General features: G+C 37.6%; 1 protein-coding gene across 1 annotated transcript; it reads left to right on the top strand.

Annotated features, from left to right (window-relative positions):
- The first annotated feature begins 37,831 nt into the window (after positions 1-37,831).
- Positions 37,832-38,770, top strand: LOC119525543 (olfactory receptor 7A10-like). Its single transcript, XM_037824320.1, has one exon. It carries the CDS (start codon positions 37,832-37,834, stop codon positions 38,768-38,770), a length of 939 nt encoding a protein of 312 aa, XP_037680248.1.
- The last annotated feature ends 33,319 nt before the right edge of the window (positions 38,771-72,089 follow it).

Here is a 72,089-nt window from a genome sequence, read left to right as displayed (position 1 = left end):
CCCAGTAGCTCAAGGGGACTTTGTGAATACATTTTTATTCTCAGCCCAAATTACTCTATGATGTATTGGGGCTCCACTCTAGCCTGTTCAAATCAACCATATCTCACTTCCTCTTTAAATTTCCCTGTAAATATGGTGATTAAATAAACTGACCATACAAGTTAAATTACATAGTGTGCTACAAAAAATATAGATTTTGCACCAAATAAACATCTCTTCCTTTGGTCTCATAAAGAAGTTGTTTAAAAAATAAACAGAGTGATACAAGTTTGCTCATTAACATTAGTTCCTAACGATGAGACCATACAGTATTTGTTCTTTGGTTTCTGGTTAATTTTGCTCAACATAACATCCTCAAGGTTCATCCATGTTGTTATATGCTCTGTGAATTAATTCTCTCTTACAGCTGCATAATATTCCTTGGTAAGATATACCACAGTTTGTTTATCCACTCATCCATTGATGGACATATGGGCTGTTTCAATCTCTTGGCAACCATGAATAATGCATCCATGAACATCTGTTGACAAATATCTGTTCATGTCCTAGTTTTCAGTTCCTCTGACTATATACCTAGTAATGGAATTGCTGAATCATATGGCAATTCTATAGTTAGCTTCCTGAGTAACTGCCACACTGCTTTCCAGAGTGGCTGCACCATTCTACATTCCCACCAACAGTGAATAAATATGCATCCTTCTCCACGTCCTCTCCAACACTTGCAATTTTCTGTTTTTTAATAGTGTCCAATCTAGTATGTGTTGGATGGTATGTCAATGTGGCTTTGATTTGTATTTCCCTAATAGTCAGTGGAGTTGAACATCTTTGCATATGTTTTTGAGCCATTTGTATTTCCTCTTCAGAAAAGTGTCTCATCATGTCTTTTGTGTATTTTTAATTTTTTTTTATCTACTTGTTGAGTTGTAGGATCTCTTTACATATTCTGGATATTAAACCCTTGTATGATATGTGGTTTCCAATTATTGTCTCCCATTGTGAAGGCTGCATTTTTACTTTACTGATGAAGTCCTTTTTTGCACAAAAGTTCTATTTTGAGGAGATCCCATTTATCTATTTCTTCTTTCACTGATAATACTTTGGGTGTAAGTTGTAGGAAAACACCTCCTATTGGAAAATCTTTAAAATATTTCCCTACATTTTCTTTAAAAACTTTTATGTTCTTGTCTCTAATGTATATATCTTTGATCCATTTCAAATCAATTTTTGTATAAGGTGTGAGACAGGAGACTGCTTTCACTCTTCTTGATATGGATATCCAGTTCTCCAAACACCATTTATTGAAGAGGCTGCTCTATCCCAGTTGCTTGACTTGACTGCCTTATCAAAGATCAGTTGTCCATAAATGAGGGTTCTGAAATCTCAATTCTTTTTTATTGGTCAATATATGTATCTTTATGCCAGTACCATGCTGTTTTGACCACTGTAGTTTTGTAATATGCTTTAATGTCAGGTAATGTGAGACCTCCCACTTCATTACTCTTTCTCAAGATATTTTTGGGTATAAAGGCCAAATTTATTTGGTTATTGCTTTTTCTATTTCTGCAAAGTTAGCTGTTGGGATTGTAATTGGTATTGCATTGAATCTATAAATCAGTTTAGGTAGAATTAACATCTCAACTATCTTTAGTCTTCCAATCCATGAACACAGAATGATCTTCCATCTATTTAGGTCCTCTCTGATATTTTTAGCAATTTCTTCTAGTTTTCTTTGTAGATAGCTTTTGTGACCTTTGTTGTTTTTCCCTAAGTATTTTAATCTTTTGGTTGCTATTTTTAATGGAATTTTTTCTTCATTTCCTCCTCATGTTGCTCATTAGCAATGTATAAGAAAACTACTGATTTTTGTGGGTTGATCTTGTACTCTCCACTATGCTGTATTCTTTTATTATCTCTAGTAGCTTTCCTGTAGATTTTTCAGGATTATCTGTGTCACCTGCAAACACTGAATGTTTTATTTGTTCCTCTACAATTTGGATGCCTTTTATTTCTTTTTCTTGCCTAGTTGCTCTAGCTAAAACTTCCAGTACAATATTGAATACCAATGGTGACAGTGGGCATCCTTGTCCTCTTCCTTGTCTTAGAGTGAAAGTTTTAGTCTTTCTCCATTGAGTATGGTGTTAGCTGTGGGTTTTTCATACATTCCCTTTATCATATTGAGAAAGGTCCCTTCTATTCTTATTCTTTTGAGTGTTTTCCTCAAGAAAGGTTGGTAAATTTTGTGAAATGCCTTTTATGCATCAATCGAGATAATCATGTGGTTTTTCCACTTTGGTTTATTGATGTGGTGTGTTAATTTGATTTTCTTGTTGCATACCTGGAATAAATCCCTTTTGGTCATGGTGTATAATTCTTTTAATGTGCTGCTGGATTCAATTTGCAAGCATTTTGTCGAGGAATTTTCTATCTATATTCATTAAAGAGATTGGTCTTTAGTTTTTTCTTGTAATATATTTGTCTGGCTTTGGTATTAGGGTGATGTCAGCTATATAGAATAAGTTAGGTAGCTTTCCCTCCTGTTAGATTTTTTGAATAGTTTATGCAGAATTGGTATTAATTCTTTCTTGAATGCTTGTTAGAATTCACATGGGAAGCCATCTGGTCCTGAACTTTTCTTTTTGGGAGAGCTTTTTGATGGCTGATTCAATCTCTTTACTTGTAATTGGTTTGTTGAGGTCTTATATTTCCTCTCAAGTCAATGTTGGTTGTTCTTGCTTTTCTAGGAAATTGTCCATTTCATCTAAGTTGTCTAGTTTATCAGCATATAGTTACTCATAGTAGCCTCTCATCTCCTTTATTTCTGTGGCATAAGTGGTCTTGTCCCATTTCCCATTTCTGATATTATTTATTTGCATCCCTTCTCCTTTTTTTTAGTTCTAGCTAAGGGTCATTCATTTTTATTGATTTTCTCAAATAACAAATTTCTAGTTTTGTTGATAACCCTCTATTGTTTCTGTGCTCTCAATTTCATTTATTTCTGCTTTAATCTTTGTTATTTCTTTCCTTCTGTTTGCTTTGGTGTTGGTTGGCTGTTCTTTCTCTAGTTCTTCCAGGTGAACAGTTAATTCTTTGATTTTTGCCTTATTCTTTTCCAATATAGGCATTTATGGTAATAAATTTCCCTGTCAGCACTGAATTTCCTGCATCCCATAAGTTTTGATATGTTGTGTTTTCATTTGCATTTGCCTCAAGATATTTACTAAATTCTCTTGTAATTTCTCCTTGTCCCACTGGTTCTTTAAGACTGTGTTGTTTAACCTTCATATATTAGTGAATTTTCCAGCCTTTCACCTTTTATTGATTTCCAACTTCATTCCATTATGATCCATGAAAATGTTTTGTATAATATCACTATTTAATTTGTTGAGACTTGCTTTGTGACCCAATGTTTGGTGTATCATGGAGAATGAGCCATGAGCACTTAAGAAAAATGTGTATCTTGCTGCTGTGGGTTGTAGTGTTCTATAAATGTCTATTAAATCTAGTTCATTTATCATTTTATTCAATATCTCTTCTTCTTTATTGATCTTCTGCTAGGTGTTATATCCATTGATGAGAATGATGTTTTGAAGTCTCCAACTGCTATTTTAGAAATGTCTACTTCTTCTTTCAGTTGTCTGTGTTTTCATCATGCGTTTTGGGGGCACTTTTGCTTGGTGCATAGATATTTATGATTGTTACGTCTTCTTGATAGTTTGTTCCTTTTATTAATACATAGTGTCTATCTTTGTCTCTTTTGATTGTTTTACATTTAAAGTCTACCTTGATATTAGTAAAGCTACCCCCACTCTTTTCTTGTTGTTGTTTGCATGAAATTTCTTTTTCGAACCTTTCATTTTCAACCTGTTTTTATCTTTGGATCTTAAGTGAGTCTCTTTGTAGGCTGCACATAGATGGATTCTACATTTCATCCATTCTGTCAATCTCTGTCTTTTGATTGTGGAGTTCAATCCATTAACATTCAATGTAAACACTGTAAATGCATTACATTCTTCAACCATTTTTCTTTTTGGATTTTACATGGCATATATTTTTTCTTTCATTTTACACTTTTATTTACTCTTACTGCTAATCTCCATTTCTACACTCTTCTCCAAACCTCTCTTTGCTGGTTTGAAGCTGTTTTGGGCCCCAAAGGAGCCATGATCTTTTAATCCAATCTTGAGGTGTGGGACCTTTTGATTAAATGTTTCCACAGATATATGAGCCATACAACTGTGGGTGAGACATTTTGATGGAAATTATTTTCATGGACATGTGAACTGGCCCAATCAGGGTGGTTCTTGATTAGTGTACTAGAATCATTTAAGAGAGCACATGGTGAAAAGGAGCTCAGAGAAGCTGAGAGAGACATTTTGGGGAGAAGCTAAGATATGTAATCCATTTTGCCCCAAGGAGGAACTAAGAGCCACACAGATCCAGATGCATGGAGACCATGGGAGATGCAGATAGGAGGACATTTGAAGATACAAAGCTAAGAGATGAAGCCCAGAGTTTGTCCAGGAGAAGCTGAGTGAATCCCAGAACTTAGAAAGAAACACCCTGGGAGAACAAGAAAATATGCATACAGGCTGAGAGAGAAGCCAAGAGACAGAAGCCCAGAGACATTTTGGAGAAAGTTATTTTGAAACCAGAACTCAGAAGCAAAAGACCAGCAGATGCCAGTCATGTGCCTTCCCAGCTGATAGAGGTGTTCCAGATGCCATCACCCTTTCTTCTGTTAAGGTATCCACTTGTTGATGCCTTTACTATGACCTTAGAGCTGTACACTTGTAACCTAATAAATCCCCTTTATGAAAGATGATCCATTTCTGATATTTTACATAATGTCAGCTCTTGCAAACCAGAACTCTCTCCCTCTTTTTCCTATCTCTCTGTAGCACTCCCATTAGTATTTCTTGTAGAGGAGGTCTCCTGTTCATGAACTCTCTCAGTGTCTGTTTTTCTGTAAATGTTTTTAATTCTCCCTCATTTTTTGAAGGACAGTTTTGCTGGACATAGGATTCTTGGTTACTGGTTTTTACTTTCAGAATCTTGAATATATCATGCCTCTGTCTTCTCACTTTCATAGTTTCTGCTGAGAAATCCCCATTTAGCCTCATCAAGCTTCCCTTGTATGTGATGGACTGATTTTATCTTGTTGCTTTCAGAATTTTGTCTTTGACATTTGATAATCTGATTAGTCAGTGTCTTGGAATAGGTCTCTTTATCAATTCTTTTTGGGGTATGCTGTGTTTCCGGGACCTGTAATTTTACGTCTTGCATAAGCGTTGAGAAATTTTCACTGGTTATTTCTTCTATTATTCTTTCTGACCCCTTTTCCTTCTCTTCTGCTTCTGGAACACCTATAACATGTATATTTGTGTCTTTCATGTTGTCATTCAGTTCCCTGAGGCCATACATGCTCATATTTTTCCATTCTTTCCCCTATCTGTTCTTTTGTGTGTAGGATTTTAGATGTCTTATCTTCTAGTTCACTAATCTTATCTTCTGTCTCTTCAAATCTGCTGTTGTATGTCTCCATTGTGTTTTTCATCTCTTCTATTTTGCCTTTCCTTCCCATACATTCTGTTATTTGTTTTTTCAAGACTTTGAGTTCTTATGTATGGACACCCTGTGTCTTCTTCATATCCTACATCTTCTTTGCCACATTTTCTTTCAACTCATTGATTTAATTTAGATTTGTTTGAACATCTTTAGTTAGTTGTTTCAACTCCTAAATCTCAGTTGCAGTGTTAGCTTATTCCTTTGTCTGTGTCATATTTTGTTTTCCCTGGTGTGACTCATGATACTTTTTTTGCTGTCTAGGTATCTGATTTTATTGATTAATTTATTCTGGAGTTTGCTTTCTCTCTTTTTCCCAGGGGTTTCTTGTTGATTGTCTTTGTTCTCTTTCTATTATTTTTTCTCTTGCTTGTTAGTTGTCAGACTGGCTCTGCCACCCAGTCTTTCCCCAAGAATCAGGTGCCCACAGTGGCTTGCCACAAGGATGGAAGGAAGGCACTGCACCTCCAGCAAGTCCACTGTGTGTGGTAAAGCAATCTGCTGGCTTCCTGTGGTCTCTGTTTTTCACCAGCCAACAAGACTTGGGTTTGTTTTAGAGTCGTGCTTTAATAGTTGAGTCATCTGTATTTCTCAGTCAAAACAGGGCTGTTTTCCACTGCAGGGCATGTAGACCAGCTCCTATGGTCCTAAGAAAGGTTCAGAACATCTTTTTAAAAATGTTTGAATTCCCTTGCACCCTCTGGACTGTCAAGCAGATGCCACTGTTCTGTAGCTTAAGTGTCCTCAGAAACTGCTTTGCCTACAAGCACAGGTTCTGTCTACACATGTGAGCTGAAACTGTGGGAATCCTATGCCCTCACTTTGGTAGCCAAAATCTGGCTCAATGTGGGGCTCCACTTCTGCCAGATGACTGCCTTGTCTGACTCAGTAATCCAGCCATCTCCTAGGCAAGGAAACAGCCACTGCTGCTGCTTCCTACAAGGGTCTGGGAAGGGTTTTCAGACTCAGGGTTGGAAACCCAGTACCTGTCCACATTTTCTCAGTCTCTTTGCTCCTTAGTAACCTGGGAATTCATATGGCCTCCCTTGTCACCCAGGTCTTCAAATGATGAGGTTATGTCTCTCTGTTGTGAGAGATTTTATATTCTGTGTCCCTGGTGGGATGGGTCCTGACTGCTGATTCTGTGTCTTTACCATACTGAGACCAAATGAGGGAGAGGGCAGGGGACTGGCTGGTCTGGGACAGAAGATTCCTACTTGGTATTTCTTTCTCTTCAATTTGGCATTTGCAGGGTCCTTCTCTAGTCTATATCCTCCTTCAGAATTTCAAACAATTCAGAATTCAGAATTATCCTTCTTTTTCTTCATTAAATCCCTGGAAAGAAGTTTTCAGTTGCTGCTTACATCACCATGTTGGCAACCTCACCCTTCTACCACTTTCCCTCTTTGTCTCCCTCTGGGACTTCCATAAGGCACATGTTCAGATGTTTTATGGTGTTCCAGAGGTTCCTTAGGCTCTGTTATTTTCATTATTTTTTATTTGCTCTTCAGACTAGATAATCTCAATTATCCTATTGTCCAGTTTGCCAGTAGTTTCTTCTGTCTGTTCAAATCTGCTGATGAAACCCTCTATTGATTTTTTATTACTGTTACTGCACTTTTGAGCTCCAGAATTTCCATTTTGTTCCTTTTATAGTTTCTATCTCTTTATTGAAATTCTCATTTTATTAATATATTGTTTTTATGATTTCCTTTATTTCTTTGTCTATGTTTTTCTTTAGCTCATGAACATATTTAGGACAATTGACTTATTTTTTTTTGATCAGGAATTCCAATGTCTGGTCTTTCTCTGGGTTGATATTGGTCATTTCATTTTGTTCCCTTGAATATGCCACCTTTTCCTATTTCTCTGTATTCCTTATAATTTTTGGGCTGAAATCTGGGCATTTGAATATTTTCATGTGTTAAATCTTGAAATCATATTTTCTCCTTCACCAACAGTTTCCTGGGTTTTTCTTATTTTTAATTTTTTTATTATTAAAGGTTTTACTGGTATATCTGTTTAATGAATTTTTCCAAATTTTTTTTTGCAAACACTATGTTCCTCGACATGTACAGCAATTGCAGTTTCTGTTCCCTTAGATTGTAATCAGCTCATCCTGAATGCTAGGAGCTAAACAACAAAGTAAAACCTCTCCCAGTGTTTACTGTTTGGCTTTATGCTGGTGCTCTCCTTCAGTGATTAGCTACCTTGCACTAAATCTAGAAAACAAACCTAGGCAAAATCTGAGTGTCTCAGATCTTTTATGAGCATGTGTCTTACCCTTTACATCATCAATCCTCATCAATATACAGAAACTCTGAATTTCCCATTTTCCCAAGGAAATTCACCACAGACTTTCCCCTTGGGTGCCAGTTCCTGTATTATACATCTAAATCACAAAGTTTTCCCCAAATGTCTGTTTCTGTGTTGTTCCCTTACATTGTTTTCTTTGCCATCCTTGTTATTTCTCCATCCTAAGCTCTGGGAAAGGTAAGACAGAGGAAAATGTTTTGGGTTAGGCCTTCAGTTAGTCACCAGATGGGTTAAGACACAAATGCATAAACTCTCATTTGAGAATAAGCTTTGCTTTCTTCTCTCTGAATCCAGGACCAGGGATCCATACTGGAAGAGAGGTCTATCATCTTACAGACTGCAGTGCAGATTTTGGAAGAGGGTATAGCGAAGGTTAATAAAAGTGCCACTATGCTTTCCTACCATTTTTAAAAATTTTTTATTGGGATTGTTCAGATACCATACAATTATCCAAATATCCAAAGTGTACAATCAGTTGCTCCTGATACCCTCATACAGCTGTGCATCCATCACCGCACTTAATTTTTGTTCAATTTTTAGAACTTTTTCATTACTCCAGACAAGAAATAAGGTGAAAGATGTAAAAAGAAAAAAAAAAAAAAAAAAAAAGAAAACGCAAAGGAAACTCAAATCCTCCCATATCCCTAACCAACTACCCAACCCCCCTCAGTTGTTGACTTGTAGTGTTGGTATAGTACATTTGTTACTGTTTATGAAAGAATGTTGAAATACTACTAACTGTAGTATATAGTTTGCAATAGGTATATATTTCTTCCCTACATGTCCCTCTATTATTAACTTCTAGCTGTATTGTCATATATTTGTTCTGGTTCATGGAAGAATTTTCTAATATTTGTACAGTTAATCATGGACATTGCCCACCAGAGGATTCAGTTTTATACATTCTCATCTTTTGACAACCGACTTTCCTTCTGGTGACATATATGACTCTGAGCTTCCCCTTTCAACCTCATTCACACACCATTCAGCACTGTTAGTTATTCTCACATCTTGCTACCAACACCTCTGTTCATTTCCAAACATTTAAGTTCACCCTAGTTGAACATTCTGGTCATACTAAGCAACTGCTCCCCATTCTTAAGCCTCATCCTATATCTTGGCACCTTATATTTCATGTCTATGAGTTTACATATTACAATTAGTTCTTATCAGTGAGACCCTGCAATATTTGTCCTTATGTGTCTGGCTTATTTCACTCAGTATATTGCCCTTGAGGTTTTGTCATCAACCCATTTTTTTTTAAGATGATTTTGTTCACACTGCATACATTCCATCCTAAGTAAACAATTGATGGTTCTCTGTATGGTCACAGAATTATGTGTTCACCACCTTCACCACTTTCTAAAAAAGGACATCTACATTTCTTCCACAAGGCAGGAGGGAGGGTCAAAGAAGGTAAAGAGGCAAAAGAAAGAGGAAAAAAATGACAGCTAGGAAGTAGCAAAAAGAAATGTAACCTCAAATCAAAGTAGAGTAAAGAGTCAGACAATACTACCAATGTCAAGTGTCTAACATGCCTCCCCTATTCACCCCTCTTATCTGCATTTACCTTGGTATATTGCCTTTGTTACATTAAAGGAGGCATAATACAATGATTCAGTTAGTTACAGTCTCTAGTTCATGTTGATTGCATCCCTCCCCCAATGCCTCCCCATTTTTAACACCTTGCAAGGTTGACATTTGCTTGTTCTCCTTTATAAAAGAACATATTTGTACATTTTATCACAGTTGTTTAACACCCTAGATTTCACCAAGTTATACAGTCCCATTCTTTATCTTTCCTCCTTTCTTCTGGTGTCTCACATGCTCCCAACCTTCCTCTCTCAACTGTTTTCATAGTTATCTTTGTTCAGTGTACTTACATTGCTGTGCTACTATCTCCCAAAATTGTGTTCCAAACCACACAGTCCTGTCTTCCCCTATCACTCTGTAGTGCTCCCTTTAGTATTTCCTGTAGGGTGGGTGTCTTGTTCACAAAGTCTCTCGTTGTCTGTTTGTTGAAAAATATTTTGAGCTCTCCCTCATATTTGAAGGACAGCTTGGCTGGATATAGGATTCTTTGTTGGCAGTTTTTCTCTTTCAGTATCTTAAATGTATGACACCACTTCCTTCTTGCCTCCATGGTTTCTGCTGAGAGATCCGCACATAGTCTTATTAAGCTTCTTTTGTATGTAATGGATCACTTTTCTCTTGCTGCTTTCAGGATTCTCTCTTTATCTTTGCATTTGATAATCTGATTATTAAGTGTCTTGGCGTAGGCCTATTCAGATCTATTCTGTTTGGAGTATGCTGCACTTACTGGATCTGGGTAATGTTATGTCTTTCATAAGAGATGGGAAATTTTCATTGATTATTTCCTCTATTGTTGCCTCTGCCCCTTTTCCCTTCTCTTCTCCTTCTAGGACACCAATGATACATAAATTCTTGTACTTTAATTCATCTTTAAGTTCCCGGAGACATTGCTCATATTTTTTCATTCTTTTCTCCATCTGCTCCTTTGCATGTAGGCTTTCATGTGTTTTGTTCTCCAGTTCTTGAGTGTTTTCTTCTGCCTCTTGAGATCTGCTGTTGTATGTTTCCATTGTGTCTTTCATCTCTTGTGTTGTGCCTTTCATTTCCATAGATTCTGTTACTTGTTTTTTTGAACTTTCAATTTCTGCCATATATATGCCCAATGTTTTCTTTACAGCCTCTATCTCTTTTGCAAAATATTCTCTGAACTTTTTGAATTGATTTAGCGTTGGTTGTTTAAATTCCTGTATCTCATTTGAAGTGTATGTTTGTTCCTTTACTGGGCCATAGCTTCATTTTTCTTAGTGTAGGTTGTAGTTTTCTGTTCTCTAGGCATCTGACCTCCTTGGACACCCAATCAGGTTTTCCCAGATGAGAACAGGCTCAGGTAACAGAAGGAGGAAATATTCAGTATCTGGTTTCCCTGATGGTTTTCCTTAGAGGATTGATACACCTGTTCTTTTCTACCTGGCAGGTGAACCTGTCAGCCTGTCACCACCTGTGTAACAGGGTGTGGCCTGTGGCTCTCCTCCTCCAGGCTTTGGGGTCTGGTTCTGGAAAAGTGGGCAGTAGAGCTGGGCCCCTCCCTTTCCTCTTGGGAAGCTATGCCCCCTCCAGAGAGGTCATCTGCATATCAATATTTTCTTTGTTTCTCTGACTCCGCTGATCATAGTGTTTTTTTTTATCTTCATTTTATTGAGATATATTCACATACCATGCAGTCATACAAAACAAATCGTACTTTCGATTGTTTACAGTACCATTACATAGTTGTACATTCATCACCTAAATCAATCCCTGACACCTTCATTAGCACACACACAAAAATAACAAGAATAATAATTAGAGTGAAAAAGAGCAGTTGAAGTAAAAAAGAACACTGGGTACCTTTGTCTGTTTGTTTCCTTCCCCTATTTTTCTACTCATCCATCCATAAACTAGACAAAGTGGAGTGTGGTCCTTATGGCTTTCCCAATCCCATTGTCACCCCTCATAAGCTACATTTTTATACAACTGTCTTCAAGATTCATGGGTTCTGGGTTGTAGTTTGATAGTTTCAGGTATCCACCACCAGCTACCCCAATTCTTTAGAACCTAAAAAGGGTTGTCAATATTGTGGGTAAGACTGCCCACCAGAGTGACCTCTCGGCTCCTTCTGGAATCTCTCTGCCACCGAAGCTTATTTCATTTCCTTTCACATCCCCCTTTTGGTCAAGAAGATGTTCTCCATCCCCCGATGCCGGGTCTACATTCCTCCCCGGGAGTCATATTCCACGTTGCCAGGGAGATTCACTCCCCTGGGTGTCTGATCCCATGTAGCGGGGAGGGCAGTGATTTCACCTTTCAAGTTGGCTTAGGTAGAGAGAGAGGGCCACATCTGAGCAACAAAGAGGCATTCGGGAGGAGGCTCTTAGGCACAACCATAGGGAGGCCTAGCCTCTCCTTTGCAGCAACCGTCTTCCCAAGGGTAAAACTTATGGTAGAGGGCTCAACCCCTCAAACCACCAGTTCCCTATGTCTGTGGTCATGTTAGCAACCATGGAGGTGGGGTAGGCGAATACCCCTGCATTCTCCACAGGCTCCTCAAGGGTGCTCTACATCTTTTTTTTTCCTTGTTTTCCCTTTTTTTTTTTTTTAACTTTCCCTTCTTTTTTAAATCAACTGTATGAAAAAAAAGTTAAAAAGAAAACAAACGTTTTCTTACTCCTCTGTTTGGACATGATTTATTAATTTTCTTGGGGTATGGTAGGAACATATTGGAAGCAAAGTAGTTATTTTAGGTTATTTGTTTTCCTTAATCCATTGCTTTGTTTGAAATGTTGTTGGTTTTTTTTGGTTGTTGTTTGCCTGTTTGTTTTTAATTTTTTGATAAACAAAGTTAAAAAATTGAAAAAAAAATCAGTAGAAAAATGGGAGCAAAAACTAAATGACAAACAGGGTGGGATGGGGGGATGGTTGGGGTATTCTCTTTTCACTTTTATTTTTTATTCTTATTCTGATTCTTTCTGATGTAAGGAAAATGTTCAGAAATAGACTGTGGTGATGAACGCATAACTATATGATCATACTGTGAACAGTTGATTGTATACCATGGATGACTGTATGGTTTATGAATATATTTCAATAAAACTGAATTTAAAAAAAAAAAAAGAAAACAAACATACAATAAAAGAACGTTTCAAAGAGACCATAACAAGGGAGTAAGAAAAAGACAACTAACCTAAGATAACTGCTTAACTTCCAACATGTTCCTACTTTACCCCAAGAAAGTTACATAATATAGCAACATTTCTGTGAACTTGTTCCTACTATATCCGTCAGAAATTAACAGACTATAGTCATTCCTGGGCATCCCCAGAACATTAAATAGCTTATCTGTTCTTCTTGGATTATTGTTCCCCCTTCCTTAATTGCTCTCTACTGCTAGTTCCCCTACATTCTACATTATAAATCATTTGTTTTACATTTTTCAAAGTTCACATTAGTGGTAGCATATAATATTTCTCTTTTTGTGTCTGGCTTATTTCTCTCAGCATTATGTCTTCAAGGTTCATCCATGTTGTCATATGTTTCACGAGATCGTTCCTTCTTACTGCCGCGTAGTATTCCATCGTGTGTATATACCACATTTTATTTATCCACTCATCTGTTGAAGGACATTTGGGTTGTTTCCATCTCTTGGCAATTGTGAATAATACTGCTATGAACATTGGCATGCAGATATCTGTTCGTGTCACTGCTTTCCGATCTTCCAGGTATATACCGAGAAGTGCAATCGCTGGATCGAATGGTAACTCTATATCTAGTTTTCTAAGGAACTGCCAGACTGACTTCCAGAGTGGCTGAACCATTATACAGTCCCACCAACAATGAATAAGAGTTCCAATTTCTCCACATCCCCTCCAGCATTTGTAGTTTTCTGTTTGTTTAATGGCAGCCATTCTAACCGGTGTTATATGGTATCTCATTGTGGTCTTAATTTGCATCTCTCTAATAGCTAGTGAAGCTGAACATTTTTTCATGTGTTTCTTGGCCATTTGTATTTCCTCTTCAGAGAACTGTCTTTTCATATCTTTTGCCCATTTTATAATTGGGCTGTCTGTACTATTGTCATTGAGTTGTAGGATTTCTTTATATATGCAAGATATCAGTCTTTTGTCAGATACATGGTTTCCAAAAATTTTTTCCCATTGAGTTGGCTGCCTCTTTACCTTTTTGAGAAATTCCTTTGAGGTGCAGAAACTTCTAAGCTTGAGGAGTTCCCATTTATCTATTTTTTCTTTTGTTGTTTGTGCTTTGGGTGTAAAGTCTAGGAAGTGGCCGCCTAATACAAGGTCTTGAAGATGTTTTCCTACATTATCTTCTAGGAGTTTTATGGTACTTTCTTTTATATTGAGATCTTTGGTCCATTTTGAGTTAATTTTTGTGTAGCGGGTGAGGTAGGGGTCCTCTTTCATTCTTTTGGATATGGATATCCAACTCTCCCAGCCCCATTTGTTGAAAAGACCATTATGACTCAGTTCAGTGACTTTGGGGGCCTTATCAAAGATCAGTCGGCCATAGATCTGAGGGTCTATCTCTGAATTCTCAATTCGATTCCATTGATCTATATGTCTATCTTTGTGCCAGTACCATGCTGTTTTGGCAACTGGGGCTTTATAATAAGCTTCGAAGTCAGGGAGTGTAAGTCCTCCCACTTCGTTTTTCTTTTTTAGAGTGTCTTTAGCAATTCGAGGCATCTTCCCTTTCCAAATAAATTTGATAACTAGCTTTTCCAAGTCTGCAAAGTAGGTTGTTGGAATTTTGATTGGGATTGCATTGAATCTGTAGATGAGTTTGGGTAGAATTGACATCTTAATGACATTTACCCTTCTTATCCATGAACATGGAATATTTTTCCATCTTTTAAGGTCCCCTTCTATTTCTTTTAGTAGAGTTATGTAGTTTTCTTTGTGTAGGTCTTTTACATCTTTGGTTAAGTTTATTCCTAGGTACTTGATTTTTTTAGTTGCTATTGAAAATGGTATCTTTTTCTTGAGTGTCTCTTCAGTTTGTTCATTTCTAGCATATAGAAACATTACTGACTTACGTGCATTAATCTTGTATCCCGCTACTTTGCTAAATTTGTTTATTAGCTCTAGTAGCTGTATCGTCGATTTCTCAGGGTTTTCTAGATATAAGATCATATCATCTGCAAACAATGACAGTTTTACTTCTTCTTTTCCAATTTGGATGCCTTTTATTTCCTTGTCTTGCCGGATTGCCCTGGCTAGCACTTCCAGCACAATGTTGAATAACAGTGGTGACAGCGGGCATCCTTGTCTTGTTCCTGATCTTAGAGGGAAGGCTTTCAGTCTCTCACCATTGAGTACTATGCTGGCTGTGGGTTTTTCATATATGCTCTTTATCATGTTGAGGAAGTTTCCTTCAATTCCTACCTTTTGAAGTGTTTTTATCAAAAATGGATGTTGGATTTTGTCAAATGCTTTTTCAGCATCTATTGAGATGATCAATTGATTTTTCCCTTTTGACTTGTTAATGTGTTGTAATACATTGATTGATTTTCTTATGTTGAACCATCCTTGCATGCCTGGAATGAACCCCACTTGGTCATGGTGTATGATTTTTGTAATGTGTCTTTGGATTCGATTTGCAAGTATTTTGTTGAGGATTTTTGCATCTATATTCATTAGGGAGATTGGCCGGTAGTTTTCGTTTTTTGTAGCATCTTTGCCTGGTTTTGGTATTAGATTGATGTTAGCTTCATAAAATGAGTTAGGTAGTGTTCCATTTTCTTCAATGTTTTGAAAGAGTTTGAGTAAGATTGGTGTCAGTTCTTTCTGGAAAGTTTGGTAGAATTCCCCTGTGAAGCCATCTGGCCCTGGGCATTTATTTGTGGGAAGATTTTTGATGACTGATTGGATCTCTTTGCTTGTGATGGGTTGGTTGAGGTCTCCTATTTCTTCTCTGGTCAGTCTAGGTTGTTCATATGTTTCCAGGAAATTGTCCATTTCTTCTACATTATCCAGTTTGTTGCCATACAGTTGTTCATAATATCCTCTTATACTTTTTTTAATTTCTTCAGGATCTGCAGTTATGTCACCTTTTTCATTCATTATTTTGTTTATATGGGTCATCTCTCTTTTTGATTTTGTCAGTCTAGCTAGGGGCTTGTCAATCTTGTTGGTCTTCTCAAAGAACCAACTTTTGGTGATATTTATCCTCTCTATTGTTTTTTTGTTCTCTATGTCATTTATTTCTGCTTTAATCCTTGTTATTTCTTTTCTTCTACTTGGTTTAGGATTGGTTTGCTGTTCATTTTCTAGCTTCTTCAGTTGATCCATTAGTTCTTTGATTTTGGCTCTTTCTTCCTTTTTAATATATGCGTTTAGTGCTATAAATTTCCCCCTTAGCACTGCTTTTGCTGCATCCCATAGGTTTTGGTATGTTGTGTTCTCATTTTCATTCGTCTCTATATATTTAGCAATTTCTCTTGCTATTTCTTCTTTAACCCACTGATTGTTTAGGAGTGTGTTGTTTAACCTCCAGGTATTTGTGAATTTTCTAAGTCTCTGATGGTTATTGACTTCTAATTGTATTCCATTGTGCTCAGAGAATGTGCTTTGAATAATTTCAAACTTTTTAAATTTAATGAGGCTTGTTTTATGTCCCAGCATATGATCTATTCTGGAGAAAGTCCCATGAGCACTAGAAAAGTATGTGTATCCTGGTGATTTGGGATGTAGTCTTCTGTATATGTCTGTTAAATCTAATTCATTTATCAGATTGTTTAAGTTTTCAATTTCCTTATTGGTCTTCTGTCTGGTTGATCTATGTATAGGAGAGAGTGATGTGTTGAAGTCTCCCACAATTATTGTGGAAACATCAATTGCTTCCTTTAGTTTTGCCAGTGTTTCTCTCATGTATTTTTGGCACCTTGATTGGGTGCATAGACATTTACGATTGTTATTTCTTCTTGCTGAATTGCCCCTTTTATTAGTATGTAGTGGCCTTCTTTGTCTCTCAAAACAGCCCTGCATTTGAAGTCTATTTTATCTGAGATTAATATTGCTACACCTGCTTTCTTTTGGCTGTAGCTTGCATGAAATATTTTTTTCCATCCTTTCACTTTCAGTTTCTTTGTGTCCCTGTGTGTAAGATGAGTCTCTTGTATGCAACATATTGATGGTTCATTTTTTTTAATCCATTCTGCGAATCTGTATCTTTTAATTGGGGAGTTTAATCCATTTACATTCAATGTTATAACCATGAAGGCATTTCTTGAATCAGCCATCTTATCCTTTGGTTTATGTTTGTCATATTTTTCCCGTCTCTATTAATATCCTTTATTGTACCCATACTGAATGTCTTTAGTACGGAACCTTTCTCCAAGTCTCTCTGTCCTTTCTTTGTTTCTCTGTCTGTAGGGCTCCCTTGAGTATCTCCAGTAGGGCAGGTCTCTTGTTAGCAAATTCTTTCAGCATTTGTTTGTCTGTGAAAAATTTAAGCTCTCCCTCAAATTTGAAGGAGAGCTTTGCTGGATAAAGTATTCTTGGCTGGAAATTTTTCTCACTCAGAATTTTAAATATATCGTGCCACTGCCTTCTTGCCCCCATGGTGGCTGCTGAGTAGTCACTACTTAGTCTTATGCTGTTTCCTTTGTATGTGGTGAATTGCTTTTCTCTTGCTGCTTTCAGAACTTGCTCCTTGTCTTCTGTGTTTGACAGTGTGATCAGTATATGTCTCGGAGTGGGTTTATTTGGATTTATTCTATTTGGAGTTCGCTGAGCATTTATGATTTGTGTATTTATGTTGTTTAGAAGATTTGGGAAGTTTTCCCCAACAATTTCTTTGAATACTCTTCCTAGACCTTTACCCTTTTATTCCCCTTCTGGGACACCAATGAGTCTTATATTCGGACGTTTCATATTATCTATCATATCCCTGAGGTCCATTTCGATTTTTTCAATTTTTTTCCCCATTCTTTCTTTTATGCTTTCATTTTCCATTCTGTCATCTTCCAGGTCACTGATTCATTGGTCAGCTTCCTCTAGTCTTGTAGTATGAGTGTCCAGAATCTTTTTAATTTGGTCAACAGTTTCTTTAATTTCCGTAAGATCATCCATTTTTTTATTTAGTCTTGCAATGTCTTCTTTATGCTCTTCTAGGGTCTTCTTGATTTCCTTTGTATCCCGTACTATGGTCTCATTGTTCATCTTTAGTTCTTTGAGTAGCTGCTCTAGGTGCTGTGTGTCTTCTGATCTTTTGATTTGGGTGCTTGGGCTTGGGTTATCCATATCGTCTGGTTTTTTCATATGCTTTATAATTTTCTGTTGTTTTTGGCCTCGTGGCATTTGCTGAACTTGATAGGGTTCTTTTAGGATTTGTAGACCAATTAAAGTGCTAATCTCTAATTTATCAGATCTACAGCTTCGTGGAGTACACTTTCTCTAACTAACCAGCAGGTGGTGTCCACGAGCCACCTGTTCTCCACAAGCCAGTTCTCCCCTGCTTAGCCTTTTTGGTGAGTGGGGGAGTGAGTCTTGTGGGGCCCAATTAGTGTACCAAGCTTGCGTGTGTAGTTGGTGTTGCCTGCCCTATATATGGGGCATGTTTCTGGGCAATTAGGGAGGGGGGGTGGCCCTAACAATGAACTCTCCCTGGTGATCCTAGAGTTTTAAAGCTACTGCAATAGTCTAATCCTTCAGTTCAGTCCTGCCACAGTTTTTCTCTGCCACTGACCCACAAGTCCTTGGTATTGGCGTATGGCTCCTGAGACTTGCAAGTGGGCCCCTCTTCCAGGCTGTGCACCCAGGGTCCTCTGTTGAGGGATGACTGTGCTATGTCACAGGTGAGTGCCTTCCCCCCTGGGCAGTTCTGGGCTGCTGGGCTGTGTAGGGAGGCTCCGAGTCTGCTGAAATGATGGCTGAATGGGGCTTTGTTAATTCACACTGCTCCACCTTCCCAACTCTGGGACAATCAGCTGAGGTTGCAGGGAAGGCTAATGTCCACGCCCAGTTTTGTGGTGTGTGCCTGTTATTTGAAGCACTTCCATCACACTGGGTTGTCTGTTGCAGCTCTGGGCTATGGGGCTGGCGATGGGCAGGAGTGTTTCCTGTCCACCAGGATGATGGCTGTGAGTGGACACCCCCCTTTTTTTGGGAAGTTGTGGTGTTTAGTGAATTTTCTCAGCCACTGGATTATTGCCTTTTGTCTCAGAGCTCTCTTAGTTCTGCTCTTGACTTGACCTGCCCAAATTGCAAGTCTTTGAAGCTTTCTGTATTGGGCTTCTTAGAGTAATTGTTTTAGAAAAAGAAAAAAGGATTAAAAAAAAAAAAAAAAGGGCCCTTCTCAGAGATCTAATGGGTTATTGAAATGCTAAGAGTCAAAGCAACCAGGGCCATTAAGGAAAGGTCCACAGGGCAGAGAGATCAGCTGTTCTTCGGGATTTGCATATGCGCCTCAGGGCCTGAGCTCTGCCCTTCCCCTTTCTATGTTCACCAGAACTCCAAAAATCCTCTGCTTTTGTTTTGGAGTTTTTGTGTTGTTTTTTTTACTATGCCTGTCTCCTCTCTGCTGGGCTGGCTGCTCTCAGATTCTTTGGTGTCTTGTCTCAGTCTATCTATGGTTGGAGTTTGGATCAGTAGAATGAGTTTCCGATAAGGGCTGCCACTGCAGTTCTCCTTTCTCCTTCCTGGAGCTGACAGCCCCTCCTCCCACGGGACTGATCCTGGCAGGGAGGGGTGCGGGTCCCCTGGCCACAAAAACTTACAGATTTCACTGATCTCAGCAGTTCCACGTTTTCATGAGTGTTGTATGAAGTATGCCCAAAGTCAGATTCCTCTGTGGTGTCCAGTCCACACAGTTCCTGGCTTTCTACCTACTTTCCTGGAGGAGTAACTAAAACATACAGCTCACCAGTCCGCCATCTTGCCCCGCCTCTCTGATCATAGTGTTTTGATTTTAAAATGGCTGAGGCTGTCTTTACTGCAAAGTGCTGTGGGCTGAAAAAAGCTGAGGTTTCCTCCACAGAGAGAGAAAGGGACAGAAAAGCTCCTGGGTTCACCTGTCAGCCAGAGATAGCACCAAATCTTCTGGGCTCCCCATCCTGAGACAGATATGTCCCCTGACTCTCCCAAGGTCAGTTGTTACCAAAAGCCTCTGTCTGCTTGTTGAGGATTTGCTGTGTGTATTGAGCAGTTAACATTAAAACTGCATTTGAAGCTGGGCTGAGAGAGTGCTGCTCTCTAGCACCATGAGGCTTCCATGAGGGAGGGGCTCTCAGCTCTTGGCTCTCAGCATGGGTCTGCAGTTTTACTTACAAATTTTATGCTGTGATCTTGGGCATCCTCCCAATTCAGGTTGGTGGATGATGAGTGGACAGTCATGTTTGTCTCCCCACAGTTATTCCAGGTTATTTACTAGATTTTTGTCATTTATGAATTGTTCCAGGGGGGGACTAACTGTCTTCCATTCCTCTGTATGCTGCCATCTTAGCTCCTCCTCTTTCCTACCATTTTTAAGTTGACTTTTCTTTGAGCTAACCTTTATGTGGTTGCTGTAAAGCTTTGAATATTTTCCTGATTTCTTGGAAACATTTCTGTTTGTTTTTCAATATTTCTTGTAGTGATGGGATTTTGGCACTTCCTGTCTGGAGTTTTGGTGGCATTATTACAGCAGATTTTTTTTTAGCAAAAAACTATAAACAACCCAAATGTCCTCCAACAGGCAATGATGGTTAAACAAACCATAGTATATCTTTACCAAGGAATAATCCTGAGCAATGAAAATGGATGAAATATTATTACATGTAACATCTTATTATTTGGAGTGAAAAAACTAACTCAAAAGAACATATGTTGTATGATTATAATGTTTTTGAAATTACAATGTCAAAGAGAGTAGTTTAGTGGTCACCAGGAGTTAGAGAGAGGGTGGGATGGCAGGAGGGTGTGACTATAAAAGTGCAACACAGGGATCCTTGTGGTGATGGAAATGTTCCTTACATTAATTGTATCAGTGTCAATGTGCAGGTTGTAATACTATACTATTTGTTTTATAAGATGTTATATTTTGGGGAAAGTAAAAGGTATATGGAATTGCTTTATATTATTCCTTACAACTGCAAGTAAATCAACAATCATCTTAAAATTAAAAGCTTGATTATAAATTATAAATAAAAATTTAAATAATACATGAGAAAGCTGTTCTTTCATGATAGGAAATTTGACACCTTTCCTTTGAACTCACTTTTTGCAACCTAATTAATCTTATTGTAATATACCTCTTACTTAAAATCAGTCTAGTATACTATGATGTAATGAAAACATGTAAGTAATCAAATATCAGTATTATTCTGATAATGTGCCTGAATGTGATACTAGATATGGTCAGACTACTTTAGGGATAGGTTGGTCTGTGTTGATGTTTTCTTTTGAAATTGGTGAAAAAATATGTATGAAAAAATAAATTGTATTGGAACAATTAAAGTGTGGATTTGCTTTTCAATATCTGCAAATTATTACTTTTACTGCTTTGGGGAAATTAAGGTATACAGGAGAGAGGATGAACTTTTGATCCAAAATTGTGACTTGTATACAAAGTTATTATACACCCTCCTTTTATTCCATTTACCATACACTCACTCTTCATGTCTCAGCTCAAATGACTCATCCTGAAAAATTTTCTTCTTCTTTCTTTCCACCAAGATTATCTCATATCCCATTAACTGCATTCTTTCACACTATGAGTCACCTTTCATTCAATGTGAAGAACTTCAAAAGACTTTTGTTTGTTTATGGTGACTCTCATTGCTCTAAATATTTACCGTCACCTTCTGATATTAATTGGGGATTCAAGATGACTTTATTACCAATCACACAAACTCATGAGAGTGTTACACACTCACAGGCACACACTCACAGGCTAAGACATGCATCCCATATGATTTAAGTTGCAGATCTCATGTACCACCAGTCTCATGATGGGCTAATAATCAGCTGTTTCCCTTTGTACTGAACACCAAAAATCGCATGTCCTTACCGAAGTTTTGGTGACCCTGTGGATGCAAACACATCCTCAGAGTGTACACGTAAGACAGCAAAAAGCGATACCACCAAAGGTAACCAGAATGGAAATCTTGTTAAGCAATTGGTGGTCCTCTTTGGTCTGAGTCAAGAAAGGTCATTTTCATATTACTGAGTCAAAGCACTGAGAACTCAGCAGATATTGTCCAACCTGTTTACTTCATGTCTTTAATAAGTTAACCACACAAAACATAGAGGAAACTTTCCTTCCACCCAGCTCCATAGAGAACACAGTAAGAAAGGGAACTTGATGATGGTTAGAAGACACACATAGGTCTCCAAAGAGACACCCACAAGCCACAAATGGAGAAAAAACTTCCCTATCTCCTCATCTTCTAGAGAATCTTAATCCCCAGAGAACTGAGTGACAACAGAGCAATTTGATTAATAAGACACCATGAGAATTCAGTCCCAGAATCTTCAGATATTGTCAGGACTTCCTGTACACCTAATCTAATTTGGTTTGACCAACAGCAAGTGAGGAGGAAACAAAACTGTGTCTCCCAGAGACATCATGAATGACTCCATCACCCTGCCCTTCCTGAGGAAAGATTTTCCAACTTTAGAAATTGTTCAGGGAGAAACAGAGCAGAAGTCAATTTTCTGGTGACATGAGCTGGGAGATCCAGAACATCTTTGTAAGTGCAGAGAGATTCAGACATGGAAGGAAGGTGCACATTTAACAGTATTACCTCCCAAGTCTCCTGATATGGATGAAAAGAAAAAATAATTCAACAATACCATGTCCTTGCAATATTAGTCTCTGAGCTTGAAAATAGCTGTAGTATCAACTGCATCTTACGGTTTCTCAACAAGTTTCCTCTGTTTTGGGCTTTCAATTCAGCAGCAGCCCTTTTCATTCTTTAATTCCCTTCTGTGTATCTTCTGCACTCAGCTTAGTTTCTCCCTTTATTTTCCAACTTTCCATCTCTTCCATTTTTGGACACTTCCATTCAAACTCATTCATTTATTCATTCATTAATCATTCAGGAAATAATTGTCAGAAAGCACTAAATGTTGAACATTATGCTATGTTGTAGAATAAAGGAAAGGATAAGATATTGCTCCTCTCGTTAAGGAGGGGCACAAAGGCAGGGAATTACATGTGTAATATTCCATGATAATCAACACAATGATGACTGCATGCATAAAAATTTTCCACTCTGTCTTGGAAGGGTAAAGAGAGTATCAGATGGGAAAATAGCAAAAAGGGATCAGAAAAGAGAAGAAATGGAAAGCATATCGAAGGAAGAATTGGAATGTTCCAGGTAAGAGTCTTCCAGGCAGAAAGCATCAAGGGGCAAAAATGTGGACTAATAAAAATGCTGGGCATAATTGGGACAACAGCAGAAATTCAAAAGGGCTGGGCAACGTCCAGGAGAGAAGAATAATACTGAAAGATGAAGCTGGCTTGGTAGGTGAGGGCCAAATCATCAAATATCCCACATTTGAGTCTACAGAATTTGGGCTTATTTCTGTATGTCATAAAAACTAGTCCTAGTGCTAGTACTTATATGAGCATGTCTGCATTGTAGAAAGATCTTTCCAGGGCCAAATACATATAATCTGGATGCAAGCTAGTTCCTTATTACTACAGAGGCATGATGAGAGAACATGGAAGTGGGTACAGAGCAGTGGTAAATAATGAAAATATATCTGACAGATAGAATGAACAAAGATGAAGTTACCATTTATTGAATACCAGACTCTAAGTGGGGAAACCAGAATTCAGAACCAGGGATATTGGTATGGCACATAAACTTAACACTCAGTGGCCACTGTGGGACATCTCTGCACACTGGTTATGTAACTACAAGTTTGTATGTGTGGATGCTTTCTGCAAGTTGTCAACCTTAATTCCTTAAATAACATTTCTTCTTTACTAAGACAACATGTCCAGAGGATGTTTGGACAGTCTGTTTTCCTAAAATGCATGGGCTTGATGCTAAAGGATTTTTCTTCTTCCTGCCTTAATCTGGTTCTCCTCCAAGGATGGAGGCCAGGACAGCATTCTAACTTTTGTCTTACATTAAGTGAAAGTATTACTTCAGTTTCTTATGTACCTGTAACAGGTCACCTACCTTCTCTGAGCCTCAATATTTACTAAACAAAATAAAGCAATTTATTTAAATTAGAATTTCTCAACAACAGAACTACAGAAATTTGGGGGAGAATAATTTTTTTTTGTGGTGGATTATCATGTTCATTGTGGGATGTGGAGCACCACTCTCAGCTTCAACCCCAGCAGCAGTCAGGACAATCAAAAATAAGTCCAGACATTGCCAACAGTCTTCTCAGGGACAGAATAGAACCCATCTTAAAACTGCTGTTCTAAATGAGTTTCAGACACTTTTGATTCTGAACTTACAGGTGGCCTTGGAAGAGGGAGAAGCATCTACAAGTAGCTTCTTAGCCATCTATCCTTCTGAGCAATGAATTAGCAGTTGTTTTCCAATCCACAGCACCAGATTTTTTTCCAAAAGTTGTACAATGGTTTAATCTCTCCAGAGTAACATGAGAATTGGAGGTTATGAATCATTGCCCATTATTTGAGAGCCGTGTCTTCCTGTGCATCCTTTGCTATGGCTTCAAGGATATTATGATGGAGACTAAGGACCACCATGGACATAGAGTTCTGGGGATACTTTTATATTCCATCTGCTAGCCTGAAAACATAGAGAGAAGTTTTTGACATTCTATATTCCTGAGTTATCATCACCATTGTATCAGTCACTAACTGTGCAGCTTTGAGGACATGACCTCAGGATGCTGAGTCATAGTCTATGTATTTGCCATTGCTGAGCAACAAAATAAATTTAGCAGCATAAAACAACATCCATTTATCTCACAGTTCTGTCAATTAGAAGATGGACAGAATTGGCTGGGTTCTTTGCTCGAAGACTTACAAAGATGAAATCAAGGTTTTGTCCAAACTGTGCTATCACCTGGATGCTCTAAGGAAGAATTCTCTTCCAAGCTCATTGAAGGTGTTGGGTGAATTCATTTTCTTGTTGCAGCTTTAGGACTGATGCCTGTGTTTCCTTGCTGTCTGCTAGGAGGGACAGATCTCAGCTTCTAGAGGCTGTCAATATTCCTTACCATTCAGTCCCTTCCATCCACAAGACAGAAATGGTCTGTTGAGATAAAGTCAGGAAAGGGACATCATGAGCCAAAGAATTCAGGCAGCCTCCAGAATTTAGAGGAGGCAAGGAAATGGTTTTTCTCCTTGATCCTCCAGAAGGTCCAGGCTTGCTGGTCCTTTTGACTTTAGTCAATGAAATTAATTTCAGACTTTTAGCTTCCAGAATTGTAAGAAAATACAATTGTGATTTTCTTTTAAAAAATACTCTGTTTATTGGGAACTATTCTACCTGGAAGCGTTAGTGAACATAAATGATCATCACCATTTTTTTTGGCCTGCTACATTTCCTAATCTGGGGGAATTCAGATAAAAGCTGGGCTCCTTTAATGTGAAAATTGTGATGTCCCAAATCTGAAGAACATTTGCCATCAGTTTCCCAAAGCAAATTTGTTCTTGTCCAGTGCTGCAAAATTCTCAGTCAAGGACCTTCATCACCTTTAGTATATTACCCTTTGCCCCATACACAATCAAATCCTTCCTTAAAATTTATGTTTATTTACAAAGCTGACAAAAGTTCCCTTATCTTGACTCATATCTTGGAGGTAGTTCTTAATGAGATCCTCACTTGCCCTGGAAAAGTATGTTCAGGTTTAGAGTTTAAGGTTATTCCTTCCCTGGATTATTTGCCCTGGCCTTCCAAAATCCATAGAATTTTAGAATTCTGAATCATCATATATTTTCCCACTTATAACTTGGCTTATTTTCCACTTTCTCATGGTTTCTCTTCAACAAATTTGTCTGTTGACTTCTTGTCACCATAAATTCTTTCTCTGCACTCTCTTCATCACTGGCATTTTTCTTTCCTATTCTAATTAGACTTGTGTTCTATAAAGCTTTCAGACAAGGAATATAGGAAAACAGCTTGGGTTAATTAATGAACAGTCTGCCCCATCATTTGTAATGATCGGGAAAACAGGAAATAGAAGTCACAAGTAACCACCCATTGTCACACATATAAGAAAAATGCAACAATGGAGGGTGGTTCTTTGAATTACTAATTAGCAATTGGGAAGCTCCCAAGGTCTATAGCAGGCTTTATCTCTTTTATCTCCATGGTGATATCTTTCTCTTATCTATGCTCCTTCCTGCATTGCCAAATTATTTTATTCTTTATTAGGGATGTTGTGCATTTACAGAACAATCATGCATAAAATACAGTCTTTCCATAGACCACCCAAACACCAACACCTTGCATTTGTGTGGAAAATTTCCTACAATTGATGATAGCACAATTTTATAATTATACCTAAAGCATATATTAATTACATATATAAATAAACCTAAAGTCCATGGTTTAACACTGTGTTCACTGTTTGCATAGTGTAGTTCCATACAGTTGGTGTTTTTAAAAGTTTTATTCTGTTACCATATGTACACTCTAACATTTCCTCCTTTAATCCTTCAGACATATATTTCAGTGCTGTCAATTTCATTCACCATGTTGTGCTATCATCACCACTGTCAATTACCAAAACATTTCCATCATATCAAATAGGAACCCTGGGCATTTTTTCAATTTTTTATTAGAGAATTTGTGGGTTTATAGAACATGCATGCATAAAATACAGAATTCCATATACTACTCAACCAACCAGAACTTTGTATTGGTGTGGAAGAATTGCTATAATTGATTATAGCACATTTTTTTTGTACTACAAATTAAAGTCCATGGTTTAACTTAGGGTGTACTGTGTAGTGAGTTCCATTGGTTTTTAAAATTGTTTTTATTCTGTTACCATATATACAGTCTAACATTTCTCCCTTTAATCACATTCAGATAAAAATTTCAGTGCTGTTAATTGCATTCACAAATATACCATACTATCGTTATCATCCATTACTAAAACATTGTTCCAAATAGGAACACATATATGTTAAGTCTTAACTTTCCATTTGCTATGCCCAGACCTCCCCCAGTAATCTAGATTCTTGATTCTGACTATATGAGTTTGCCTATTTTAACTGTTGCAAATCAGTGAGATCTTATAATATTTGTCCTTTTGTGTCTGGCCTGCTACACTCAACATGATGTCTTCCAGTTTCATCCATGTTATTGCCTATATTAGGGCTTCATTCCTTTTTATGGTTGAATAATATTCCATTTTAAGTATATATGATATTTTATTTATCCATTCATCAGTTGATGGACATTTGGGTTGCTTCCATTTTTTGGAAGCTGTGAATAATGCCACTATGAACATTGGTGTGAAAATATGTGTTAGAGTCTGCACATTCAATTATTTTGGGCTTATACCAATTGTAGGATTGCTAGGTAATATGCTATACTTAGCTTTCTGAGGGAACACAAAACCATCTTCCACAGTAGCTGCACTATTTTACATTGGCTCCAGCAATGAAAGAGTGTTCCTGTATTTCCTCATCCTCTCCAACTCTTGCAATACTCTGATTTTAAGAGCAGCTCTTCTAATGGTTGTGAAATGGTATCTCTGTGGTCATCATTTCCCTGATGGCTAATAATGATGAGCACCTTTTCATGTGTTTTTGGACATTTGTATCTCTTCTTTGAAGAGATATCTGTTCAAACATTTTGCCCTTGTTTTAATTAGGTTGTAAATCTTTTTGTGGTTAGGTTGAAGGATTTCTTTATATATTCTGGATATTAATCTTTTATCACATATGAGGTTTTCAAATATTTTCTCCCATTTTATAGGTTGTTGTACTTTTAATGATAAAAATCCTTTGAGGAGCAAAAGGTTTTAATTATGATGAGGTCCCATTTATCTATTTGTTCTTTTATTGCTTGTGCTTTGGGTGTCAAATCTGAGAAAACATTGCCTACAAGTTTCTGAAAAGGCTTCCCTATGCTTTCTTCTAGGATTTTGATAGTTCTAGTTCACATATGAAGATCTTTGATCCTTTTCGAGTTCCAGTTTTCCTGGCACATTTGTTGAAGAAACTATTCTTTCCCAGTTGAGTGGTCCTTGCCACATTGTCAAAAATAATTTGGCCGTAAGTGTGAAGGTATTCTGAGCTCTCAATTCTACTCCATTGTTTGATAAGACTGTCCTTGTAGCAGTATTATGCTGTTTTTATTACTGTGTCTTTGTAATACATTTTAAGGTTGGGAAGCCTCAGCCCTCCAACTTCATTCTTCTTTTTCAAGATGGTGTTTTCTATTCTGGGCCACATATACTTCCATGTATATTTTAATATTGGCTTTTCCATTTCTGTCAAGATGGTTGACTTTTGATTGGAATTTGGGTTGCATTAAATCTATACATTTCTGCGGTCGCAGTTGACTCGTCTGGGGGGGGTGGCGGCCGGTTGCTAAATCCTAGGCTCTCGGGATTGCTCGGAGGGTACCGGCGGCGGGGGCTCTTTCCCGGAGGCGAGGGCGAGGCGGGGGACTGGGCCCGGTCCCCGGCGGAGGCGTGCAAGGTGTGGAGGGCAGCGAGAAGGAACAGGCGGGACACGTTTCTTTGAGGGTGAAGAAGCCAAGAGAGTTTATTAGGGGAGAGTACAAGCTTATATCGGGCGGTATAGAGGGCGGGGTAGCTGTAGAGGTTAAAGGCTTGGATTGGTTCTGAGAGGGCGCGGAGGTTGTTTGAAAAGGGGCGGGAGTTGCTCCGGTAACGAAGAGGGTGGAGGGTGCGGGTAAGGCATGGGGGGGGGGTTTTCTCCGGCAAGCCCTCCCCAACGGTTGTACTTTGGGGTGAGGAAATGGGGCCTGCATTCGGCTCCACTTTCTCAGGCCCGGGGAGCCGTGGAGGGCGCTACCACCCGTGCCCCACTACCTTTCCTAGGGGCTGATCAGTTCCCCTGGCCCAGGACCGCCAAGTCAGAACTCGATAACAGTGTCCCGCACATTTCTTTGGGTAGTACTGGCATCTTAATGATATTTGGCCTTCTAGTCCATGAACACAGAATGTCCTTCTATTTATGTAGGTCTTATTTAAATTTCTTTAGCAATGTTTTGTAGATTCCTTTGTACAAATCCTTCATGTCCTTGGGTTAGATTTATTCATAGATATATGATTCTTTCAGTTGTTATTGTGAATGGAACTTTTCTCCTGATTTTTTTTTCTCCTTGTTCATTGCTTGTGCATAGAAACACTACTGATTTATGGGTGTTGATCTTGTATCCTGCCACTTTGCTGGATTTATTAATTAACATGAAGAACTTTGCTGTGGATTTTTCCAGAATTTCTGTATATAGGATCATATCATCTGCAAATAGGAAAAGTTTTACTTATTCCTTTCCAATTTGGATGCCCTTTATTTCCTTCTCTTGCCTAATTACTCTGGCAAGAATATCCAACATAATGTGGAATAACAGTGGTGACAGTGGGCATCATTGTCTTGTTCCAGATCTTTTAGTCTTTAACATTAAGTAGGATGTTAATTGAGGGCTTTTCATATATGCCCTTTATTATGTTGAGGAAGTTTCCATCTACTCCTATTTTTAAGTGCTTTAATCAATAAAGGCTGGTGTATTTTGTCAAATGTCTTCTCTGCATCAATTGATATGATCATGTGTCTTTTTGCTTCATTCTGTTAAAGTAGTGTGATATAATAATTGATTTTCCTATGTTGAATCAACCTTGCAAACCAGGGATAAATTCCACTTGAATGTGATGTATAATTATTTTAATATGCTGCTGGATTAGGTTTGCTAGCATATTGTTGAGAATTTTTGCATCTGTATTTATAAAAGATTTTTTTTCTTTTACAGTTTTTGTGAATGGAATTTTTCTTTATTTCTTATTGTGGTTGTTAATTGCTTGTGTATGGAAACATGACTGATTTGGGGAGTTAATCTTGTATCCTGCTAGTTTGCTAAATGCATTTGTTGGCTTTAGGAGCTTTGCTGTAGATTTTTTTTTCTGGACTTTCTTTATAAACATCATATCATCTGCAAATAGGGAAAGTTTTACTTCTTTTCTAAATTGGATGCTTTTATTTCTTTTCCTTACCTAATTGATCTGTCAAGGTACAATGTTGAAAAATAGTGATGACAATGGGCATCCTTGCCTTGTTCCTGATCTTAGAAAGAAAGCATTCAGTGTTTCACCAATAAGTAAAATACAAGCTGTAGGCTTTTCATATACGTCCTTTACTAATTTCAGGAATTTTACTTTGACTACTAATGTTCTAAGATTTTTATCAAGAAATGGTCCTGTATTTTGTCAAATACCTTTTCTGCATCAATTATGAAGATCATGTGTTTTTTTCTTTAATTCTGTTAGTGTGGTGTATTACATTAATTGATTTTCTTATGTTGAACCAACATTGCATACTAAGTATTAGTCCCACATAATCAAGGGGTATAATTCTTTTAATACGCTATTTGATTCAGTTTCCTAGTACTTTGTTAATGATATTTGAACCTATATACATGAGATATTGGTCTGTAATTTTCTTTCTTATGGTAACTTTATATAGATATGGTATAGGAATGATGTAAGCCTTATAGAATGAGTTAGAGAGGGGTATATCCTCCTTAATTTTTAGAAGAGTTTGCACAGAATTGGAGGTAAGTCTTCTGACAATGTTTGGTAGAATTCTTCTGTGAAACCATCTGGTCCTCAGCTTTTCTTTTTTGGGATGGTTTTTACTAGTAATTGGTTTGTTGTGATATTCTACTTCATCTTGAGTCAATGTAGGTAGTTTGTGTATTTCTAAGAATGCATCCATTTTGTTTAGGTTACCTAATTTATTGGCATACAGTTGTTCATACTGTCTTCCTACAGTCTATTTTCTTTCAGCCAGTCAATAGTAATGTCTTCTTTTTCATTTCTTCTTATTATTATTTGTATAATCTTTTTTTCCTTTTCAGTCTAGCTAAAGGTTTGTCAATATTACTGATCTTTTCAAAGAACCAACTTATGGATTTGTTGATACTCAATATTGTTTTTTTCATTTCTATTTCATTTATCTTCATGCTAATTTTGCTATTTCCATCATTCTGCTTGCTTGGGTTTGGTCCACTGTTTTTATATAGTTCTTGCAGTTTTGATGTAGGTAATTTTCTTCTTTTTTAATGTAAGCATGTAGAGCTATACATTTCCCTCTGAACACTTCATTTGCTGTGTCCTGTCACAGTATAATATCTCTACTGAGGAATGCTGACTCCTTTTCTCTATGCTGCTCTGACCACCTGATGTTTTCTGTTCATATAGTGAAGAACCAGTTATTCCTTCTGATGCAGAAGCATATTTAACAGAACTTTTACCTAAAATACTCAAGTATAATTTCTAAATGATAAAAAGTAGAAAGGCATTACTATAATAACTGGGACAGATGATTCATATCCTTTGAGTCCTATATCAGAAGATGATACTGAAGGAGAACCTAAACAGTTAAAAACTGTGAGTATTTTCAAGAAAGCAGGAAGGCCTTTTCAACCTTCTTAGATGTAGATAAAATGTACCTTTTGATCCTCTGTGTACAAAGAAAGCAGGAAGGGGCTGCCGCTGTTACTTCAATCATAGATAGGCCATAATTAATGTAGAAAGGCTGAATATAGTTTTTAATCAAATGTATGCTTATTAACATGATGTAATGGCTAAACTAATTATATAATGAAATAAGAAAACTATATTAACAAGTTAGAGATAGGTAATAGCAATCCCATTTCCAATTTTTAGATGTTATATGAGTAAAAGTATGTTATATTGCTCTTACAGAAGTCATAGCTTAATTAGCAGAAGTATTTTCAGTAGAGTTTTGCAGACATTCAAGGTTAAGTCTGATAATGCTGTGGATACCCTCCTTTGATCTTGATTCACTTGTGGTTCAAGATGCATTGCTTATTTCTTGTGGTTCACTACATGTCATTCACCCGCTGTGGTCAGTACATGTCATTCACCATCCATCATTTCTCCACCTGTGGTTCAAATGTGAAAGTAGAATGTGATTTGATTCTAAATCAAAGGTGCTATAAATACTCTGTAACTCAGAAAATGGGAACTCTCTGATCTCATGTCCACCTGCATCTGGAGGAACAGGGGCTCTCAGACTTGGTAATGAATCAATTTATATTTACATTTGGAAGCTTGTTCTTTTTACCTTAAATGCTTCTTTAGTAAAAATGTGTTAAAGTTAAATTCTTGTCTTGAGTGCTATGTACTTTTAAAACTATTATCTGTCCCTATTCTCTTAATTGAATGGGAGGTTACTTGATGAAGCCAAACTGACTGAATCAAGACTTGATAAGGCTCAGGCCTTTCCTAACAGATATCATAAGTTTAAGGTGTAAAGAGACAAACCCATGACAATCCCATGAGATTTGGTAGGTTTTATTTTCATTTTGATTCACCTCAAAATATTTCCTAATTTTGCTTCTGATTTCCTCTTTAACCTAATGATCATTTAAGTGTATGCTTTTTAATTTCTACTTATCTTTGAATGTTCCCTTTCTCCCCCCTCTGTTAATGATTTCCTGCTTCAATTCATTGTTGCCAGAGAATATACATTGTATGATTTCAATATTTTTAAATTTATTAAGACCTGCTGGTTAGCTTTGCTAAAGCTGCCAGAATACAATATACCAGATATGGGTTGCTTTTTACAATAGGAATTTGTTAGTTTACAAATTTACAGTTCTAAGGCCATGAAAATGTCCCAGTTAAGGCATCAACAAAATGATCTGTCTCTGAATAAAGGCCACTTGATCCAGGGTTCCTGTGACAGATAGCAAGGCACATGGCCAGTGTCTGCTGGTCCTTTGCTTCTGGGTTTCATTGCTTTCTGCTCCTGGTTACAGTGGCCTCCTCTATGAGCTTCTGTGGGGCATCTCAGCATCTCCTGGGCTTTTCTCTCTCTCTTATCTGGGGACTTTTCCTCTCTAAGCTTTCTCCAGGGCTGTTTTGTCTGTACTCTCTCTGGGGGCTTTTTCTCTTTAATCCTCTCAGAAAGGACTCCAGTAAAAGGAGTAAGACCCACCTTGAATGGGCTGGGTCATATATCATTTGAAATAACCTAACCAAAAGTCCCATGTACAATAGGTCTACACACACAGGAATGGATTAAAAGAGAATGGCCCTCCACTCTATGTGGGACATGACTCCCATGGATGAGACTTACCCTGGCATTGTGGAATTTAGAATAGGTTCTTTACCTAAAGGGGGAAAAGAACAAAATAAAGTATCAGAGGATAAGAGATATCAAATAGAGTCAACAAGTCATTCTAGAGGTCATTCTTATGCATTATATAGGTATTCCTTTACTTTTCTAGTGTATTAGAATAGGTAGAAGGAAACACCTGAAACTACTGAACTGCAGTAGCCTTGATTCCTGATGATGATTGTATAACTATATAGCTTTTACTGTGTGACCATGTGAGTGTGAAAACCATGTGACTGAAACTCCCTGGATCCAGTGTATAGGCAGTTGAGTAATAAAACAACCATAAAAATATATAAATAATAGGGAGTGATAAGGGGTGTGGGATGTTTTGGATGTTCTTTTTTCTTTTTCTTTTTAAATTATTTTTTATTATTTTTGGAGTAATGAAAATGTTCTAAGATTGATTGTGGAGATGAATGCACAACTATTGGATGATACTGTGAGCCAATGATTGTATACTGTGTCAGTTTGAATGTATTGTGTCCCCCAAACGCCATTATCTTTGATGTAGTCTTGTGGGGCATATGTTTTGGTGCTGATTAGATTTGCTTGGAATGTGCCCCACTCAGCTGTGGGTGATGACTCTGATGAGATATTCCCATGGAGGAGGCATGGCCCCACCCATTCAGGGTGGGCCTTGATCAGTGGAGCCATATAAATGAGCTGACTCAAAGAGAAGGAACTCAGTGCAGCTGTGAGTGATGTTTTGAAGAGGAGCAAGCTTGCTAGAGAGGAATGTCCTGGGAGAAAGACATTTTGGAACCAGAACTTTGGAGCAGATGCCAGCCACGTGCCTTCCCAGCTAACAGAGGTTTTCCAGACACCATTGGCCATCCTCCAGTGAAGGTACCTGATTACTTATGTGTTACCTTGGACACTTTATGGCCTTAAGACTGTAACTGTGTAGCCAAATAAACCCCCTTTTTATAAAAGCCAATCCATCTCTGGTGTTTTGCATTCTGCAGCATTAGCAAACTAGAACATATATTTTGGATGAATTCTATGGTATGTGAACATATCTCAATAAAATTGCATTAAAAGAAAAGGAACATGGCCTTTTTTGAGGTACATAACCGCTTCAAACTAGCACACCAGCTTTGTGACCCAAAATAATGTCTATCTTGAACAATGATCCATGTGCACTTGAGAAAATTTTGTAGTCTGTTTTGGGTGGGTGCAGTGTTTTATATATGGCTGTTAGGAACAGTTGGTTAAGTGAGTCACTCAGTTCTGTACTTCCCTATTGATCTTCTGATTAGATGTTACATCCATTATTGAGAGTATTGTGTTAGTCTGTTATTAATGTAGAATCATCAATTTTTTCCTTATAATCTGTCAGTATTTGATTCATTTATTTTGGGGCTCTGCTGTTAGGTGTACATGTATTTATAACTCTTAGATCTCCTTGATGAATTGCCCTCTTTATCAGTATATGAAGACCATCTTTGCCACTTATAAATCTTTTTGACTTAATATCTATTTAATCTGATGTTAGTATAATCACTCCAGCCCTGTTTGGTTACTACTTGCAAAGTATATTATTTTCTATCCTTTTAGCCTCAACCCACTTATATTTTTGACTTTAAGGTGAGTCTTTTCCAGATAGCGTATATTTGTGTCATGCTATTTTATCCATTCTGCCAATCTCTGCTTTTTGACTGGAGAATTTATTCCATTTTCCTTTAAAGTTACTACTGATAATACAGACCTTCCTTCCACAATTTTAATATTTAGCTTTTGTAAGTCTTTTACTTTTTGTGTGTTGTACCATATTAAGTGCCTTCTCATTTCTATCTGTACATATTTTTCTCATATATTCCTTGTGTTCACAATTGGGTTAAAACTTAACATCCTAAATATAAAACAATCATATTTGGTTTAATACTGATTTAATTTCAATAGCATGCACATATACTTTGTTTATACCCCTCTTCCCCTCACTATGTTTGGACTTGTTCCCACTTACATTTTTGTATAGTGTATGTCCCAAAACATAGATTTATCATTACTCTTATTCATTTGCATTTTAGCACCTCTAGGAAATAAAAAGTGGAATTACATACCAATCAGTAAAATAAAATAATACTGACATTTATAGTTCCCAAATGGTTACTTTTACTGTAGGCCTTTATTTCTTTAAGCTCTTTTGTACCACTGTCTAGTGTCCTTTAATTTCAGTTTAGAGAATTCCCTTTATCATTGCTTGTAGGGCAGAAATAGTGGTGATGAACTGTCTCAACATTTATTTATCTGAGAATGTATTTATTTCTTCCTCATTTTTCAAGAGTCTCACCAGTTATAAAATTCTTTGTTGGCAGCAGTTTTCCATCAGCAGTATAAGTGTTTGAACCCACTCCTTTCTTGTCTCCAGGGTTTCTTATAAGAAATCAGAACTCAATCTAATTGGGACTTCTTTGTTTGTAACATGTTGCTCTTCTCTTATAGCTTTTAGAACTCTCTCCTTGTTCATTGCATTAGATACTGTAATAAAATATGATGGGGTATATTTTTCTTCATGTTCATCCTCTCAGGTATTCTCTGCATATTCATGTCTTTGTCTAGGTTTGGGAAGTTCTCTGTCATTATTTCTTTCACTATTCCTTCTTCCCCTTTCTCTCTTTCATCTCCTTCTGAGATTCACATAATGAATATATTGGTGTGCTTGATGGTGTCCCATAGCTGTCTTAGGCTATTTTCCCTTTGAATATTTCTTAATTCTTTCTGCTTCTCAGCCCAACTCATTTCAAGTGTATTGTCTTCAAGTTCACTGATTCTTTCTTTTTCCAGTTCCAATCTGCTCTTGAAATCCTTCTGAGCATTTTGCATCTCAGTTATTGTCAACTTCAACTCCAGTAGTGCTGATTGATTACTTTTTAAAATTTATATCTCTTTGTATGGACTCTCATATTGCTCATTTATTGTTTTGCTGATATACTTTAGTTCTTTCTCTGTCTTTTGCTTCATATCCTCAAGCATTTTAAAGATTTTTTTAAGTCTTTGTTTGTTATGTCCCCATTCTCCTCTTCTTTATTGTTTTTTTCTGTATTTTTATCCTCTTTATTTGGATGACTCAATATTTCCTGTTTTTTTTGTTTGTCTTGTACTCTTTTGTTGTATCCTGTGTATTTTAAAACTCTAGAATTTATTTCCTGAGATGTCTATTTCTATGTTTGGAATCAGCTGGTAAAAAGACATAAATTTTCTTGAGCTCTCCCCCTCCTATCAGGAAGTTCTGCTTTTGGTGAATGCAGTTTGTGGGGTTTCCTTCACTTTCTGGGCTTCTGTCTTGTCTGCTTGTTAGTTGTTTTGGAGTTCCTTGACTTACAGGAGTTTGGTAGTTCCCTCTGTTTCCCAGGAGACAGAGCTCCCTCTCCCAGGTGTTTTAGCCTGCAGTCTTTTGTCCCAGAAAGCCTGCCTCTATAGGTTTGTATACTCATTTAATTGTTTAAATCTGCTTTTACCTGGAAGGCAAATTCAGGTAGCAGTGTCACCCCACAAGACTTTCTCAGGTCAGTCTTTCCCAGCCAAAACAGGGCCAGGGACCCATGATGGGGACACAGACCAGCTCCAATGTTTCCCGGGTATGTGTTGGGAAGGGCACCAAAATCTTTTCCAGTGGTTCCCCAAATCTGAACTTCCAATGTCTGCCCAGGAAATGCAGCCCTTCAGCTAACTGCATCCTGCAGCCCTGAGAAAGTGGTATATCTTTAAATCTCCACAATTTTGCCACTGTCTGGGAAGGTTTGAAATATTAGCTGCAGCTGCTTTTGTCCAGAACATGTTGAAACAAGAGCTGCCATCAGAGCCAGGCCCCTAGTGATCTAAACCTCTTAATAAAAAGTGATCAGTGATTGGCCATGCCCACCCTGTTCTTGGGAATGAGGGCTTTTATGTCCTTTTCTGTCATCAGGAAGCTAGCCAAGATCTGGAGCCCAAAGCAACCTGCCTTGAGAGTGGGGTATGCATGCTAGTAAGTGCCACATGGAGAGAGCAATTTACTGTCATTTATCATAGTTCTCAGGCTCTTCCTGGATATTGTATAGTGTACTTCTTGTCTTGAATTTCAAAACAGTTCCTGCCTGTTTAATAGTTGTTTTTTTTGGGGGGGAGTGATGACTGAGTCCTGGAATCCCTACTCTGCAGTCTTCCCTGGAATTTTCTCAAATTCTTCTTCTCCTTAATTCTATAAAATGGTTTCTATGCTTCTGCATACCCTTTGCAAAAGATGAACACTACTGTGATAATCCTGAAGTCCCTTAAATAATTGGAATCTCAGAGTTCCAATTCAAAATTCTCAGGGTGTCAGACACTGGGATGGGGAAAGACGCATATTGGACTACCTTCTCTCATGTTCTCTCCTGACCATATTGACTTTAATAGTGTAAATTTGGCTGAAGGATCACATAATAGTGCTGATGAGGTGGAGACCAGTTCATAAAGAAGAAAGGTACATGCTGGTAAGGTATCCCAAATGTTCCCATTCAAATTCAGAGATCAGAATTAAGTGTGGCTGATGAAAATCACAAGGAGGCAAATTTCAGTTCATGGTGGCATAACATGTTTTTTGTAATTAAATAGAACATAAAAAGAAAATATTTAAATGAGGAGCTATCACTGTATACATCCATTGATGTTTGCTTCTCAAACTATAATCTGTATATTAATCACCTGGCAACTTGTTAAAATGCAAATATGGATTCAGGATGTCCTGTGATCCTGCATTTCTAACAAGCTTTCAGATGATGCTGATGCTGGTTGTCTATGGAGTACACTTTAAGGTACAGGATATAGGTGATTCTATCTCAGAGAAATTGTATAATGAATGCTGACTTTAAAGGGTGGATTATGATTAGGAACTAGTTTGCTAACTGTGGTGGGGCAGAAAGAGAATGGCTGCTTTTTAAATCAGCTGAAATTCTTCAGTTATATTGAACATTATCCATTGACAAAGTAAAGGACTTTATTAATTTTATTTGTAAAATATAATATTTAAATTTGTTTATATTATGTGAAAAACATAATAAACAATAACACTGTTGGATGATGACAATGCTTATTTGTAAAGTATAATACTTGTATATTTCCTGACAGTCACACCAGCTACATGGAACCAGAAAATCAAACACAGGTTTCAGAATTTTTCCTCCTTGGACTCTCAAACAAGACAGAGCTGCAGCCCTTCCTCTTTGGACTGTTTTTGTCCATGTATATGGTCATCTTAACTGGAAATCTGCTCATCATCTTGGCCACAATCTCTGACTCTCACCTTCACACTCCCATGTACTTCTTCCTTGCTAACTTTTCCTCTTATGACATCTGTTTTACTTCTACCATCATCCCAAAGATGCTGGTGAACATCTACACCCAGGACAAGACAATCACCTATGAGGGGTGCCTCTCTCAAATTTATTTTTTCATACTTTTTGCAGAGTTGGACATTTTTCTCCTTTCTATAATGGCCTATGACCGTTTTGTGGCTATCTGTCACCCTCTGCACTACAGGATCATCATGAACCCCCAGCTTTGCAGCTTGCTGGTGTTGGCATCCTGGATCATGAGTGTTCTGGACTCTCTGCTACGTGATTTATTGGTGTTGCAATTGTCTTTCTGTACTAACTTGGAGATTCCCCACTTCTTCTGTGAAATCAATCAGGTGATACAACTTGCCTGTTCTGACACACTCCTTAATAACATAGAGATGTATTTTGCCACTGGGCTGATGGGAATTATTCCCCTCATTGGCATCCTCTTCTCTTATTCTCAGATAGTTTCCTCCACGTTGAGAATTTCTTCAGGAAGGGGGAAGTGTAAGGTGTTTTCCACATGTGGGTCTCACCTCTCAGTTGTTTCCTTGTTCTATGGTTCAGGTCTTGGGGTCTACCTCAGTTCTGCTTCCACCCAAACATCCAGGGCCAAGGCAATAGCATCAGTGATGTACACTGTGATCACACCCATGCTGAACCCCTTTATCTACAGTTTGAGGAACAAGGAGATTAAGGAGGCAATGAAAAATCTTTTTGGTATCATCACTTTCAATGGGTAACAGGATCATTTGCTTTGTGGCTGGACAGGGATCCATGAGTAGTCAGAACAGGATTGCATCCAGAAATCCTGATATTTGTGATGTATCTTAATATTTTTCCTTAGTCTATAGACATTAAATCAATTATTTCTACATGTTTTATGTATTTCCTAACACCTTTTAAAGACTTTATTTCATATTCCTACTCTTCACGGCTCCAATCAATTCTAACATTCTGGGTTTTTCCTTTTTTAAAAGTAATTTCTACCTTTGGAACAGCAGTAATTTGGGAGTACCCATGTATTTCAAGAGGTATGGTTATTTTTTAAAGCAAACTGTCTTGAAATTTATTTTCTTTTCTGTGGAAGAACTGTGATTAGCATAAAAGTCCTACAGAAATAATAAATATTTGGAACAGAAGTTTTTGCTCATGATTACATTTTTATTAGAATGTTGAGGTCTACTTTATTGCCTTGAATCTGCCTTCCTTTTCTGTATCACTAGCTTCACCTCAGTTTCATGATAATTTAGACTTTAAATCCTTTCTTATTTTATATGTGAACTGAGAGGTTTAGTCCCCTTTCTGAGAGATTTTCTCTTGTTTAAAAGTGCCTAGTATGACAATAAATTATGTTATTTTTTCACTCAATCTACTCAAATATATATTTTGGCTGGAGTCAGTTGAAACTGTCATTCAGATCCCAGGCTTTCTGTTTCAGTTTTCTAAAGCTGACAAAATGCAATATACCAGAAATGGACTGGCTTTTAACATTGGGAATTTATTAGCTTAAAATTAAAATTCTAAGGCCATGAAAATGTCCAAATTAAGACATCAGCAGGAGGATACCTTCCCTGAAGAAAGGCTGTTAGCATCTGTTACACCTCTGTCACATGGGAAGGCACATGGCTTGTGGCTGCTGGTCCTTCTTTCTTGGGTTTCATTGCTTTCAGTTTCTAGTTCCAATAGATTCCTCTCTGTTCTGTGTGTCCTCTCATAGGTTTTCTGGGGCTTTTCTCTCTCTGAGCCCTCTGGTTTTTCTGTCCTTTTTCTTCCCATAAAGGACTCCAGTAAAAGGATTAAGGCTCACCTTGAATGGGCTTGGTCACATCTAAATTGAAATAACCTAACCAAAAGATCCCACACACAATAGATCTGTACCTACAGGAATGGATTAAAAGAACATGATGTTTTCTGGGGTACAAAAGAGCTCCAAACTACCCCACCCCACCATCTGGAACCACAAAAACATGTTCTTTCCATATGCAAACTGCATTCATTCCATCAAAATATCACAAAGGCTTAAATCATCTCAGTAACAGTATTAAGTACAAAGTCTCATCAAAATCAGTTACAGGCATGGTCTGTACTAAGGCAAAATTGTCCTCCATCTCTGAATCTGTGAAACTTAGAGCAAGTTATCTGCTTATAATATACAAAGGAGGGACAGACATAGGATAAATATTCTCATTTTAATAGGGATAAATTGGAAGGAAAACAGGAGTCAGGGGTCCCAAACAGTTCTGAAAACCTTTGGTGCATACTTCATTAGATTTCTGTGTCTGAAAAACATCTATGGAATGATGTTTTTCTCTACAGGGCTTGAGAGAGTGGCAGTCCTACCCTATCCAAGGGCTTATGCAGTGGCTCTGCCCTCTCCAAACATTGGGGAGATGGCCATGCTCTTGGTTCTGCCCTCTTGAAGAATCATGGCAGCAGCTAGACTCTCTGCCTTCTCTGGGGCACAGGACAAACCCTCTCCAAAGAGTTTTGTGGTGGCCAGGGAATGTGCTCCACCCTCTCTGAAGCCTGGGTTGCCAGCACTCTTCCTAAACAATGGGGCAAAAGACTCACCCTCTGCTAACTGCTGGAAAAACTCATCCTTTCCACATGCATGGGTGAGTTCACTCTTCCAGCCTGAGGCTTCTTTATACCAGACCTCAGCTTCCATGATTCTGCTTTTGAAATCATTTTCCCTCCATTTTGTTCCTTTTCTGTCCCTTTTAGTTCAGACTGGCAGTGGTTCTGTTTATACAGATCTTGCATGCAGCACACAGAATCCCAGCTGTCTGACAAAAGACTTTCCACAATTCCTTTCTGGAGAGCTGCATTTCCAATCCTGACTTGTACTGAAATGACTGGCATTATACTCTGGGGACTTTTTCTGAAAGCTCAGAATTTTTCAAACTAACAATTTCTGGTTTCTTTGTACCCAAAATTTCAGTTCTCAGCTTATCCCATTCTTCTTGAATTTTACTATAAACTGCAAGGAGAAGCCAGGCTGCACTTTCCAAATTTAGTTTCGAAAATTCCTCAGCCAAATATCCAAGCTTGTCACTTTCAAATTTTTCCTTCCATCTGACACCAGGACTCAATTTTGCCAAATTCTGTGCCACTTTAAAACAAGGGTCACCTTTCTTCCTGTTTTCAATTAAACATTCATCATTCCTGTCTAAGATCTCATCAGAAGTACATTTTAGAGTCCATATCTCTACCTACAGTCTCTTCAAGACAATCTAGGCCTTTTCTATTAAGTGTCTCACAATTCTTCCAGAAGCTTCCTCCTTATTCATTTACAAAACCATTCCAGCATTTTTGGTATTTGAAAATCACAGCAGAGCCTCATTCTCCTGGTACCAATATCTGTTTCCATTTCCTAAAGCTGCTGACATTAAATATACCAGAAACGGACTGACTTTTAACAATGGGGATTTATTAGCTTACAAGTTATAATTCTAAGGCTGTGAAAATTTCCAAATCAAGGCATCAACAGGAGCATATCTTCCCCGTAAAATGGTTGCTGACATCTGGTACACCTCTGGCACATAGGAAAGCATATAGTCAGTATCTGCTAGTCCTTCTCTCCTGGTTTCATTGCTTTCAACTTGTAGTTCCGATGGCTTCCTCTCAGAGTTCTCTGTGTTCTCTTTTTTTTCTTAAATTCATTTTATTGAGATATATTCACATACCATGCACTCAGACGAAACAAATCATACATTTGATTGTTCACAGTACCATGACATAGTTGTGCATTTATCCCCAAAATCAATCCCTGACACCTTCATTACCACACACTCAAAAATAACAAGAACAATAATTAAAATGAAAAAGGACAATTAAGGTAAAAAAGACAACTGAGTGCCTTTGTTTGTGTGTTTGTTTCCTTCCCCCATTTTTCTATTCATCCATCCATAAACTAGACATAGGGGAGTGTGATCCATATTGCTTTCCCAATCACATTGTCACTCCTCATAAAATTCATGGGTTTCGGGTTGTAGTTTGATAGTTTCAGGTATCTACCACCAGCTACCTCAATTCATTAGAACCTAAAAAGGGTTGTCTATATTGTGCGTAAGAGTGCCCACCAGAGTGACCTCTCGGCTCCTTTTGGAATCTTTCTGCCACTGAAGCTTATTTCATTTCCTTTCACATCCCCCTTTTGGTCAAGTAGATGTTCTCCATCCCATGATGTTGGGTCTACATTCCTCCCCGGGAGTCATATTCCACGTTGCCAGGGAGATTCACTCCCCTGGGTGTCTGATCCCACGTAGGGGGGAGGGCAGTGATTTCACCTTTCAAGTTGGCTTAGCTAGAGAGAGAGGGCCACATCTGAGCAACAAAGAGGCATTCAGGAGGAGACTCTTAGGCACAAATACAGGGAGGCCTAGCCTCTCCTTTGCAGCAACCGTCTTCCCAAGGGTAAAACCTACGGTAGAGGGCTCAACCCATCAAACCACCAGTCCCCTATGTCTGTGAACACATTAGCAACCATCAAGGTGGGCAGCTCGGTACCCCTGCATTCTCCACCTCAAGGGGGGTCTGCATATTATTTTTCCTTGTTTTTTTATTTTTAATTAACTCTTTTTTAAAAAGATCAACTGTATAAAGAATAAAAAAATCAACAAATTCAAAAAAAAACATACACTAAAGGAAATTTCAAACAGACCATAACAAGGGAGTAAGAAAAAGACAACTAACCTAAGATAACTACTTTACTTCCAACATGTTCCTACTCTACCCCAAGAAAGTAACCTAATATAGCAACATTTCTGTGAACTTGTTCCTACTATACCCATCAGAAATTAGCAGACCATAGTCATTCCTGGACATTCCCAGAACATTAAATTTACCCACAATAGCTCATCTGTTCTTATTGGATTATTGTTCCCCCTTCCTTAATTGCTCTCCATCACTAGTTCCCCTACATTCTACATTATAAACCATTTGTTTTACATTTTTCAATGTTCACATTAGTGGTAGCACATAATATTTCTCTTTTTGTGCCTGGCTTATTTCACTCAGCATTATGTCCTTAAAGTCCATCCAAGTTGTCATATGTTTCACATCGTTCCTTCTTACTGCTGTGTAGTATTCCATTGTATGTATATACATTTTATTTATCCACTCATCTGTTGAAGGACATTTGGGTTGTTTCCATCTCTTGGCAATTGTGAATAATGGTGCTATGAATATTGGCATGCAGGTATCTGTTCATGTCACTGCTTTCCTATCTTCCGGGTATACACCGAGAAGTGCAAACGCTGGATCGAATGGTAACCCTATATCTAGTTTCCTAAGGAACTGCCAGACCGACTTCCAGAGTGGCTGAACCATTATACAGTCCCACCAACAATGAATAAGAGTTCCAATTTCTCCACATCCCCTCCAGCATTTGTAGTTTCCTGTTTGTTTAATGACAGCCATTCTAATTGGTGTGAGATGGTATCTCAGTGTGGTCTTAATTTGCATCTCTCTAATAGCTAGTGAAGCTGAACATTTTTTCATGTGTTTCTTGGCCATTTGTATTTCCTCTTCAGAGAACTGTCTTTTCATATCTTTTGTTCATTTTATAATTGGGCTGTCTGAACTATCATCATTGAGTTGCAGGATTTCTTTGTATATGTAAGATATCAGTCTTTTGTCAGATACATGGTTTCCAAAAATTTTTTCACATTGAGTTGTCTGCCTGTTTACCTTTTTGACAAATTCCTTTGAGGTACAGAAACTTCTAAGCTTGAGGAGTTCCCATTTATCTATTTTTTCTTTTGCTGCTTGTGCTTTGGGTGTAAAGTCTGGGAAGTATCTGCCTAATACAAGGTCTTGAAGATGTTTCCCTACATTATCTTCTAGGAGTTTTATGGTACTGTCTTTCATATTGAGATCTTTGATCAATTTTTAGTTAATTTTTGTGTAGGGTGTTGACGTAGGGGTCCTCTTTCATTCTTTTGGATACGAATATCCAGCTCTCCCAGCCCCATTTGTTGAAAAGACCTTTATGACTCAGTTCAGTGACTTTGGGGGCCTTATCAAAGATCAGTCGGCCATAGATCTGGGGGTCTACCTCTGAATTCTCAATTTGATTCCATTGATCAATATGTCTATCTTTGTGCCAGTACCATGCTGTTTTGGCAACTGTGGCTTTATAATAAGCTTCAAAGTCAGGGAGTGTAAGTCCTTCCACTTTGTTTTTCTTTTTCAGAGTGTCTTTAGCAATTCGAGGCATCTTCCCTGTCCAAATAAATTTGATTATCAGTTTTTCCCAGTCTGCAAAGTAGGTTGTTGGAATTTTGATTGGGATTGCATTGAATTTGTAGATGAGTTGGGGTAAAATTGACATCTTAATGACATTTAGCCTTCCTATACATGAACATGGAATATTTTTCCATCTTTTAAGGTCCCTTCTATTTCTTTTAGTAGAGTTATGTAGTTTTCTTTGTATAGGTCTTTTACGTCTTTGGTTAAGTTTATTCCTAGGTACTTGATTTTTTTAGTTGCTATTGAAAATGGTATCTTTTTGTTGAGCGTCTCTTCAATTTGTTCATTTCTAGCATGTAGAAACATTACTGACTTATGTGCATTAATCTTGTATCCTGCTACATTGCTAAATTTGTTTATTAACTCTAGTAGCTGTATCATCAATTTCTCAGGGTTTTCCAGATGTAAGATCATATGATCTGCAAACAATGACAGTTTTACTTCTTCCTTTCCAATTTGGATGCCTTTTATTTCTTTGTCTTGCCAGATTGCCCTCGCTAGCACTTCCAGCACAATGTTGAATAACAGTGGTGATATTGGGCATCCTTGTCTTGTTCCTGATCTTAGAGAGAAGGCTTTCAGTCTCTCACCATTGAGTACTATGCTGGCTTGGGTTTTTCATATATGCTCTTTATCATATTGAGGAAGTTTCCTTCAATTCGTACCTTTTGAACTGTTTTTATCAAAAAGGGATGTTGGATTTTGTCGAATGCTTTTTCAGCATCTATTGAGATGATCATTTGATTTTTCTCTTTTGATTTGTTAATGTGTTGTAATACATTGATTTTCTTATGTTGAACCATCCTTGCATGCCTGGAATGAACCCCACTTGGTTGCGGTGTATGATTTTTTTGTGTCTTTGGATTTGATTTGCAAGTATTTTGTTGAGAATTTTTGCGTCTATATTCATTATGGAGATTGCCCTGTAGTTTTCCTTTTTAGTAGCATCTTTGCCTGGTTTTGGTATTAGATTGATGTTAGCTTCATAAAATGAGTTAGGTAGTGTTCCATTTTCTTCGATGTTTTGAAGGAGTTTAAGTAAGATTGGTGTCAGTTCTTTTTGGGAAGTTTGGTAGAATTCAGCTGTGAAGCCATCTGGCCCTGGGCATTTATTAGTGGGAAGCTTTTCGATGACTGATTGGATCTCTTTGCTTGTGATTGGTTGGTTGAGGTCTTCTATTTCTTCTCTGGTCAGTCTAGGTTGTTCATATGTTTCCAGGAAATTGTCCATTTCCTCTACATTATCCAGTTTGTTGGCATACAGTTCATAATATCCTCTTATAATTCTTTTAATTTCTTCAGGATCAACAGTAATACCTTTTTCATTCATTATTTTGTTTATATGAGTCTTCTGTCTTTTTGATTTTGTCAGTCTGGGTAAGGACTTGTCAATCTTGTTGATCTTCTCAAAGAACCAACTCTATTGTTTTTTTGTTCTCTATGTCATTTATTTCTGCTTTAATCCTTGCTATTTCTTTTCTTCTACTTGGTTTAGGATTGGTTTGCTCTTCATTTTCTAGCTTCTTCAGTTGATCCATTAGTTCTTTGATTTTGGCTCTTTCTTCCTTTTTAACATATGCATTTAGTGCTATAAATTTCCCCCTCAGTACTGCTTTTGCTGCATCCCATAGGTTTTGGTATGTTGTGTTCTCATTTTCTTTCATCTCTATGTATTTAGCAATTTCTCGTGCTATTTCTTCTTTAACCTACTGATTGTTTAGAAGTGTGTTGTTTTACCTCTAATTATTTTTGACTTTTTAAGTCTCTGATGGTTATTGATTTCTAGTTGTATTCCATTGTGGTCAGAGAATGTGCTTTGAATAATTTCATTTTTTTTTAGAATTATTGAGGCTTGTTTTATGTCCCAGCATATGATCTATTCTGCAGAAAGTTCCATGATCAGTAGAGAAGAATGTTTGGGATGGTTGTTTGGGATGTAATATTCTATATATTTCTGTTAAATCCAATTCATTTATCAGATTGTTTAGGTTTTCAATTTCCTTATTGGTCTTCTGTCTTGTTGGTCTATCTATAGGAAAGTGATATGTTGAAATCTCCCACAATTATTATGGAAACATCAATTTCTTCCTTTAGTTTTGCCAGTGTTTCTCTCATGTATTTTGTGGCACCTTGATTGGGTGCATAAACATTTATGATTGTCGTTTCTTCCTGTTGAATTGCCCCTTTTATTAGTATGTAGTGGCCTTCTTTGTCTCTCAAAACATCCTTGCATTTAAAGTCTATTTTATCTGAGTCCTGCCACAGTTTGTCTCTGCTGCTGACCCACAAGTCATTGGTATTGGCATATGGCCCCTGAGATTTGTGAGTGGGTCCCTCTTCCAGGCTGTGCACCCCCAGGTCCTCTGTTGAGGGATGACTGTGCTATGTCACAGGTGAGTGCTGCCCCCCCAGGGCAGTTCTGGGCTGCAGGGCTGTGTAGGGAGGCTCCCAGTCTGCTGAAAGGATGGCTGAATGAGGCATGTTAATTCACACTGCTCCACCTTCCCAGCTCTGGGACAACCAGCTGAGGGTGCAGGGAAGGCTAATGTCCATGCCTGATTTTGTGGTGTGTGTGTGTGTTATTGGAAGCACTTCCCATCACATTGGTTTGTCTGGGGCAGCTCTGGGCTCTGGGGCTGGTGACAGACAGGAGTGTTCCCTGTCCACTGGGATGATGGCTGTGGGAAGACACCCCCCTTTTCTTGGGAAGTTGTGGTGTTTAGTGAATTTTCTTAGCCACTGGACTTATTGCCTTGTGTCTCAGAGCCCTCTTAGTTCTGTTCTTATCTTTACTTGCCCAAATTGCAAGTCTTTGAGGCTTTCTGTATTGTGCTTCTTAGAGTAATTCTTTTACAAAAAGAAAAAGATAAAAAAAAGGGAAAGGCCCTCCTTGCAAGTCTAATGGGTTATTGAAATGTTAAGAGAGAAGGCAATTAGGGCCATTAAGGAAGGGTTCAGGGGGCAGAGAAACTGGGTTTTCTTCTGGATTTGCATATGAGCCTGACTGTGCCTGAGCTCTGCCCTTCCTCTTTCTATGTTCACCAGAACTCCAAAAAGCCTCCACTTTTATTTTTGGGTTTTTCTTGCTGTTTTTGCTATCCCTATTTCCTTTCCACTGGGCTGGCTGCTCCCGGATTCTCCAGTGTCTGATCTCAGTCTATCTATGAATGGAGTTTGGATCAGTAGAATGAGTTTCTGATAAGAGCCACAAATGCAGTTCTCCCTTCTCATTCTCAGTGCTGATGGCCCCTCCTCCCATGGGACTGAGGCTGGCAGGGAGGAGAATGGGTCCCCTGGACATGAAAACTTGCAGATTTCACTTAACTCAGCAGTTCCACGTGTTCATGAGTGTTGTATGAAGTATGCCAAAGTCAAATTGCTCTGTGGTGTCTGGTCCACACAGTTCCTGGCTTTCTACCTACTGCCCTGGAGGAGTAACTAAAATGTACACCTCACCACTCTGCCGTCTTGCCCTGCCTCCCTCTGTGTGTTCTCTTTTAGCTTCTCTGGGGATTTTCTGTCTCTGAACCCTCTGGCTTTTTTTCATTTATCTTCTCATAAAGGGCTCCAGTAAAAGGATTAAGACCCACCTTGAATGGGCTGGGTCACATCTAAATTGAAAGAACCTAACCAAAAGGTCCCTAACCAAAAGGTTTAATTCATTACTCTGCACCCAGAGTAATGAGTTAAAATAACATGACATTTTCTAGGGCACATAACAACTTCAAACTACCATACCCTTGGATCTGAATTTTCTAAACAATAGCCTCAAAATGTGCTGGACCATGTTCTCCCACCTTTTTGGAGGAAAGATCTATCTTTCATCAACCTGTTACCTGATGCCCTGAGAAGTTACTTGTAGCTCTGTCAGTGCCACTTCTGCTGCTGTGGGCAGTTGAAATGGAGGCTGCCAGCTGCTTTCTGTCCTGGGTGGGATGAATCTGCAACACTCCTGGGAGCTGGAATCTAGCAGTACATATTCACTAATTAAAAGCCACAGGTAGAGCCTGGACTTGCTCCCTGCTTTCCTTGGGGAGGAGCTGTCCTTCAGCATACTGATCCCCACCACCCTGAGTGATTACTGTGTCTCTCAACCTGTCCCACTTCTTCCCCTGCTGGGAGCTGAGTTGAAATAGAATCTGCTGACTACTTTCTGTACTGAGTCAGCTGTAAATTTAACTGCCCAGAGTTGGCATCTGGCAGTCTAAATTCACTAATCAGAAGCCACAGTCATTGCCTGACCAGGTCCTCTGCCCTGTTTCTGGGAAAGGGAGCTTCCATTTCCAGTCAAGTTGTGGCTCCCAAGGCAGCCAACCTTTCCAATTGGGGGTGGGTGGCTGACTCCACAGTGTGGAGAGATCTACTTACAGATGTTCACCTCAGTTTATCACTCTCTTCCTTCTGCTTTTCCATTGGATGGTGTACATTGCTCATCTGGTCTGCAGAGCCACTCCCCCCCCCCCCAATGAGTTATTTCAGAGTGTTTCTGGCTGTTTACTAGTTTCTCTGGGGGACAAATTGAATCCTAGAACTCTCTATTCCACCATCTTGGAAAAAATATTATCCTCACTTTGATCCAGGCTAACCATTTCCCAAACTGAGTTTGGTTATGAATATTCCTTCTTATAAACCCTGCAGTTACTCTCCACTGATTTCAGAATTATTTGTTAGTCCTGGCTTAATTGGAACATAATATCTCTTTGGGGTGATGGAAAAGTTCTGGTTATGATAGCACAACATCATGAATGTAATTAACACTGCTGAATTGAATAATTTAAAGTGGTTAAAATGGGAAATTTTATGTTGTATTATTTTACCACAATAAAAATTAAAACAAAAAGAAACATAAGTGTACAACACAAAGAGTGAATCCTAATATAAACTATGAACTCTACCTAATTGTATAGCTATAATAATTTTGTTTCATTAATTTTAACAAGGTAATAACACTAATGCAAAATGTTAATAAGAGGGAAAACTGTGTAAGTGAGGGGTGGGTATATGGGAACTCTGTACTTTCTAAATGATTTTTAAGTGAAACTAAAATTGCGGTAAGAAATTATATATATACATATATATACATAGTAATTTGTTATCTGGTTGATGCTTATGAGTAAGGCTCATTTTTCAATTTTCATTCCCTGCCCTTCATTGTTCATCAGACAAAAAGCAACATTTATAATTTCCTTAGCACACTTTTTAGTTTAAATACACTCCCACATTTATTCTCATCCTTCTGCCTCTTCCTGGGGTGTTATGCACCCTTTTCCATATGGAAGAACTACAATTCTTCCTTCAAGGCTCAGTAAAATTATCAGTTTGTCTGTAAGACCTTTACTAATCTTTCCAGGAAGACTATTTTTCAGGTCCACTTCACCATAAATACACTGTCACTGCAGGATGTCACATTTATTTGTTTCCATTTCTCTTTCCCCATTTACATGGTGAGAGGCTTGAGAGAAGAACTATGCCTTAATTTTTTTCTTCATCCCAGAACACAGTTTAGTGCCAATCATACAATATTGTTTAATAAATATTTGTTAAGCAAATGAGAAAAAAATGGTTGAGTGAAGTCAAACCAACGTTGTTAAATATGGGGAATAAGGAGAAAAAGTGAAAGAAGAGGAAGTGCTGCTGAGTGAAGGAGGCCTCATGAGCATGAGCCAGCACAAGAGGAGACAGAGTGGAGAAAGAAGGTATTTTAGTGTACTCAGAATCTATCTCCAGAATCAGCTGTGTTGCAATGGGACATTCTGCAATATTAGAGATTAGACCTAAAGAAAGATCATCTCTCCTGGGAGGAAGGGATCCAATGGGAGAAGAGATGCAATGGCGTGTCAAAGCAGTCTCCCAAGGGTAAAGAGTGGCACCAGTTTACATTCTGTTTTTCTCTTATAGCCCCACGAACTAAATCTCTCAGGAAGTAGAGAGACAAAATATTACCTCATTAACAAGGCTAATTGGAATTTAACCCCCTAAAATCAGTGAAACTCTAAATGCTTCCCCTAACCCTTCTGATGTCTGCTTTACTGTTCTCAGATTATGAAAAAACACAATTGTGCCTCAGGGGCCTCACATGTGGTTCTGTGTTCCTGCCCTTCCTGGGGGAAGAGCTTCCAACTTCACCCATCATCCAGGAAGTAAATTAAGTCAGTGAATCCAGAACCTTTCCTGATATTATCTAAGTGAGCCAAAGCAACCTCACAGGTGGCAAATGAATCTTAGAGGGATTGAAACATAGAGTATCCAAAAATTCACTGATTAATATTATAGAAAATGCTGGACTTTCATATTGATAATTTTATTAATTATTTGGGTAACTATGAAATTTATATTATTATTCTTATTTTGTGAAAAAAGAATATGGGAATTACAACCATGATATTTCTTGTCCAAGACATCTGCTTTGGTTCCTAATTAATAGAAGTTTGTTTCCTCAAATTTCTGGATGTTAGCTGAAATCAAGATGCTGGTAGGACCATTCTTCCTCTGAAGTCTGAAGAGTTCTGCTTATGGCTTGTAGGCTATACATGGTGTTTTTTGACATGTGTCATAACTCATTCTGTACCTCTATCTTATGGACATCTTTTGTCTCTATGTCTCTCTATCACCAAATTTCCTCTTATAAGGAGAAAGTGATATTGGATTAGGACACACCTTAATCTATTTGGCTTCATTTTAACAAATAACATCTTCAAATACCTTGTTTACAAATATGATCACATTCATGGGTTAGGACTTGAACATATCTTTTGGGGTACACAGTGCAACTCATAATATCATGTAATGAAGATGGAAGTCAATCTCAGAGCTCACTGTTTCCAATGCTTTTGCATTTCACTAATATTTTTTCTTTTTTAAAGAAGTTTATTTTTAAACAGCCTTAGATTTACAGAAAAAATGTGAAGATAGTACAGAGGGTTCCCAAACACCCCTCTCCAGTCTTCCAGATGATTAACTTCTCCCATCCATGATACTCTCTTATGTATAGTCCTTATTTCTCTTTAGTCTCCCCTTATGACAGATTCTCAGACTTTCCTTATTTTTTGCTTTATTTTTTAAAGTGTCCCTCATTTGGGATACATCTGATGTTTTCCTCATGATTAGATTAGGAATATGGGGTCTTGGGGAAGAAAAAAACAGAGGTAGTGTGCCATTTTTATCACATAGTATCAGAGGTGAATGTTATCAGCATGACTTATCATTGTTGAAGTTGACTGAGAATACTTTTTTCAGATAGTGTTTGCCAGTTTTCCCCACTGAAAAGTTAGTCTGTTACACATTCCATATTGTACTTGTGGTAGGGAATTTACTATGTGAAGTCTATACTTCAGGAATAGGGAGATACACTCCATCTCCTTGAAAGTGGAATATCTGTGTAAGTTATTGGAATTCTTCATGGGATTTTTTACTTTTCATTCATTTACTTAATTATTCAATCTTTTAAATAAGCATGAAGGCATACATTGTGTTATGATCAAACACTACGTTACTTCACTGCCCAAATTGTTTCAGTCTTGGCCATTAGGTGTAATCCTTTGATATAACACCATCATTGTGTTTATCACTACATTTTCACATCTTGTACTGAAACATGCTCAAGGATCCTCTTGTATATTACCTACCACAGTACTAGAATCAATTTTTTCCTACAAAGATTCCTGGTTCCTTTTATAGGGGAATGTTGTTACATATGTCTTAGCACTAGATATGCACCTTGCAGTAAGGTCCTAAGAAGGTGTTGTTTAGCCTCCATATGTTTGTGAATTTTTTGACCTTCTGCCTTTTATTTATTTCCAAGTTCATTCCATTGTGGTCTGAGAAAGTGTTTTGTATAATATCAATATTTTTAAATTTGTTGAGACTTGCTTTGTGACCCAACATGTGGTCTATCCTAGAGAATGTTCCATGAGCACTTGAGAAAAAAGAGTATCCTGCTGTTGTTGGATGTAGTGTTCTATAAATTTCTGTCAAGTCTAGTTCATTTATCACACAATTCAACATCTCTGTTTCTTTAGTGATCCTCTGTCTAGATGTTCTATCTATTGATGAGAGTGGTGTATTGAAGTCTCCAACTATTATTGTAGAGGTATCTCTTTCTCCTTTCAGTGATCGCAGTGTTTGCCTCATGAATTTTGGGGCATTCTGGTTGGGTGCATAAATACTTATGATTGTTATGTTTTCTTCATGGATTGACCCTTTTATTAATATATAGTGTCCTTCTTTGTCTCTTTTAATTGTTTTGCTTTTGAAGTCTAACTTGTCTGATATTAATATAGCTACTCCCTCTTTTTTTCTGGTTGTTGTTTGCATGAAATATCTTTTTCCAACCTTTCACTTTCAGTCTATTTTTGTCCTTGTGTCTAAAGTGAGTTTCCTGTAGACAGCATGTAGATGGGTCTTGTTTTATAATCCATTTTGCCAGTCTGTGTCTTTTTATTAGGGAGTTTAATCCATTTATGTTTAGTGTTATTACTGTAAGGGCAGTACTTTCTACTACCATTTTGTTTTTTGGAATTTATACATCATATCTTATTTTTTCCTCTCCTTTTACCTTTCCTGATAATCTTCATTTCTGCACTCTTCTCCAACTCTCTCTCTTCTGTCTTTTCCTATCAGCCTGTAGCACTCCCTTTAGTATTTCTGGTAGTGCTGGTCTCTTATTTACAAACTCTCTCAGTGTCTGTTTGTCTGAAAATGTTTTAATCTCTCCCTCATTTTTGAAGGAAAGTTTTGCTGGATATAGAATTCTTGGTTGGCAGTTTTTCTCTTTGAGTATCTTAAATGTATCATGCCACTGTCTTCTTGCCTCCATGGTTTCTGCAGAGAAATCTGTACATAGTCTTATCGACCTTCTCTTGTATGTGATGCATCACTTTTCTCTTGCTGCTTTCAGAATTCTGTCTTTGTCTTTGGCATTAGACAATCTGATCAATAAGTGTCTTGGAGTAGATCTATTGGGATCTATTCTGTTTGGGGTATGCAGTATTTCTTGAATCTCTAATTTTCTGTCTTTCATAAGAGTTGGGAAATTTTTGGTGAATATTTTTTCCATTATTCTTTCTGCCCCTTTTCCCCTCTCTTCTCATTCTGGGATACCCATAACACGTATATTTGTGCGTTTCATGTTGTCACTCAGCTCCTAAGACCCTGCTCATATTTTTCCATTTTTTCCACCATCTGTTCTTCTGTGTGTATGAATTTGAATGACCTGTCTTCCAGTTCACTGATCCTTTCTTCTACCTGTTCAAATCTACTGCTGTGTCCCTCCATTGTGTTTTTCATTTCCTCCATTGTGGCCTTCATTCCCATGAGTTCTGCCATTTGTTTTTTTAAGTTTATGAATTCTTCTTTATGGTCATCCAGTGTCTTCTTTATATCCTTCAGCTCTTTTGCTATATCTTCCTTCATTTCATTGAATTTATTTAGCATTAGTTGCCTCAACTCCTGTATCTCAGCTGAGCTATTAGTCTGTTCCTTTGGCTGGTCCATGTTTTCATGTTTCCTGGTATGGCTTGTTATCTTAAGTTGTCTAGGCATCTGATTTTCTTGATTAGTTTATTTTGGAGCTTGTTTTCTATCTTTTACCTAGTGGTTTTCTTGTTGGTTGGCTTTGTTCTGTGGCCTCGGTTATTCAGTTCAACTTATTCTAGACCTCTAACTTAGGTTCTATTTAGTTGATAAGAGTTTTTCCCCTCTTGTTTTTTCTGTTTCTTGCTCTGCCTCTATGTAACCTTTTTGTGAGTGGGTCTCCTCAGATATGGTCGACCCTAGTCAGAATTTCCCAGTCTAGTGAGGCCCAGGTCTCATTGGGAGGGTATGGAGTTTTCCTAAGAATGAGACCCTCCTATGAGGCCTTTAGAATTGGTGCTTTTCCTCTCCTGTCCAGCAGATGGCGCTTGCCAGCCCGCAGCTCCCCCACCAGTGTAAGGAGGTATGGAGACTTTACTTCTCCTGGTGACTCTGATACTGTTTGGGGCGTGGCTGACTGAAGCTGGAATCTGAATTCCAGCCCCTGGGGTCTGAGTTCCCAAAAGGAGGACTGCCAGTTGAGATGGACCTCCCTCCACTCTCCCAATCCTCAGAATTCCAGTTGTCTCTCAGGGGCACTATTCCCTTGTCTCCTCTTCTCTTTGGGGCCTCTCCAGGTAGATTCCTTGGTCAGGCTGAGTTGCCAGCTAAAGATGGGGGTGGAGAGCTTCAGTAGTGAATAGGGAACTCAAAGACACTGTGGGTACTCTGTCTCCCCCCAAGCCTAGCCTAGTCCCTCAACCTGGGCTTTCCGATAGAAAATAACCACATATATTACTTTTAGATTAAAAAAAAATAGAAAAGAAAAACAAGAAAAAGAAAAAAGAAAAAAAAGTCTCTTTTAAAAGTCTTTCCCCAGCCTGGAAGTTTTGTCAGTGTCAGAACAGGGCATTTAAAGATATGCTTTGGGCTATTGTCTGATAATTACTCTCCAACTGCTTCAGTTCCACCCCTGCCAGGGGCTATTGAAATGCAAAAAGATAAGGGATCAGTGAGAAGCCATAAGGGACAAAATGTAGGGGAAAAAATGGCTTTTTTGGAGTCTGGGAATGGATGCCCGCTTTTAGGTGCCCCCACTTCTCGGAGCCCAGCCCTTCTTTAGCACCCCAGCTCCCAAAATTAGTTAATTAATTTGTTAATTAACTCTGCAGTTGAGGCTGGGTTGAGCCTCCCTTCTTGCCCTCAGCAGATTGCTGTTTTTCATTTTTTTCCCCCCTTTCAGGGAGCCAGCAGCAAGACAGTTTGTGAGGTCTGGGTGGGGAGGGGCGCCAGACCCCTGGTCCGGGGAACTTACAATGTTCACTGCGATCTCAGCTTTTCCTCCAATTCCAAACTTGTGTCCAATGTGTGACTGGTTACTGGAGACCCCGAAAACACTGTTTCATATAGTTCTTGGGTAATTGCCAGCTGCTCTAAGGGAGAGACGAAATTGTACACCTCACCACTCCGCCATCTTCACAATCTTGCAATACGGTCCTTTAGGCCCTCTCATCTGACAGAACAAAGATATATATGTGTCTAGTCTAACCTGTGTACATACATATGTCTATAAATTTATATGTGTAGCAGTATGTATATATATATGTATGCATATATATGTATATTTATATATTCATGAGAGATAATGGTATTTTTATTTCTTATAATATCTTTATTTATTAGAGAAGCTGTGGGTTCACAGAACAATCATGCATAAAATACAGGATTATAATATCATATAATGTCTTTAATTGGTTTTGTTAATAGGATAATGATGGACTAACAGAATGAGTTGGAAATTGTACCCCATGCTTCTATTTTCAGGAAGATATTGAAGAGAGTTGACATTATTTCTTCCTTAAATGTTTGGTAGGATTCACTATCATTTAATTAGTTTTTTAAAATGACCCTCATATATTAAAACATTTAAAATTACCTTCATATAATAAAACTTTTCCTAAACTCACTGTAGCTTGGTGCCAAAGTTTTGAACACTCAATTAAAATTACAAAATAATAAAATTAAGGTAAATGGAAAAACACAGTAAGCATTAAATAAAAACACTTTAATGCCACTCAAGTCACACACCTACAGTAATGCAGAAAGGTCTCAAAAAGTTTACAAAATGAAGTTATGGAGATTTCCCAACATGGATATGCTCACTGCTGAGTGTGGCATCAAAGTACTATGTAAGTTACTTGAAAGAATGTTGTTCCTCAAGATTTTGTATTCCAGTGCTTCCTGGGAATTCAATCCTTGGAAGATTCAGGCTCAGAGGTAGCCGGGGAGGGGGGCAAGGCAATATTTTGATAGTCATATAAGTAGTCTAATTTTCACCATCTTCTTAACTGTGTTTTGGGTACACAGACAGAACTAAGTTGTATTTCTGATTTCTATGATGACGTTCAAAATGATATGAAGAGTAGGTACACTTTCTCTTTGGTTTGAATGAAAGTTTAACATGTAAGATCCTGGGCAGGAAATGCTAGTGTTATATCTATAAGGTTTTATTTGATGAAGACCTGCCTAGAAAACTAAGGTAAAACAGAGGATTAGTCATTCTCTATCTCATATTCACTAAAATAGGAAAGGAGGCAGGGTAGACAATTTTAAATCAAAGTTTTTCAGTTTTCACTTAATTAAATGATCAACAACCAAACCGATTTATGACAAAATGACCATAAACTATCTCTGGAGTCCAGAAGAACTTAAAATCAAATTTTAAGGGAAAAAATAGATTTGAGGGTGGGGCAAAATGGCAGAGTGGTGAGGTGTGGACCTTAGTTACTCCTCTAGGGCAATGGTAAATAGCCAGGAACTGTATAGAACAGCAGTTTTGGGGACTTTGATGACTGCACATTCATTGTACATCAGTATGGAATGGGCGGAATGGTTATGTTCACAGAGAAAATCTGTAGGTTTCCCTGAACAGGGGGTTGGTGCCCATTCCCCACAGGCACAGCTGCCTTGTAGCTGGTTTTCCGAGAGGGTAAAAGAACCAGTCTGTGCTGGGAGAAAGGAGGGGGGCTCATCCAGGCCCCAATTGTATAATTAACTAATTTGGATGGCTGAATGCTCAAAGCACAGATAAACCAAGAGCAGGCATGAAAGGAACCAGGAGGATACAGTCCAGCAGAGAGGAGGCAGGGCTAACAACAACAGAAAAATAAACAGAAACTTTTGGAGTTGGAGGTGTTCAGAATATGGGAAATGGGCTGGGTACCAAGAAAAGGGGACACATAGAAACAGGTATGAACTCCAGCTCTTGTTTGCAAACACAAGGTGCTTGGTTCCAGCTCTGGAAAGTATTTATCTTTTCTTTTCTTTCTTTTCTGACTCTTTAGCTTTTTTTTTTTTTTACTTTTCAATAACCCATCAGAGCTGCCCAAACACTCAGGCTTCAGCACTGCTCAGGGCAAGGGCCAAATTAAAGTTATCTCAGGGTAAATAGGCAGATGAAAAAGATAATACACTAAAGGGCGTGTCTTTAAACAGTCTATACTGGGACTACAAAACTTGGGAGCTAGGGAAAGGACTTGAAAAGGGATTAAAAAAACTTTTCTAAGTAGTTCATTACAGAAAGCCTCAGATATTTGTAACTGACAGCCAGACCCAGGCAAGGGTGGAGCTAAGATAGGTCTGAGAGACAAAGCAATATGTCTAGTGGGGGAGATAATTCCCTAAGTTACATAACTTCTGCAAGACAAGGGGGCAGGGCCCAGCTCAAGTGGAGGCCCTTCTTAAGAGAACTCAGACCCCAGAACAGGATAACCAGAAAAGCTTGAAACAGCCATCCCTCTGGCAGAAACAGGGGCTCAGGGGCTACTGAGAATTAAAGGGACCACACTTTTCACACTATTGGGGAGCTTCAGACTGACAAGAACCATGTTGGACAGGATAGGAAAAGCACAGAGCCTAGAGGCTTCACAGGAGGGTCTGACAAACTGTGGGGTCTCATTCTTAGGGAAATGTCATATGAATTACACCCTCCTCCTGGGGCTTGGCCTGTCTGAACTGGGAAAAACTGAATTAGGTTGATCATATCTGGGAAGAGCCTCTCACCAAAAGGTTACATAAAGGAAGGTCAACAACCAGAAAAACAAGAGCTGAAAAACTCTGAGCAACTAAACAGAACAAGACACCCACCCTACAGGAAATACTAAAGGGAGCACTACAGAGTGATAGAAGACAGGAGTGCATGGTTTGGAACACAATTTTGGGAAATGGTAGCACAACAATTTTGAAAGAAAGTGATTTCAGATGGAAGTGAGGAAGTACAAGAAGGAATGAATGGACCACACTAGAAAGAGTAAATGTATGCGTAAATATAAATGACTACCTACTATTTCAAGCAACAACAATCACAATGTCTTATGGGATTTCTAATATATTTAAAAGAAAAAATATATGACAACAGTGGCATAAAAGATTGGAAGAGATAAATGTAGTTAAATTGTTGTAAGCTGTTGAGACTTTTCAGAATAAGTTAAAAGCACTAATTTAAGACAGTATATAGTGAGTTTCAGATGTTCTTTGTAATTTCTTTTGTAACCACTGAGAGATTACTTCTAAAATGTAGGACAATGGCTAACATGGAATATAAAAGTTAATAATAAAAAAATATTGATTGATACCTGAAAAAAAATCCGCAGAGCTGTACAATACAAAGAGTGGACACTAATGTAAACTATGGACTTTAATAATAATACATAAATATTGGTTCACCAGTTGTAACATATGTACTACAATAGGGTGACGTGAGGTCATTTAGGTGGGCATTCTTATGCACTATATAGATAACCCATTTTAGGTTTTAATGCATTAAAATTGCTAGAAGTAAATACTTGAAACTATCAAACTGCAACCCAGTAGCCTTGACCCTTGAAGATGATTGTATAGCAATGTAGCTTACAGTGTGACAGTGTGATTTGGAAAGCCTTGGGGATCACACTCTCTTTATCTAGTGTGTGGATGGATGAGTAGAAAAAATAGGGACAAATCTAAATGAAAAATAGGGTAGGAGAGGGGATGATTTCGGTGTTCTTTTTACTTTTATTTTTTATTCTTATTTTTACTTTTTCTGGTATAAGGAAGATGTTCAAAAAATAGATTGGGGTGACAAATGCACAATGAATGCTACTGTGAATAGTTGATTGTACACCATGGATGATTGTACAATATCTCAATAAAACTGAATTTATAAAAACATAGACTTGCAGAATGGATTAAAGAACAAGGACCCATGTATATGCTGTCTACAAGAAACTCCTTTAGACACAAGGGCAAAATAGTTTGAAAGTGAGTTTGGAAAAAGATAATTCATACAAATAACAACCAGAAAAAAGCAGGAGTAGCTATATTAATATCAGACTAATTAGACTTCAGATGTAAAACAAAAGAGACAAAGAAGGACACTATATATTAATAAAAGGGAAAATTCATCAAGAAGACAGAGCAATCATAAGTATTTATGTACCAAGCCAGAGAGCCCCAAAATACATGAAGCAAAAACTAACAACACCAATGGGACAAGTAGATACCTCTACAATAAAAGTTGGAGACTTCAATACACCACCCTCATCAAAGGATAGAACATATACAGAGGATCAATAAAGAAACAGTTATGTTGAATTGCATGATAAATGAACTAGACTTGACACATTTATAGAATGCTACATCCCACAATAGCAGGATACACATTTTTCTCAAGTTCTCATGGTAACTTTCTAGGATAGAACACATTTGGGTAACAAAGCAAGTCTCAACATTTTAAAGATATTGATATTATACAAAACACTTTCTTGGATCATAATGGAATGAAGCTGGAAATTAATATGTGAGAAGTCAGAAAATTCACAAATATATGGAAGTTTAACAACACACTCTTAAATAACCAGTGGGTAAATGAAGAAATTACAAGAGAAATTAATAAATATCTTGAGGCAAATGACAATGAAAACACACCATATCAAAACCTAAGGGATGCAGCAAAGGCATTGCTTAGAGGGAAATTTATTGACCTAAACACTATATTAAAAGAGAAGAAAGAGAAAAAAAATGTGGAATTAACCATGCACCTGGAGGAACAAGAGAAAGAACAGCAAACTAACCCTAGAGCAAACAGAAGGAAAGAAATAAAAAAGATTAGAGGAGAAATAAATGAAAATGAGAACAGGAAAACAATAGACAGAATCAACAAAACCAGAATTTGGTGCATTGAGAAAATCAGGAAAACTACGCTAACAAAAAGAGAGAGTGGATTCAAACAAATAATATCAGAAATGGGAAGGGGGAAATAACTACTTACCCCATAGAAATAAAGGAGATAATGAGATGATGTTACAAGCAAGTACATGCTAATAAACTAGATAACTTAGATGAAATGGACCACTTCCTAGAAAAGCATGAATAAACATTGACTCAAGAAGAAATTGATGACTTCAACAAGCCAATAACAAGTAAAGAGATTGAGTCAGTCATAAAAAGCTCCCAAAAAAGAAAACCTCAGGACCGGATGGCTTCACATATGAACTCTACCAAGCATTCAAGAAAGAATTAGTACCAATCCTTCTCAAACTCCTCAAAAAAACCTGAAAAGAAATGAAAGCCACCTAACTTATTCTATGAAGCCAAAATCACCCTAATAGCAAAATCAGACAAAAACACTGCAGAAAAAGAAAATTATAGACTAATCTCATTAATGAACATAGATGAAAAATCCTCAGCAAAATACTAGCAATTCAAACCCATCAGCACATTTAAAGAATTATATACCATGACCAAATGGAATTTATTCTAGGTGTGTAAGGCTGGTTCAACACAAGAAAATCAATTAATACCCCACACCAATAAATCAAAGTGGAAAGCCACATGATAATCTCAATTGATGCAGAAAAGGTTTTTCACAAAATTTAACATCATTTGTTGAGGAAAACACTCAAAAGGATAGTAATATAAGGAAATTTCTCAATACGATAAATGCAATATTTGAAAAACACACAGTTAATATCATACTCAACAGGGAAAGTCTGAAAGCTTTCTGAGATCAGGAACAAGACAGGGATGCCCACTGTGCCAGTTTGGATGTATTATGTCCTACAAAATGCCATGTTCTTTGATGCAATCTTCTGGGGGCTGATGTATTAGTGTTGATTAGATTGTAATTCCTTGATTGAGTGTTTCTGTGGAGATATGACTCAATCAACTGTGAGAAAAATCCCTGATAGGATAATTTCCATGGAGGTGTGGCCCTGTCCATGCAGCAGGGGACTTGATTAGTTTACTAGAGCACTATATAAGCTCAGATAGAAGGAGTGAGCTTGCTACATCCAAGAGAGACACTTTGAAGAATGCAAAGGAGATGAGATAAGTGCTGCAGCTTACAGAGACATTGCTCTGGAGAAGCTAAGAGAAGACAAATGCCCCAAAAGCAATTAAGAGTGATATTTTTGAGTAACTGCAGCCTAGAGAGGAACATCCTGGGAGAAAGCCATTTTGAAACTAGAACCCTGGAGCAGATGCCAGCCACATGCCTTCCCAGCTAACAGGTTTTCTAGACACCATTGGCCATCCTTCAGGGAAGGTATCCCTTACTTTGGACACTTTATGGCCTTAAGACTGTAACTTTGTAACCAAATAAGCCCCCTTTATAAAAGCCAATCCATTTCTGGCATTTTGCTTAACAGCAGCATTAGCAAACTGGAACACCCACTTTCACAATTTTTATTCAACATTGTGCTGGAGGTACTAGCTAGAACAATTAGGCAATAAAAAGAAATAAAATGTATCCCAATTGGAAAGGGAAAGTTAAACTTTCACTGTTTGCAGAAGATATGACCCTATATGTAGAAAATTCCAAGAAATCTACAGCAAAACAGCTAGAACTAATAAAAGAATATAACTAAGTGGGAGGAAACAAGATCAACACGCAAAAGTCAGTAGTGTTCTTATACACAAATAATGAGCAACATGAAGAGGAAATCAAGAAAAAAATCCATTTACAATAGGAACCCAAATATACAAGTATTTAGAAATAAACTTAAACAAGCTCACAAAAACCTATACATAGAAAACTACAAGAAACTGTTAAATCATACATCACCTAAGAAAATGGAAAAGCATACCATGTTCATCGATTAGAAGACTAAATATAGTTAAGATGTCAATTCTACCTAAACTGATTTATAGATTCAATGCAATCTCAATTAAAATTCCAGCAACATATTTTGAAGAAAGAGAAAAATAAATAACCAAATTTATTTGATATGGCAGTGTTCACTGAATAACCAAAAATGCCTTAAGAAAGAGGAATGAGGTGGGAGGTCGCACCCACCTCATGAGTTTAAAGCATCTACAAAACTACAGTGGTTGAAACAGCATGGTACTGGCATAAAGATAGATACACTGACCAATGGAACTGAATTGACTATTCAGAAATAGATCCTCATTTGTCAAAAAAGTGAAGAGGCAGCCAACTCAATGAGAAAAAAATATTTGGAAACCATGTATCTGACAAAAGACTGATATTTTGCATATATAAAGAAATCCTACAACTCAATGACAACAGTACAAACAGCCCAATTATAAAATGGGCAAAAGATATGAAAAGGCATTTCACTGAAGAGGAAATACAAATGGCTATAAAACAGAAGAAAAATGTTCATCTTCATTAGCTATTAGGGAGATGTAAATTAAGATACCATCTCACACCAATTAGAATGGCTGCCATTAAACAAACAGGAAACTACAAATGCTGGAGGGGATGTGGAGAAATTGGAACTCGTATTCATTGTTGGTGGGAATGTATAATGGTACAGCCACTCTGGAGGAAAGTCTGGCAGCTCCTTAGAAAACTAGATATCAAGTTACCCTTTGATCCAGCAATTTCACTTCTTGGTTTACATCCAGAAGATCTGAAAGCAGTGACACAAACAGATATTTGCACACCAATGCTCACAGTGGCATTATTTACAGTTACCAAGAAATGGAAACAATCCAAATGTCCTTCAACAAATGAGTGGATAAACAAAGTGAGGTATATACACACAATGGAATATACACAGCAGTAAGAAAGAATGAGGTCATGAAACATATGTCAACATGAATGAACCTTAAAGACATAATGCTGAGTTAAATAAGCCAGATACAAAAGAGATATTGTATGTAACCACTAATGTGAATTCTGTGAAAAATGTAAGATATTTTATATTGTAGGATGTAGGGGATATAGAGATAGCAACTAGTGAAGGAGGGATGATAATCTAATAAGAACAGATAAACTATTGAGGTTAATCTCAATGTTATGGGAATGTTCAGGAAGGATTATGGTTTACAAATTTTCTTGGGCATGGAAGGGACATGTTGGAAACAATGTAGTCACTTTAGGTTATTTGTTTTTCTTATTCCTTTGTTTTGTTAGGGTTTGTTAATTTTCCTGGGGTATGTTAGGGACATGTTGGAAGCAGTGCAGTTATTTTAGGTCATTTGTTTTTCTTATTCCTTTGTCTATCTTGTTTAAATTTTTTTCTTTTTTTTAATTTTTTTTGATAAAGTAAAAAAAGCTATTGCATTAAAATTAGCTTCAATGTAGTTATTTTAGGTTATTTGGTTTTTCTTATGCCTTTGATTATGGTTTGTTAATTTTCTTGGGGTGTGGTAGGAACATGTTGGAAACAATGTAATTGTTTTAGATTATTTGTTTTTCTTATTCCTTTGTTTGTTAGGGTTTGTTAATTTTCTTGGGGTATGGTAGGGACATGTTGGAAGAATGCAGTTATTTTAAGTTATTTGTTTTTCTTATACTTTTGTTTTCTTTTGTTTAATTGTGTTTTTCTCTTTTATTTTTTAATTTTTTGATAAGATAAAAATGCTATTCCATTAAAAATTAGCTTCAATGTAGTTATTTTAGGTTATTGGTTTCTCTTATGCCCTTGTCTGCTTATGGTTTGTTGATTTTCTTGGGGTAGAGTAGGAACATTTTGGAATCAGTGTAGTTATTTTAGATTATTTGTTTTCCTTATGCCTTTGTTTGATTATGGTTTGTTAATTTTCTTGGGGTATATTAGGAAAATGTTGGAAGCAAATATGTTATAAGTTATTTGTTTTTCTTAATCCTTTTGTTTTGTTTGAAATGTGTTTTTTGTTATTTGGTTTTTTAATTTTTTGATAAATAATTTAAAAAAGAGAAATAGATCCTCTTATCTATGGACAATTGATCTTTGATAAGGCAGTCAAGCCAATGCAACTGGGACAGAGCAGTCTCTTCAATAAATGGTGTTTGAAGAATTGGGTATCCACATCCAAAACTTGAAATAGGACTCCTACCTCACAGCTTATGCAAAAATTAACTTGAAATGGGTCAAATATCTAAATATTAGCACTAATAAGATCTAAACATTAGTGCTAATAATTAGGCCATAAGAATTTTAGAAGAAAATGTAGGAAAACTTATTAAATACCATGTGATAGGAGGTGGTTTCCTAGACCTTATATCCAAAGAGTGAGCCCTGAAAGAAGAAATAGATAAAGGGGATCTCCTCAACATTAAACACTTTTGAACATCAAAGGTCTTTGTCAGTGAGTAAAAAGGCAGCCTACACAATGGGAGACAATATTTCAAAAACATATCAAATAAGGGTTTTATATCCAGAATATATAAAAGATCCTACAACTGAACAAATGAAACACAAACAACCCAATTTTTAAAATGGGCAGGAGGATACAAGATGACAGATTAGGAGAGACACAGCAAATTGCTTCTCCATGAAAAACACTAAATAAAAGAAAGTGCTCCAGAATACCAGTTCCAAGGTAATACTGGCTGGACAAGGTCTCCTACATCCATGATGACTGTGCCGTTGGTAAAACTCAGAATCAGCATTCAGAAACAAGTGACTGAGTCTGCTGGGGAAACAGCAGCCATGATGCAGTGGGGAGAAACATGGGGTCAGCATTTGGAGATGGATTAGTTTAAAAACCCCAAAAGTGGCTGCAGATCTGGAAGTGAGAGCCATGCAGTCAAGAGCAGTGGGGAGTGTTTTCCATGCCCTGGACGCACACATCAGTATCTGGTGTGGACAATAGCCTTTTGCACACCTGCATCTAATTGTTCTGGAGTTGGGAAGGTGGAAGTCCATGGAAGTGGGAAGTTACCATGCTCCATACAGCTGCCATCTTCAGTGGGCTGAGAATGCCCTTGAACAGTGCCATGGCTCAGAGTTATGCTGTGCATTTGAGCATGGTGGGGAGTACTTTCCACACTTTGGGCACCTGCCTCAGTATCTGATGTGGATGATAACCATTTTCACACCCACAGCTAATTGTCCCAGAGCTGGGAAGGCAGAGGTCTGTTGAAGAGGGAAGTTACCATACAGCCATATTTTCAGTGGGTTGGGAATACCCCTGCATGGCACCATGGCCCAGAGGTACTCTTGTAGATTCTGCTCACCTGTGACTTTGTGCAGCCTTCCCTCTGAGGAGTCCTGTGGAATGCATGGCTTGGAGGCACGTCCTGCATGGAAGTCCCTACACCAATCTCAGGAACTTGTGGGCCCACAAAACAGAGAGACTGTGAGGAGTCTGAGCTGAAGGGTAGGACTCCTGCAACAGCTTTAATTCTCCAGGAATGGTTGGGAGAGTTGAGTTTTAAAGCTGCCTTCCCTCCCTAACTGCACAGGGCACACCCCTTACCTCAGGTCTGCCTGCACCAACTGCACACAGAAATTTGGTGCACTGATTGGATCCCCACAAGATTTGGATCCCCATTGAAGGCGTAAATGAAATTGGGGAGAGCTGGCTTGAGGGTAATAGGTGGCTCAGGGGTGCCATCTGCTGGTAAGTTAGGGAAAGTGCACTACACCAAGCTGTAGCTCTGACAAATTACAGATAATTGTCCAAATAAGCCTGCATACCCTAATAGAACCCTATCAAGATAAGCAAATGCCAAGAGGCCAAAAACAACAGAAAATTTTAAAGCATATGAAGAGACCAGAAGTTATGGATAACCAAAACCCAGACACCCAAATCAAAAAATCAGAGGAGACACAGTACTTGGAGCAATTAATCAAAGAAGTAATCACAGACAATGACATCATGGCACAAGATATAAAGGACATGAAGAAGACCTTAGAAGAGCATAAATAAAAATTTGCAAGTGTAAATAAAAAACAGATGATCTTATGGAAATAAAAGAAACTTGATCAAACTAAAAAGATTCTGGATACACACAGTACTAGATTCAAGAAAGTTGAGGAAAGAATAAGCAAACTGGAAGAGTCCAGGCTGGAAAGTGAAAGTACTAAAGAAAGAATGGAGAGAAAAATTCTACCAAACTTTCCCAAAAGTGCTGACACCAATTTTACTTAAACTCTTTCAAAACATTGAAGAAAATGGAACACTACCTAACTCATTTTATGAAGCTAATGTCACTCTAATACCAAAACCAGGTAAAGATGCTACAGGCCAATCTCCCTAATGAATATAGATTTAAAAATTCTCAACAAAATACTTGCAAATCAAATTCAAAGACACATTAAAAAAATCATACACCAAGACCAAGTGGGGTTCATTCCAGGCTTGCAAGGATGGTTCAACTAAGAAAATCAATCAATGTAATACATCACATTAACAAATCAAAAGGAAAAAAATCAAATGATCATCTGAATAGATGCTGAAAAAGCATTTGACAAAGTCTAGCAACACTTTTTGTTAAAAACTCTTCAAAAGGTAGTAATTGAAGGAAACTTCCTCAAAATGATAAAGGGCATGAAATGACCTAACTGAAGATACACTCAAGAAAAAGATACCATTCTCAATAGCAACTTAAAAAATCAAGAATCTAGGAATAAATTTAGCCAAAGATGCAAAAGACCTATATACAGAAAACTACATAACTTTACTAAAAGACATAGAAGGGGACCAAAAATTACGGGAAAATATTCCTTCTTCATGGATAGGAAGACTAAATGTCATTAAGATGTCAGTTCTACCCAAATTCATCTACAGATTCAATGCAATTCCTATCAAAATTCCAACAACTTATTTTGAAGACTTGGAAAAGCTAGCTGTCAAATTTATTTGGAAAGAGAAAATGCCTTGAATTGCTGAAAACATTCTAAAAAGAAAAACTAAGTGGGAGGACTTATACTCCCTGACTTTGAAGCTTATTACAAAGCCACAGTAGCCAAAACAGCATGGTGCTGGCACAAAGATAGACATATTGATTAATGGAATCAAATTGAGGATTCCCTGTAGAGATAGACCCCCAGATCTATGGTTGACTGATCTTTGATAAGGCCCCCAAAACCACTGAACTAGAACATAACAGTCTTTTCAACAAATGGTGCATGGAGAACTGGACTTCCATATCCAAAAGAATGAAAGAAGACCCTTACCTCACACCCTACACAAAAATTAATTCAAAGTGGGTTAAAGGCCTCAATATGAGACAGTACCATAAAACTCCTAGAAGATAATGTAGAGAAACATCTTCAAGACCTTATATTAGGAGCTACTTCCTAGACCTTACACCCAAAGCACAAGCAACAAAAGAAAAAATAGACAAATAGGGACTCTTCAAACTTAAAAACTTCTGTACCTCAAAGAAATTTGTCCAAAAGGTGAAGAGGCAGGGAACCAAATGGGAAAAAATATTTGGAAAGCAGGCATCTGACAAAAGACTAAAATCTTGCATATATAAAGAAATCCTACAACTCAGCAACAATAGTACAGACAGCCCAATTATAAAATGGGCAAAAGATATGAAAAGACAGCTCTCTGAAGAGGAACTACAAATGGCCAAAAATCACATGAAAGAATGTTCATCTTCACAAGCTATCAGGGAGATACAATTTAAGACCACAATGAGCTATTATCTCACACAATTAGATTGGCTGCCACTAAACAAACAGGAAACTACAAATGCTGGAGAGGATGTGGAGAAATTGGAACTCTTAATCGTTGTTGGTGGGACTGTATAATGGTACAGCCATTTTGGAAGACAGTCTGGCAGTTCCTTAGAAAACTAGATATAGATTTACCCTTTGATCCAGCAATTGCACTTCTTGGTATATACCCAGAAGATCTGAGAGGAGTCACATGAAGAGATATCTGCATGCCAATGATCATAGTGGCATTATTCACCATTGCCAAGGGATGAAAACAACCCAAATGTCCTTCAACAGATGAGTGGATAAATAAAATGTGGTATATACATACAATGGAATACTACATGGCCATAAGAAGGAATGATGTGGAACATATGACAACATGGATTAACTTTGAAGACATAATGCTGAACTAAATAAGCCAGGTGCAAAAATAGAAATGTTATATGCTACCAGTAATGTGAACACTGTGAAAAATAGAAAATAAATGGTTTATATTGTAGAGGGTACATGACCTAGCAATAGACAGTAAACAGTGAGGGGAGAATGATAATCTAATAAGAACAGATAAGTTATGGTGGGTAAACAATGTTCTGGGAATGCTCAGGAATGACTATGGTTCATTAATTTCTGGGGGTATGGTAGTAACATATGTGCAGAAATGTAGCTATTTTAGGCTATTTTTCTTATTCCTTTGTTGGGTATAGTCTATTTTCTTGGGGTAGGGTAGGAACATGTCAGAAGCAATGCAGTTATTTTAGGTTATCTGCTTTTTCTCATTCCTTTGCTTTGGTTTTCTTTGAAATGTTGCTTTTTTATTTTTTTTTAAATTTGTTGATAAAGTTAAAAAAGCATTGAATGAGTGTGAAAAAAAGTAAATGAAAAATGGGGGGAGGAGGAGAACGGAATGTTTTGGATGTTCTTTTTTATTCTAATTTTTATTTCATTTTTTGGAGTAATGAAAATGTTCAAAGATTGATTGTAGTGATCAATGCACAACTATGAACAACTGAGTGTACACCTTGAACAACTGTGTGTTATGTGAACATATCTCAATAAAAATGCAGTTAAAAATGGGCAAAAGACATTGACAGACACTTTTTTGAAGGGGAAATATAAATGGCTCAAAAATATGAAAAGGGGCTCAACTTCACTGGCAATTAGGAAAATGCAAATTGAAACTACAAAGAGATATCATCTCACACTTACTATAATGGCCATTATCAAAATCAGAAAATTATAAGTTCTGGGAGGATGCAGAAAAAGACGCTTATTCACTGTTGGTGGGAATGTAGAATGCTGCAGCCACTCTGGAAGGCAAGTGTGGTAGTTCTTCAGGAAGCTAAGTTAGAATTGCCATGTGATTCAGCAATTCCATGACCAGGTATACATTCAGGGGAATTGAAATCTAAGACACAAATGGACATTCATAAATTGATGTTTATAGAGGCATTATTCACAATTGCCAAGCTATGGAAACAGCCCAAATGTCCATCAATGGAAAAGTGGATAAACAGTGTAGTATATACATGCAGTATAATATTATGATGCTCTAAGACAGACTAATCACAGAACATATATCAGTATGGATGAACCTGGAGGACATTGCATTGGGTGATGTTTGCCAGAAATAAAAGGACAAATTCTGTGTGGTCTCACTAATATGAACTAACATTAATGAGAAAACTTTGAGAGTTAAAGCTGAGAACACAGGTTATCAGGAGATAGCAAGAGGGTGGAAATCAGACATTTGAAGCTGAAGGAGTATAGCATATTCAACAGGATTAATTTTACAGATCCAGAAATGGATTGCACAATACTGTGTGATGATAGCACAATATTGTGAGTACACTGAAAAGAGATGTCTGTGAGTAAAGCTGAAAGAGGAGGGCTAGGGGCATGTAAGACCCCAGAAAGAAAAATAGATGATACATACTGGGACTGTATAACTTAGTGAAACCCAGAATGGTCAATTATGGTTACTAAATGTACAAATATAAAAATAATTTTCTATATGGGAGAATAAATGAATGTCTACTTTGCAAGGTGTTGAAAAAGGGATGGTATATTGAGGAAAAAATATGGTTGATGCATACTGCATTCTATGGTTAACAGTAACATTGTAATATGCTTCCATTAAATATTATGAAGGCAATATACCAAAGCTAAATGTCTATGAGAGGAGGATATAAGGGAGTGGTATGGGATTCTTGGTGGTGGTATTGTTTTCTGACCTTCTTATTGTATTGTATTTGTATTTTTTCTTTTCTCTTTTTTACTATTTTTTATTTTTTTGGAGTAATGAATATGCTCAAGTGCTGATTATGGTGATGAATGACAACTATTTGATGATACTGTGAAAAATTTTTGTACACCATGGATGAATTTATGGTATCTGAATATAACTTTATAAAATTTCATGGAAAAAATAAACGGGAATACAACTGCTGGAGAAAATGTGGAGAGTGAGATGTACCTATGCACTGTTGATGGGGAAGTGGAAATATGTAGCCTATGTGGAGGACAGTGTGGTGATTCCACAGGAAGCTAAGTATGTGGGTGCCATAGGGTCCTGCAACCTCATTACTGTGTATATACTTGGATGGTCTGAGAGCAGGGGCATGAATGGACATTTGCACCCAGCTGTTTATGGCAGCAATATTCACAATTTGCAATAGAGAGAGAGAGACTAAGGGTACAGCAATTGATGAACAGAATGGTGAACTGTGATGTATATGCATATAATGGAACATTGAGAGGCTGCAAGAAGGAATGAAGTTTTGAGACATGAATCTAGGTGAATATATCTTGGGGACAGCATTTTGAATGAACTATGTCAGAAATGAAAAGACAAACATTATAGTACCTCTCTAATATGGACTAACTATAATGCGTAAACTCTGGGAATTGAATCTTAGAGCACAGGTTATCAGTGGAATGTTTATTGTAAAGGTCCCTGGAATGTAAGCCCTTACAGAAGTGACACCTATTCCTGAGTTTGATTGGTTATCTCTAAATTCTGAGATGCCAAGCTTTTTTTGTATAATCTGGTCAGACTCTGAAACTTTGGGTGTGTGTGTGTGATGCCTGAGACTCAGAACTAGACCTCAGCAGCCATGAATGACAGTATTACCTCATACAGCAACTGTTAAAAAAAGCTGAAAAAGATTTCAGACTTCAATTACAGACATGAATGAAGCATATCTGGTAGGACTAAGGCAAATCCGGCCAAAGGATAAAGCACAATATTGACTGTGGTATAAAACTTCATCTTCTGTGTGAGAGCAAGGGAAGAGATGGCCATTTGGTGAAGGATCTATGATTTCTGTATCACACAAAATAATATAACTTGTACAGTCACTTTATTCAAACACCATAATTACATGAAAATTTGAATAGAAAGTGAGCTCTGATAGGTTTGTACAGGTTAGTGTGAAATCCCAATACAACCCAATGTAACGGGCACAGAATAAAAATGTATTTGCAGGCCCCCCCCCCAAGGAACTGGGGAAAATGTGTAAATATTAAACTTTCCCTCCTGGGTTATTACTTTTATTCTCACAAACATTGAGGACTAATAATTTAGCAGGACAGGGCCTCAATCTTGGTACTTGCCGTCCTTTGTTACTGCAAAGGACAGGCTAAGCCTACTTATAACTATGCCTAAGAGTCTTCACCAGAGACTCTTTTGTTGCTCAGATGTAGCCTCTCTCTTTCTAAGCTCACTCACCAGGTAAACTCACTGCCCTCCCCCCCTAAGTTGGACATGACTTCCAAGAGTGTAAATCTCCCTGGCTATGTGGGATATGACTCCTGGGGATGAGCCTGGACCTGGCATCATGAGATTGAGAAAATCTTCTTGACCAAAATGGTGGAGTGAAATGAAAAGAAATAAACTATCAGTGGCTGAGAGATTTCAAATGGAATTCATGGTTCATTCTGGAAGTTATTCTTATGTGCTATATAGATATCCCTTTTAGATTTTAGTGTTTTGGAATATCTAGAAGGAAATACCTGAAACTGTTGCAACCCAGTAGCCTTGATTCTTGAAGGTGACTGCAACATCTGTGTGGCTCACACTCCCTTTATTCAGTGTATGGGCAGATGAATAGAAAAATGGCAACAAATATTAAATGAAAAATAGGGTGGGATTGGAGGATAGAATATTTTAGGTGTTCTTTTTAACTTATATTTGTATTCTTATCTTATTCAGAGTAAAAAAATTTCAAAAATTGATTATGTTGATTAATGCACAACTATATGATGGTATTGTGAACAACTGATTGTATACTGTGGATTATTATACAGTTTGTGAATATATCTCAATAAAACTGAATTAAAAGATTTCTTTTAAGTTCTTGTAAAATATCTCTTCAGTATACATTTAAGAATCAGCATTGTTATTTTCTTAAAA

The sequence above is a fragment of the Choloepus didactylus genome (genome assembly GCF_015220235.1).
Source record: "Choloepus didactylus isolate mChoDid1 chromosome 25 unlocalized genomic scaffold, mChoDid1.pri SUPER_25_unloc2, whole genome shotgun sequence".
Classification (NCBI taxonomy): Eukaryota; Metazoa; Chordata; class Mammalia; order Pilosa; family Megalonychidae; genus Choloepus; species Choloepus didactylus.
The sequence above is the reverse complement of the archived record's forward strand: the minus strand, read 5'-3'. Positions and strand labels throughout refer to the sequence as shown.

Coding starts and splice junctions, on each gene's coding strand:
- LOC119525543 (XM_037824320.1), top strand. CDS start 37,832: ATGGAACCAGAAAATCAAACACAGGTTTCAGAATTTTTCCTCCTTGGA.